The sequence below is a fragment of the Cibotium barometz genome, chromosome 58 (assembly GCF_041138505.1).
Source record: "Cibotium barometz isolate CiBa-2024 chromosome 58, ASM4113850v1, whole genome shotgun sequence".
NCBI classification, from domain to species: domain Eukaryota; kingdom Viridiplantae; phylum Streptophyta; class Polypodiopsida; order Cyatheales; family Cibotiaceae; genus Cibotium; species Cibotium barometz.
The window spans coordinates 20413801-20485889 of NC_141103.1; positions in this window are offsets into that span (position 1 = coordinate 20413801).

The window sequence follows — 72089 nt, forward strand, 5'->3', positions numbered from 1 at the left end:
TGGCATCAAGAAGAGAATACATGCAATTAAGTAAGCTCCTTTCTATTAACTGGTTTATTGTTTCTATTGTGATATTTTATGAATAGCAATCATTATTGCATATGTTCATGTATATCAATTTTTGCATTTCAATATGATATCAGATAATTATTACACCTTGATAGAGAATCAATGACAGAACCTTCTGGCGCACATTTAAGTCTTCTTTTCGATCGCCAGTATGCAGAAGCACCGATGAAAGAGAAGAAATATAAGAAGGTCTCAGAAAAGCAAATAGATGACTTTTTCAAAGATAATTAACTCAATCCACAAGACATCTAGGCAATACTTGATGAGGCTGGTATATCACACAGAGGAGGGTACTTAGCCATTTATAAGACTTTGCAAGAAAACATGAAGGATTCTAGTATGAAAGGATCATTATTGCCAAATCCTTCTTTGGTTAAAAAAATGCGTAAACAAGTAAACGAAGAGGTACTGCAAGCACTAGGAAACCCATTTCATATTGAAGACACCTATGTTGCACGAACAGGAGATGTGGTCTACAATAGATACATTAATATTTTCTATGACTTGGAGGCCTTACAATCATATGCTGTTCAGTTGTTTGAAGTTACTCCTGAAGAATGTGATGGTGTCCTCAAATTTGTGCTAAAGCTTGCTGAGTGTCTAATTGTGAAGGAGAGAAAGTTAGAAAGGGTTACCATCATACTGATGAACAGGGCACTTGATACATCTATTCTAAAAGATGATCCTAGATGGTTTAGTGTTCAATCTGAAAATAATATATTGTCATTGGGATCGTTTGAGGTAAAATTTATTAGACTCGGATATGTTTGTGAAAAAAGAATTACATATAAAAAACACTAATGAGTGTCGCATTCCTATGTTTCTTATGTATTGCAAGTAGAATTAGAGAATTTTGATGTTTTGCATTGGGTCTTTTCATAAGCCATCAATGCTCGAGATCATCAGCGAGAGCAGAGAAATGGTAAAATCTTGGATGTGGAAGGCATGGGATAATATAAGGTTGAGCGGCATATGGTGGGGTGATCTTAAAACTCTGAAATGTATGCACAATGTGTCAAAGGGTGCCAATTCAAAAAGTCTTGCTTATATTGCATGTGCAGTACAAAGGTGTTTGATAAGAGGTATTGGAAGAAGGCACCGGATAGGCACTTGAAAGACCCAAACTTCAAGCCAATTCTCGATATTCCATTGTCATGTGTCCACATTTGTACAATGCATGATCTTTGTAGAATCATTGAAAAATGCTTGTTTTTATACATATGTTTTGCATGGACTCTACAGCCAAATACAGCAAAGGTTACATCCATCAAAGCAATAGAGAAAGTTCTATTAGACATTGGTTTGCATGGTGGACATGCAAAAATTGAACAAGATGAAAAAGGTCTAAGGATGGGAAGAATGTACCTAAGAAACCTTTCATTGGGTGTGTTAAAGCAAGAAGGTTTCTATTTGAATCAACACCAAAAGGTCATAGAAGAAGACGATCAGTGCAGATCATAAAATACAACAGATGGAAGTGCGCTCACAATGCAGTAGTAGACCATGCAGACAATAGTCAAGCAAGAACACGGAAAGCCAAGGTGTGGAAATCTCTACACACTATGTTTAAGTTCTGTGACAAGAAAGTGTGGATGAAGGAGGACCATGAGATATTTCAAACAGTGCTAGATGAGTTCAAGAGATCAATGATTGATGCATGAATGGATCAACACATCACACACTATATGGTATTAGATTGATTATGCATTGAACTAGTTTTTATATTGTATATTAAAAAATATACTAATTAATGTAATCCTTTATTCTCTTGAAGCATATTATATACCATCATACCCCTTGGTTTGCAAAGAAGTATGGTAGTTTATCAATATGGTCAACCTAGGGAATGGAGAAAACACATTATCAAGCATGCTCCGGGTATTTCAATCATACAAGACATGGTGGAGGAGCAAAAAAACCTTACAATTTAGAGGAATTACACCAGTGGACATATAGGAAGCTTGTACACACAAAGCCAGAAAGAAGCAGCAGTTCAAAGCATCCCAAATTAATCAAGCAGTAAAACTTGTGAATAAAGAAAGAAAACAAGATATATGGAGGAGATCTAATGCAAGTATTAAGCATGCAGAATGGCAAGTAACAAAACAAAGAAATGGGAAGATTTGGATACCCATAGATCCATAATTAACATTTCAAATTCAAAAATGATCATATGCAAAACTGTCATGGCATTACACGAGAGAGAATATTATTACAAGAGATAGGAATATACTGCTACTCCTTAACCTGCTCACTAACATCCTTGGGTGCACGAAGCCTTGCCCTTTTTGAAGATGGCTCTACAACATCCTCTAACTGGAAAACTAGAGGAATCCTCGTTTTTGTGAATCTCAAAAGCTCCGTTTTTCCATAATCACTTAGCATATTGGGATCCTTAATCCCACACGCCAATCCATAAGCAGTATAGGCTAAGTAATATTTACTCCTTAGTGCATAGACTCGAGGGCCCTGCCCAAAGATTTGCAATGCTAACTGCTTCTCCAAAAGCATGCCTTTGTTTGCATTCCACCTGACGGGATATGCCCCAAGATATCTCGATAATGTCTTGATTACAAACATAGGAAATTCTAAATTGCCTTTTGAGAATTTCTTGGGAATATAATGAATTGTGAAAACTTCAATCAGTTTATGTACTCTCCCAGTGCTGAGTCCATTCCGAGTCCTCCCACGCATTTGCCTGCTCCGCGACCGAGAAACTCATCCTCAAACACAACCAGCTGCAAAACAATATTGTCGAGAGATGAGCCAACACAACAAGTAGAATAAGCTACCCAGCATGATAAAAAGTAATTAAAAAGTAAACACACCTTCTAATTTTCATCATTAACAAGTAAATTTTTTGTCCATATATTGATTGTTGAGTTAGTGTCTTGGACCGTCGATGAGAACGCCCCTTCTCTTCCCATGTGTGAAATCGTAAGTCTTTGCTGAATAGCCTAAAATTCCCCTTCATTGGGAAGGTTGTATTCATAGCTTTTTGCATCCTTGTACATCATAGATAATGTGTCGGTAGCAGAATGGAACTCACTGTCCTCAACATTTGGATCCAATAAGAGATACTTATCCAAATCTGGATCCACAAAATCTTCATCTTCCTCAAGATTCTGTGCAATGATGGACCGACACTTGTCTTCCCTTATGTCAAAGAGAGCTTGAATATCTGTAATTAATAAATATTCTTTGTTACCAATAGGAAATGTGGGGAGTAGTGGGGTTGGAATGTCCCCTGCTTCCTCTATCATAGAGGGTTGCTCGTCACCTATAACCGCTAAGGTGTCTTCTCTTCTGAGCGCATCAATATCCAACTACTCACTTACGTCCCTCTCTATAGCCAAGTTTATCTCCTCCGCAATCTCTTGAACTTCATCTTCTGCTCTTGGAGGTTCCTCTGGCTTCTCCTCAATTTTTTCATTTGCAACTTCTTCATCGAGCACATGCAGGTAGCAGATAAATGCATAGTGGTAAGCAACGAGACGACACTTGCGATTGTGAATGGGGCACTTACTGTGTGTCTTCTTCTTATCATCTAGCACTTTTAAAACATCCCTGTTCAAATTTTGTCTCAGGGTTGTTGAAGGCACGATATCATTCACGTGCACGTATTGGATGCCCTCAAACATGATTGTACCACTCAAAGTGGTTTTTTAGAAAAGCCCCATCGGTATTGAAAATAGAAAATGTTACTAAATGTGAATAGATGTGAATGCGATGTGATAAGATGTGAGTGGATGTGATAAGATGTGGTGTGATGTAAATGAATGTGGATAGGATGTGAGGTGATGTAAATGGATGTGGATGTGAATGATGAGATGACGACACATGAATCTAGTTTTCATTTAAATCTAGAAGAGGAAGGGATGCATACATCATGCTTGAGTGATGATAGCTAACCCATTGCTAGAGAGGTTATTGCTCATAGGATGAGTCTTCCATGTTTGTATATCCTCCTTTAGAAATTGGGCATCTTTTTTTAAATAAGTTTGGTCTAAGGCCTAATCACACACCATCTTGGCCTCCCTCATGAAAGGTTTGCCAAGTATGATAGATATGATACTAGTTAGCACAAGAAATTCATCACATAGAATGTGTGATGATATCAAAATAAAAGATTTTCAATTTAGTATGCTTGCAAGACTCCCTAATTTTCTATCGGCCATTCTTTTGTTCTAAGAGTAAATTTTCCCATTTTTCATAGCATTTCTTTGTGATGCTACACACCCCTACTCCTCCATCTAGGGTTGTAGTTACCTAATAGTACTCATTATAGTAAATAGTAAATGACTTCACTCATGTCACTATTCTTGTAGTAATGGTTTTGGATGATGAATTTAGAAGCATTACTATATTCCCTCAAACACTGTGAGGTATCAACATTTGGTCCTTGTCCTTTTTTAACTTATGGTTTTGAAGTCCCTTTAACCATTATTTTACATCCCTCCATAGGATAGGATTGCTTATGAACAAAGGGACCACTAGACAAGAATGATGTCAAGATGGCTACATCATGTGGTTTGTATTCTCTCTCACTTTTTCTAACTAGATAATGATGTTGATGCTAAGGATGATACTAGTGTTGATGATTTCCGACATGCTAAGGATGATACTAGTGTTGATGATTTTCGACATGCTATCTTATCTACTCAAGAATTATGTTGTTCATGATAGAAATTAGCCATGGCATGGGCATGCACATGAGAGGCACGTGACAAAAACCAAGATTATGGTCTTCAACACATCTCGTCTTTTCACATCTCAACTAAGTTTCACCTATTGCATGGGAGGCCCAATGGAGATTGCACACTCATATGTGTACTTGGGAGTATTTTTTATAGGACCTCTCTTTTCAATGAGCCATGCTGTGTGAGGGTATGGTTCTCTTTCTCTCATGGAGAGACAATGTTTCCAGGACCATTTCTAGGAGCTGAGGATAAGATGTGGCTATTTGACACCTTGGTCACTTCGGAATTAATGTATGGAGAACCCTTGTGGGCACCTGATCTTACACTGGTGCCAACAGTCAAATGGCCAAAGATAGAGAGGGCTCAAGTCATGATTCTCTCCCATATGATATGCAACAAACCATTAGCACCACATGATATTATCCTAGTAGAGTTTGCTGCAGCATCCATGGTTGTGGAGGCACTCTTCTCCATGACCAAATATCTTCACATATACTTGTCACATCCATGGTCGTAGAGGAACTCTTCCAAGCCCAAATATTTTCACATATACATGTCACATGCCATGCGAATCACAATGGCCTAGTTTTGCGAGTGTCATCACATCCTCTGAGGATAAGGATTGGGAGTGCCATGCAAATACCTCTTGAGGAGGGGATATGCACTATGTGCTAGAGCAAAAGGTTGAGGTAGAGAAACACTTCATATATAGGTGCACCATATATTATGAGATTCGAGGGAGGTTACGTTGTGTCTTTTGCAAGAGGGGTTTGAACCCTTATCCATGATCATGGATTACCTAGATCAACAGTGCCTGAGCCTCTTCCTACTAGAGATTCATTTTCCACATACACTCACTAGAGTCAAGACCCCATGGGAGACATCTACCCCAACCCATGCCCATCATCAATAATCTCTTCATACACTCACTAGAGTCAAGACCCCATGGGAGACATCTACCCCGGCTCACGCCCATGAGAGTCCCCACCATCCATGTATGACATACCCAAAACCTTATCAAGACACACATTCTTGAATGCCTAACCCCCTGCTAGACCCCCCGTAGGTGTGACTCTAGACCATGCCACAACACCAAGCCATAACATTATAGTGAGCCAAATGTCCCAGTCCCTAGACCTTAGGAGAACACAAACATCAGCCCCAGCTTCTTGAGGAGACCTTGGAGAGGCACAAGGCCACCTTTCCATGCTCGATAGATCTCTAGAGCCTCTTATATAAGCTAACCCCATGCTTGATATGCTTGATGGCCCCCTCCCCCTATTGGGGGGTTGGCTCCATAGGTTATATGATGTTGATGGTTGTCCTTTGTATCATATGTCTTGGATTTGAAATTCCCATCATCGGATAGCTCTAGTCTTTGTTTTCGTTTATACCATGATGAGATTACATGGATGCTATTGTCTCACTTTTGGTCTCATAAAGACCCATTTGGACTTTTAAATACATTTAATATAACTTTCTTTCTAGTAGACATTAATATAATCTCTCTCTCTCTCTCTCTCTATTTCACACACACACGGACACACTATCCCAATGGTAATATAATCTTTCTTTATTTGTTTTGGTCTCTTAATGACCCATTTGGACTTTTAAATACATTTAATATAACTTTCTTTCTAGTAGACATTAATATAATCTTTCTCTCTCTCTCTCTATTTCACACACACATGGACACACTATCCCAATGGTAATATAATCTTTCTTTATTTGTTTCTCTCTCTCTCTCTCTCTCTCTCTCTCTCTCTCTCTCTTTCACACACACACACACACACACACATGCCAATGGTAATATAATCTTCCTTTCATTCCTTCTTTATTTTTCTCTCTCTTTCTAACATACAAAAACACACAAGCGAATGGCTCTCTCTCTCTCTCTCTCGCTCGCTCGCTCTCTCTCTCTCTCTCTCTCTCTCTCTCTCACACACATACACACACACACTCACACACAATGATGGTGATCAACATGGCTCTCTCTCTCCCCCTCACATGCATGTGTGATAGAGATAAATCATTGAATGCATGTGAGGGGAGGGGGGCAAAGGGAGAAACTGACATGTTGGTGGATTGGCTGCTACAAGTGCCTTCCAGGGTAATTTTTTGTTTTAAAATTACCCTATGAGGCTAGCCAAGGCTTTGTTTCTCTTTTTTCTTTATAATTTAGAAATGATGGTTCAACTTTCTCTAGGACATGGTGATCCTCTCATGTACTATCAAAGATATTTATCTTTTCTATCCCTTCACCCCAATTTTTAGAGAGTTTCTTGTGGACTTTTGTAGCCTTGACACATCTTAAGCATTGTGCAACATGTTGTTATGTCTAACCTAGTAGAACGTTTTCCTTAATTATCTTCTTACGTGAACCTTTCTTGGTGATGCTTCACTATCAAAGTTTGTCATCAACTTTATTTAATATGTCAATTTAGCAATAGTCTAAGCTCTCATCATCATGATGGAAGTTGAGGGTCTATGCATGATTGCATCCAAATCCATGTACTTGTTGGTTCCCTGACTAGGGAGTACACTAATGTTGACAATACGTGCATCGTGTTTTCACTAAAATCTAGATGTGAGAGTGATGCTTACATCAAGTGGTCCTTCTCAATCTTTAGTGCACACACCTGCACTGATGTAGTGTGATAAGTGGTGACAAAGTCATTTCCAAAGAGCTTAACCCTATAGGGTGAGTCTTCTCCATGAGTCTTCCAAAATTATAAATCCAACTTTAGAACTTGGTCATCTTTTCATAAATAGATTTTATCCAAGGCCCAATCATGCACCACCATTGGTCTCCCTCATAAAAGTTCTACCAAGTATAACATTGCAAGCACATGAAGTTCATCACTAAAGATGCGTGATGATAATGAAACAAATAGATTTTCAATTTTCTATGGCCATCATGGATGTAGAACAATGTAGATTGCTAATATGTTAGGGAGACCTACCTCTATATCCCGTCCGAACACACCACCATGATGGAGAGGGAGAAAACACCAGCACCACAACAAGAGTAGAAAACAACAAAGTAAGCACCAGTCCACTCAGCTAATGTCTCTCCTGATCTTTAGTTGACATAGGTGGATACTTGAGCATAGTTCAAACTCTTCAAACTGTACAACTGACTCTTCCAAGCGTCCTTCCAGGTCCTTCCTAAGCCTTGAGTTGACCTTAGCTCACTAAAAGCTGACCACAAACACTCCCAGCTCTGACACAAATTGAGCTACTTCTGACTAAATAGTGAATCAAATATTTGTTGTTGACTCTACTTAGAAATGAGTCCTCCATGCTCTCCTAAAATCCTCCAATATCAGCTAGCCTTAAAATAACAACCCCACAGCTTACTAGAAACTTTGCGAATGTTTTGCTAACACTTGTTGGATAGAGATTTAATACAGGTGACTGACACAAGCCCGACTAAATCAACTACCTCAACTGAATCAAAAACTTTCACTTATGTGTCCTCTAACGCCCTTGACTCTCAAAAAAATCTTTCCTCACAAGGCTCTAGCACTATGAACTCTCAATTGATGGCAACTGATTCACAGTAGATCTAGATCACCTTTCGGCCCACTATTGAGTATATCTGACTTTTGACAGATTGTTTTGATAGCTATTTAACTATTAGACCTAACTCAAAATATGTTCTCTCAAGCCTAGATAAAGCAACCCATGCCCTTTACACCTTCAGTGGATCATATTTGATGCTCAATTGACACCTAGGTGACTTTGTGTCCTCTTATCTAATAGTGAGACTGAGTCAGCATCACTAACTTAGAACCATCACCCCAGACATCAAATTGACACCCTCCACTGGTCCATGTCCATTAACTCAATTAAAAAAAACACATACCACAACTAAAAGATCAAATACAAACACTTTGCATCCATTCACGCAGCTAACACAAGCCAAACTCTCATACTTGATCAACTAGGTAAAAACATATCAGCATCTCAACATCCCTGAGACATGGGGATTGAAAATGAAAGACAGAACACCATGAGACCAAGGGACCTCCACAATTATATCCCAGCAACCCTTAAAACATGTTTCTCCATCTTCCCAGGTACAAACTCTAAAGACATCTGTAGCCACCTTGCAAATCTCCACCATGAACATAGAAAGAGAAAGTTGAGCTAAGAATTGGAACTGTTCCAAGTTCCAACAGAGTTGCATTTTCAAAGATCCTACCAACCTCCTATAAGATCCTCTGTACACTTGCACCCTCTGCTCTAACAAGAACCAAGCTTTCTCACACCATTTATCGCGTCTTCTCCCCAAACAGAACTATGTCATCGCAACGACCTTCAAATCCCAACAAATAAAACAACAAAGCTACCACTAAGCTTCTTGTGGATCCTTTGCCTTATTCCCTCTCATTAAACCCCCAATATCCAATGGGCCCCCTTCTACTTTCAAACATCCACCTCTCCTCTACTTACTGTGCATGTAAGAGATCTTTCTTCTTTTGGCTAGTGCTGACACAGCTAGTTCCATTTTAGTAGGTGGCCATGCAAAGGCCCCTTATTACTAAGTCTTCCAGACATAATTGATGTGCTTATTCTTATTCCTAGGGTTGGGGTGGACACATATATTAAGCATATTCTTTGGGCATAAAAAAATCTATCATAGTTTCCAAAACCCCTCCTAGTTAGAGCATTCATGGTCAACCACTAATTTTGGCAAACCATTTATTCAAATACTTCTCCTAGCTCAAACTCCTATTGGTTTATTCTCCACCTAGATCAAGAGGGTGTAATACCATCCTCCAAATCCAGCCAATGAAATTGATCAACCTGTCTGGATCAAACTCATTTGATCTATATGAAGATCTTGTCAAACAAGTATCAAAGATTATCTTTCCACTTCTCAAACCAGTAACTTCACTTTCCTCTTCACTGGGTTACTTCCAGCATACTTACATTATGAATTTCACCTTGGGGTGGCTGCTATCCTAGAACTTGATTTTATCTCACTTCAACCTAATAATCAACAGCCCTATTAACCTCCTCTTGTCTCTAAATGACAATGTAGACTCTACTTGGTGCTCTCTTGGGCTACAGACATTGAAGTGCCATATGACCCATTACTCTAAAGTTAAAGCATTGAGCCTCATCCATCATATTCCTTGGCTTCTTCTCTTTTGACTCCTCTTGAGTTGACATTTCCTCTCCTATAATCTTGTATTTCTTCTCTTGTGAATAGAATTGAGCCTCATCCATCCTATTCCATGGTTGCTTCTCTTATGACTCTTATTGAGTTGACATTTCCTCTCTCCTCTCCTAACATCTTGTATTTCTTCTCTCCTGAATAGCACAGGATAGGTATAACCTCCCATCCTCCTCATAGGTATACCCTCCATCACTAATATAAAACCACTATGACTATTGGAGAAACTCCTCCTTCTCTTCTCTCCTCAGGCAGCAGCACAGCTGGCCTTCCTCAGCCTGAACTTCCCTTTGCTTCTTCCGAGCCATTATTTGTAGCTTCCATTCATTCTCTTTGGAAATTCTCAAGGGTTCTTCATTAGTTACCAGTCTCTTCCACTCCACTTTTTCATCAAATCTACATGAAGGGACTGGATAGACATATCCTTCTTGAGAAGAACATGTGGGCACTCTGTTCTCAAGGTAGTATCCCATATTCCCCATAGATCTTTAAAATGGTCCACAAATATGTCAAACACATCAGATAGATTATGCTTTAAATTTTGAATCTCCTACCATAAAGCATTCTAGTATTCACCCTGCTTGTAATGTTGCACCAAAGCCACTTTCATGTCTTTAACCACCTTTTGACAAATCCCTTCAACAACATAGAAAACAATGTCAACTTATCTTCTCTTCTCTATCCTTACAAAAGGTAAAGGTTTCCAACTCCATCCTTGCCACACAGAAACGCCTCTAGATCTTCTCCAAAATGACCATAGAACACTAGATAAGTCATCATGGCCATTTTCTCTATTGAATACTTTCAAACTTGTAAACAGACTGAAGGGTGCTTCAAAGCCCTCCTTATTGGGGGCACCAAAAAATGATATGTTGGGGAGACCTTTCTCTATAGCCCATCCAAACACACCACCATGAGGAGGAAGTAACCACCAACACCACAACTCCAGCATAAAATAACAATGCTGCGTAACATAAAAACTACCCTGCCCTTGATGCCCACAACCCTCGTTTATATCCAAATATACATATAGCTTCTTTCTTCTCCATCAACATGATCTTCTTTATAGTATGTTGTATCTTAGAATATCTTATGTATGCTAACAAAACCTACTTGCTAGTTATGGTTTGCTTAAGATCAACCGAGCTAAGAATCAACATCAAATATTTGAAACATTGTGACATTAGTTTAACTGCTGCCTATGGGAGAAAACCTTGAGGTTCCTAATCTTGCTCCTGCTCCTTCACTAGAGTTATGCCCAAAAAAAAAGCAATTCAATACCTTCCCTACATGTATTTCTACAAATTTTGCGAAGCCTATCTCGGCTCAGGTCAGAGACTATGGGGAGTGAGTGATACATTCTTAGATTTTGCATCTGATTGGGGCAGAATTGCAAAAAGGGAAGTACAGTCCCACTCCTGCTCTGCTGCACCAAAATCTTCAATAACTCTATTTCCAAATTTCCCACTTCTGCTGCTGTTCTTGTGGAACCTAAATTTTCTACTTTCGTAAAATTTCCTCTTTTTGTGGAACCTCTCACCTTTGCGAGTGCATAAAATTTAAGGTGTGCTTATAGAGCTAGTTGTTGGTGAATTGAAAGTTCTAGAAACCATGGTAGTGGCTCTTATTTCTATGTATTTCACTATTCCTCCACACAGGTTTGTGTTTTTTTAGCTCATTTCTTTTTGAAGCTCCTCGCTTTAGGTGAATTTAAAGGGGGGTGAAATTGACGCGACCAGTTGGAGTAGGGCATATGGTGGCAGCGAGATGTGGGCCCTAGTGTGACCAGCTAGGGTACAACATATGGTGGTAGTGAGATGTGGGCCCTAGTGTGGCGATCACAAGATAAATAGGGGTGACACCCAATCTTCAGGGATTTCATTCACGTGATCACGTTAACCGCGAAGTGGTAATAACACTAGTTAATAACACTCTCACACACTTGTTAATATCATAGATATTCACACAACCGGGAGAAACTTGCTATCCCGGTTTTCCCGGCGGGCTACTAGCTTGGCCCGGCGGGCCACTGTTTAGCCCGGCGGGTTACTTATCTAGCCCGGTGGGCCCCGAGGCCTTTTTTTTTTGCGCCAAAAACTTGGCTGTTTTGGAGGGACCTATATAAAGGGTTTCCCCTCACTTCCAAATGTGCTTTACCAAAGCACTTGGGTGGCTCACCTCAGGCTAAAAGACACAAGAGGTGAGTATAAATATTCTGGATTTTTGTTTGAAGCTTGTTAATAATATTTTGTATTTTATAAGATTTTGATTGTAAATGGTTTATCGTATTTGTTACGTGGACTAGCAATGTCTCCTCTTGGGTGGTCTACTCGAGTGCCAATTGGTCTGGGTAGGAGCTTCCCTAGAGGAGGGTATAGGTGGTGAGATGTTCGGGACATCATCTCTATCTAGGGATGGATTGCCTCAAATGCATCTCACCAAACGTTTGGTTTCTTTAGGTCGACTAGCAATACCTCCTCTTGGGTGGTCTACTCGAGTGCCATTTGGTCTGGGTAGAAGCTTCTCTAGAGGAGGATATAGGTGGTGAGATGTTCGGGACATCATCTCTATTTAGGGATGGATTGTCTCAAATGCATCTCACCAAACGTTTGGTTTCTTTAGGTCGACTAGCAATACCTCCTCTTGGGTGGTCTACTCGAGTGCCATTTGGTCTGGGTAGGAGCTTCTCTAGAGGAGGATATAGGTGGTGAGATGTTCGGGACATCATCTCTATTTAGGGATGGATTGCCTCAAATGCATCTCACCAAACGTTCGGTTGCATTGGCAAGAAGTGGGTTTTAGACTTTATAATTGCATATTTTAGTTTTACTCGGGCTGTTTTGGATCTCAAATCTTGCATGATTGTTGTTTAGGTGTTACAATGGTTGCTTCTAATTGCGGCACATCAACCCAACGAAGCAACAGACCATTAGAAACTAGTGGAGTTTCCTTGCAACGAGATATGACAGCACAAACTTTGAATGTTGCGTCTCAAAGTGGCAAGAGGAGGAGCGGAGGAAAATCACCGGGACCTGAATGGCAATTTGCTTCCAATCTTTCTAGATTTGTCGAATGGAAGTGTAATTTTTGTGGCTTGGTAAAATCTGGGGGTGCTCCCAGAATAAGGGAGCATTTGCTTGGCACTAGCACAAAAAATCCCGGAGGTAAATGCAAGGGTGCAGGAGCTGATGATGCTGCAAAGCGCCTTAGAGCTTTGATAAGTAAACAAGCATCACAAAACAAGAGGCCCAATCTCTGTGCAAGAAATCACCAATCGCCGAATTTGGCAGCATCAAGTGGAGGGATCTCCAACCAAGGAGTGACTCCAACACATACTACTTGCCAAAATGACACCCAAGGTCCAGATGTCTCAATACCGATGGATGCATCTCCTGAGTTTCAGGTGGGTATGTCTCGTACCAGACAAACTAATCTAGTTGACAGCTTTCGTGCCACTGCTTTAGAGGATGCTCAACTTGCTTTAGCGAAAGCGATCTTCTTTACTGGTTCTTCATTGTCTATGGTCACGAAAGATTCATGGAAGATGGCTTGGAAGAAGATTGGAGAATATGGACCTGGGTTTTGTCCACCAACTTATCACCACATGCGAAATCAATTACTTGACAAGTGCTATGACAACACACGGGAAAGCGTTCAAAGACTCATAATTGACACCACAAATCAGTCTGGATGCACAATTGTCAGTGATGGTTGGTCGAATGCCCAAAGACGTCCATTGATAAATGTAATGTTGGTATGTCCTCGTGGGGAATGCTTTATCAAAGCTGTTGATAGCTCCGGGGAAATTAAATCTGGTCAATTTATCGCCGATATCATTGGTGATGCTATCGACCAAGTTGGGTCTGAAAATGTGCTTCAAGTGATTATGGATAATGCAGCTAATTGTCGAGCAGCAGGTCGTATGTTGGAATCTCGATTTTCCAATATCTATACATTTGGTTGTAACACTCATAGCCTTAACTTGGTGTTACAAGATTGGTACAAAAATGCTGATACAGAGTGGTTCAAGGAGATTATCGATAGTGCAAGTAAGATTGTCAAATTTGTGCTCAAACGGCAAGGTGTTTTAGATATGTATCCTCAACGCATGGAAACTATGCTAAAGTTGCCTTGTGAAACCAGATTTTGCACTAATTTTTATATGCTTCAATCTCTCCTAAGAAATAGGAATGCAGTCATGGAAACCTTTGTGTGTGCTGGCTTCTCTGAGTGGGAGACTGACCAGTCCGAAAAGGTTAAAGAAAAGGTGAGGTACATGCGATCTTTGATATCGGATCGTAGTTTATGGGAGGAAGTAGCAGATTGTTATCATGTTATGATGCCAGTTATGCTTGCTTTGCGCCAGTTGGATTCTAGATTGCCAAATATCGGGAAGGTTTGGATGGCGTGGTGGTCCATTCAAGAAAGCCTCGCAAACCCAGAGGAGCCCACTAAAACTGTTGTCAAGCATTGGAGTCCTCCATTCACCAGAGCAAGGAGAAATATCTTGGCCAAGTATGTAAGCGCTCGGTGGGTAGGAGCACATAGTCCATTGCATAGTGTTGCATATTGTCTTGACCCAGAATACTGGCATATGGACGTGAATGCCCTAGATGAGGAGGTAATCGATGATTTCTATGATGTTGTGGAGCGATTTTATGAAGATCTCGGGGGGTCCACCACTAAGAAATCATATGTATCACGTGCGTTCAAGGGATAATAAAAAACCCCCTCTACCTACATGCTATCAACTAATAAAATTACCCCTCTTTCTTAAGGAACCTACGGGTTTTTTTCAAAAGTGTAATAAAAAACCCCCTCTTGTAGATGTAATCCTGTAGGTTTTGTCAATTAAAAAAACCCTCCTGATGAACTCACGTGCTACACTTACATTTTTTTAGGTGCACCCCCCGGGATGAAGATCCAGATGAGCAAGCAACAGCGGTAATTGAGCTAACCAAGTATAAATTGAAAGAAGGTAGATTTGCCTTGGAGTTTGTGCAAAAGCTTGCTAAGGAACAGCCTGCTTGGAAATGGTGGATGTTGAATGGGGGAAGTGTTCCAACTTTGCGACGCTTAGCTGTGAGAGTGCTTGCGTAATGTGCTTCAAATTCTAGTTCTGAACGTAATTGGAGCAGTTACAAGTATGTGCATTCTATTAGCAGAAATCGTTTATTGAGTGATAGAGCTGAGAAGTTGGTGTATATGTATTGTAATGATAAATTGGTGAAGTCAATTGAGTCAGATGATTACAACGAAGAGATGCCTAAGTGGACATATGACATTACTCAGGATGAGTATGATGCAGAAGAGAATGGAGATGTAGAGCCTAATGTCCCACATACGAGCGATAACTTGTGCTTTATTGAAGAGATAGAAGAAAACTTGCAACCCGATTTTGGTGTTAGTAAAGCCACCCGCAGACCCTCCTCACGTTTGATGTAATCATGTTAGTTTTGACACACTCCAATGTAATCCGTCTTGCAACAACTGGATATCAAACATGTTGGTGAACATTTTAGAGAGAATGGTTTTTAGTCATGTCATGTTAAACTTAGAATACGAAATCATGTTAGTTTTGACACACTCCAATGTAATCCGTCTTGCAACAACTGGATATCAAACATGTTGGTGAACATTTTAGAGAGAATGGTTTTTAGTCATGTCATGTTAAACTTAGAATACGAAATCATGTTAGTTTTGACACACTCCAATGTAATCCGTCTTGCAACAACTGGATATCAAACTTGTTGGTGATCAATTTAGAGAGTATGGTTTTTAGTCATGTCATGTTAAACTTAGAATACGAAATCATGTTAGTTTTGAGACACTCCAAAGTAATCCGTCTTGCAACAACTGGATATCAAACATGTTAGTGTCAATTTAGAGAGAATGGTTTTTAGTCATGTCATGTTAAACTTAGAATACGAAATCATGTTAGTTTTGACACACTCCAATGTAATCCGTCTTGCAACAACTGGATATCAAACATGTTGGTGATCAATTTAGAGAGTATGGTTTTTAGTCATGTCATGTTAAACTTAGAATACGAAATCATGTTAGTTTTGAGACACTCCAAAGTAATCCGTCTTGCAACAACTGGATATCAAACATGTTAGTGTCAATTTAGAGAGTATGGTTTTTAGTCATGTCATGTTAAACTTAGAATACGAAATCATGTTAGTTTTGACACACTCCAAAGTAATTTGTGTGCATGTGTTTGTGTGTGTGCGAGAGAGAGAGAGAGAGAGAGAGAGAGAGATAGAGAGAGAGCATTGGAAATCTTTTGAACAAAGTTACCGAATCTTGTTAAATTCCAGGGTTGCATTTAAGAGAGAGATAAGTTTAAATGCGGCTCTAACTCGTCCATGTGTCGTGCATTGGTCAACCGATCATAGTCGGCACCCAATTTAAAACATATATACAAAATTTTGTGAAATTCTTTGCCGCACAAAGCACACGTAGTACTGTTGACCATGTGTTGCAAAAGATAGGTCAAGTGGTACATGTGCCCACATGGGACAGTGTAGTGGCCAGACCATGAGTGAAAGAAACTATAACAAATAGGGCATGGTCCGCCACTTTCGTGCCCATGTAGAGGTGGTTGCTCCAAACTATTCGGGTGTTCAAGTGCCGTCATAGGAGAGTTTGCATGGCCTTGCTCCTCCATTTGCGTTATGCGTCTCTTCAAGAGCTTGTTCTCTCTTAGTATATCTCTAGCGCTTGAACTTTCAGGTGCTTGCCCGCGCTCTGGTGCTGCTTCCGTCTGTTGAGGGCCTTGGGTGCCTCTAATTTGGTTGATTTGAGTTTGAAGCTCATCAACCGTGTGATGAACTTCCATTGAGGCTCCAAGAATGGCCAGTTGCAACTCATCTCGAGGCATAGTGATTGACTCACTCCGAATGTCTTCCACATGTAGATGAGGAGGTCGAGAGCTAAAGTCTACAACTGAATTCTGCACAAATTGTGCATATAGCATTTTAGCAAACCAGAGGGGACAGTCACCGTGATGCATGGGTTGGGCCATGACATCCACAAAAATGCGCTCCGCATGCTCGATAATTAAAGGAACACTACATTGTGTTAGCTTCAAGCGCCCTTTTTTTATGGCATCATTGGAGACGTCAGGCGAGATGCTCTTGACCATCTCTTTGGACACATTCTTATTTACTTGGGCATACTGTAATCCATGGGCGTCCGGCAATACGTGCCGCATCATTCACAGTGCCAGCGCCCGAGATTTGCTTTAAGCGTTCTCAAATGCCTTCTTTGCGGCTTCATTATTATCAGCCATCTGAGAAAAAGTATGTATACACTTTAAGTTTATAGAATCAATGTTAATTTAGGAATAGCTTTAAAGTTATTTTCAGATGTTAGGTATAAGTTTATAAAATCAATGTTTATTTACTGCAAACTTGTTATTTTCAAATACTCAGAGAGAGAGAGAGAGAGAGAGAGAGAGAGAGAGAGAGAGAGAGAATTGGGATCAAAATAATATTTAACAATTGGGACCAAAATAGTGTCAGTCGATTAAAGGCAGGTCATGGAATAGATAGCCAACCAAAACATATCATTTACAAGAGGCTTTAAAATAAGTGTGGTGTCATCTTAGATAGTGGACGTAAGCATGCAGCAGGTGACACTTCCAAATTCTTCAATTGCTCCTCAAAATCTGCCATGGTCTTCCTATCTTCCTTTGATGGCGTCATATAGGCAACCGTCCATTCCTTAATCAAATTTTTGTGGATGGCAGTTTTACCCACCCACGGCACTTTGGTCATTTCTGCAAACTCAGCACAAAATAATGTAAACTTTTCAATCACCCAAGCCAAGCAGAAGACATCTGATGCATTGCTCCATGGACAAGGGGACCTTACATCTGCGAGCTCAGGGGCTCTCCAGGGGCGTTGATCGTGCTCTACTTTGTTGGTGATATTTGTGGGTTTGAACTCAATCCCATCCCTCAATGCAAGACCCTAGTCAATGATGCCTACCCGTGGCACCCCTTCTTTGGTGAAATCTATCATTATATTCCAGGGGTGGCAATCATTGTGGATGATCCCTTCAGCATGTGCAAAGGCCATGGTATTCACAAGGGCACAAATAAGCTCGGGAGCATGAAAAATCAAAGACTTGTATCGCTCCATTTCATGAGGAGCCACTTGTTTTTTCTTGTATCTGTTGCCTTTGCCTGCAGAGCAAGCATGGAACTGAGGGTCCCCTTAGGAGGCGGAACACACTCCATTATATCTCCAAGACTTCCCCCATTAAAGAGGGGGAAGAGCAGTATCCATGGCTCCTTCCTTGTGTGCCCAATGGCGCGCACTATGCCCCTGTGGGTTAGGTCGATTGAAGCCTCCTGAGCAAAAGACTTCAATTGAGCCCTTCGACTACCAAGGAATTGCTTTGCACAATAAGAAATGCCTTCTGGAAACCAGGAGACACCTTGAATATGGCATTTATGTACAACGCCATACGATCCAGAGCCCATCTTCTTTTCTGTGATGATGGCCTCTACAGGCAACCCAATTGTCATGCTACAGTTAGTATTATGCTTTGTGCGCTGCAAGTGGGTGCCTTTAGAGACCTCATCTGCACCAGATGATAAATCTTCTTGTTCATCAGCAGGCCGGTCCAGCTCTTTGCGAGCTCTCTTGCTCAGGATAGCTTGGGTGTCTATGGCCTTTGCACGCTTGGACCTCTCTTTCTCTACCTTCCATTTTGTGTGGAAGTGCTCCAGCTTGGATTCATTTGTTTCCGCTGGTCTGTCGTCACCTAGGTCAACAGCGCATCTAGGCATGTTGCCCACAATGCTAGTAACAAAATGCTTGATGGCTGCTCCATCAGCACCCACATGGATATTTTTCACTGCGCGGACAACCTCACCTAATATTTGCTCAAATCGATTCCTATCAGACACAATACCCTCGATGTGATTAGGTGACAAGCAACTAATGAAGGTAACGAGTTTGATACGAATTGATTTCTTGATTTCAGGAGTAAGTGCAAGCGTCGCCATCAATCTGCACAATATAATTGACAAATAGTTGCAACATTTATAACCACAAAAAATGCTATTTGTAAGCTAACTAAGAGATTTCTACATCCAACACACTTATGACTCATGTCATGCAAACTAAATAATCACATTCATCGTCAAAAACAAACACAAAACACAAGTTTACGACTTAACTTGACGTCACCAGACCTAGTCAGTATACCGACCATCTGCAGATATCGCATTAAGATGAAAACTATGGCACAAGTTAAATGCTTTGACACATCGTCAGCGGACCTAGTCAGTATACCGACCATCTGCAGATGACTATCAAACCAAATAACAAAAACAAACTTTACCACATAGCTTGGTGTCAGCAGACCTAGTCAGTAAACCGACCATCTGCAGATACCGTACTAAGTAGCAAAGCATCACACATGTCAAATGCTACGAGCGCACATCAGCAGACCTAGCCAGTAAACCGGCCATCTGCAGCGGGCTCTCAAAGCATTTAACAAAAACAAAGCCGCATTGTAACTTGGTAACTGCAAACCTAGTCAGTAAACCGACCATTTGCAGATACCGTGCCACAACGAAAACTTCTACATAAGTTAAATATTAAGAGTGCACATCAGCAGACCTAGCCAATCGCTCGGCCATCTGCAGCAGCGGGCCTCTTAACATTTAATGACACATGCACATGCATCACAAACAACGTTAAACTTAAGCGTATGCAAAAAATTAAATGACACCAACACTTTCAACTTAAAAATTACCTCAAATTGATCACACTAGCACCACTGACACCAAGTACAAGGAAGATTCTGTGAACAGTGACCCCCTGGACCACCCTTTTATACTACAATATAGCCCGCCGGGTCGGGAGGCGGGCCCGGCGGGCTTCTGCGCGCCCGGCGGGCCCGGCGGTCCAGACTTGTAGCCCGGCGGGCCAATTGTGGGTTACCAGGTCATCCCACCCTCTAGGATTTGAGAACTGTGAATTTTGTGAACATTGAGATTTGTGAACAATAGCTGTGATCACAAGAAAAAAGGCTGTGATCACGTGAATATGAAATCCCTGCCAATCTTGTAACAGCACCAAGTGCACTTGAAGATGGCCACCATGATCTTGTTTCTCTTCTCTCTACATTGATGGCATCCTCAAAGCTTGGAATTGATAGGTTTTTTTGTGCCCAAGGAGTATGCCCAATAGATGTTTCCACCCCAACCCTAGGAATAAGAATAGGCCCATCAAATATGGTTAGAAGCCTTTGAAATAAGGATCCTTTGTGTGTCCCACCTGTCAAAATGGAACTAGCCATTGTCCGCACTAGCCAAAAGAAGAACGAGCTCTTACATGCGTAGTATCTAGAGGAGAGGTGGATGTTCAAGAGAAGAAGGAGGCATGTTGGCAATTGGCACTTGATTGAGAGGGAAGAAAGAAAAGGAGCCACGGGAGGATAGCCAAGATTGTGAAGAGGGAAGAAAGAAAAGGAGCCACGGGAGGATAGCCAAGATTGTGAAGAAGCTCAGTGGTAGCTTGTTGGATGATTTTTTGCTATTTTATTTGTTGGGATTGGAAGATTATGACAACATAGTTTTATTTGGGGAGAAGAAGTGAGAAATCTTAGTTCTGGCCAAAGGAGAGGGTGCAAGGGTGAAAAAGGATCTTGTAGGAGGTTGGTGCCCTAGGATCTTTGAAGATGCAACTTTATTGGAAATTGGACCAATTATAGATCTTAGTTTAACTTTCTCTTTATGTGTTCATTGTTTGAGATGTGTAGGTGGTTGCAACCATCTTTAGAGTTTGTACCTGGGAAGATGAAGACACAGGTTTGAAGGGTTACTGGGATATAATTGTGGAGGTATCTTAGTTTCATGGTGTTCTCTTTTCTATTCAATGTCCACATCTCAAGTATGTTGAGACACTGATATGTTTTTATATAGTTGATGAAGTTTGAGAGTTTAGCTTATCTTAGTTGTGAATGGATGCAAAGTGTCTGCATTTGATGTTTTAGTTATTGCATGTGTGTTTTTTTGATTAATTTGATGGAGATGGACCACTCGAATGTGTCGGTATAATGTCTGGAGTGCTGGTTCTGAGTCAGCAATTCCTAATTTCAATACCCTTACTCTTGGAGGCTACCAATGCCAAACATTACTGAGATATAGATACAATATACCTGAAGAAGATGAGAGAAAACAATTATCCAAAGAGGACTACCCTCAAAAGAAGGGTGAAAAACTACCCAAAGAAAATCCCGAAAAGGAGGGCAACCTCTCTAAGGAAGTGACAAATAGGAAGAAAGGGAAAATAAGAAGACTTTTTTAAAAGAAATGAGAAAACAAGACACAAACTTGAGTGGATGAATAATGAAACATATGGAAACAAGAGCCATCACCAATAGTTTCTAGAACTTTGAATTCACCAACTGGATCTATAAACACACCTTAAATTTTATGCAAAAGGTATAAAATTGCTTTATTTTTTGGCATACCTCTAGTGAAGAATCAAGAGAAAGACTAGGAACCTTAAGGTTTTCTCCCATAGGAAGTAGTTAAACTGATGTCACAATGTTTCAAATATTTGGTGTCGATCTTGAGCTGAGTTTATCTTAAGCAGATCATGTTGAGATATCGAGCTCAACTAGTGCTATGATGGAGATTGATGATCCACCTGGGTGATAGCTTCCGCATCTACACCACTGACATGGTTGGTGAGATTATGGCTGATATGTGGCTAGTGGGATGACATGCTGTGTGACAGCCATTTTGGATTACTAGATGCTAGCATAGTTATAGCGCCAGCTCATTTAGTCGTGTTCACATTATGTACAGATCCTTGTATGTTGTAGTAGCTGCATACTAACCCATATAGTGTGTATTCTTATCTTTATTATATGGTTGTTGGTAGAGAAGAAGAAGATAGAAGAAAATTCAGCTATCCATCTCTCTCTTGTGTCTTGATCTCTCTTGTGTCTTGATCTCTCTTGTGTGTGTGTGTGTTTGCTTGCTAGGGTTTGAAGCTCTCCCTCTCCCCCACATTCTCTTTAGACCATGACTAGCAAGTGGGTTTTGTCAGTATACTTAAGATATTCTAAGATACAACATACTATGGAGAATATCATGTTTATGGAGAAGAAAGAAGATATATTTATATTTGGATATGGACTAGGGTTATGGGCATCAAGGGGGCAAGGTAGTTTTTATGTTATGCAGCTAAGGCAATTCCTGATTTCAATAACCTTTCTCTTGTAGGCTACCAATGCAAAACCTTACTGAGATATAGAGGTAAGCCACCTCAAGAAGATGAGGGAAAACAATTATCCAAAGAGGACTATCCTAAAAAATGAGGGTGAATAACTACCCAAAAAAACCTCAAAAAGGAGGGAAATCTCTCTGAGGAAGAGAAAGAGAGGAAGAATGGGAAAAGAAGACTTTTTTAAAGAATTATTTTCCTACTTGCATTTAAAAAAATATTCACTACATAGTGTTTATCTTATTGTAGAGCAATTTTTGGTATATAGTGTGTGTTGCTCATGTAAAAGCAAACACTTTCAATGTTTTGTAAGATTTGCGTCACGATGACTTTTTCTCCATGTCAATCTCTATCTTGCATAAAGATACACTTTGTTAAGCATGATGAATGTTTATAATATATTAATGTTAATAATAGTGGTTATATTTTGTGTCATATAAGCTAACCAAGATTTTAAGAATTACATTGTATCATTGCATTTTCTTTTAGTGTTGAAGAGCTCTTGTAATGCATTTGTTTTTGTTTTTCCACCACAATGTCAAGTTTTAGGAAAATAGTTGATAGAGGCATAGTACGGTTTTTCCATGCCTTGAGTACTCCACGTAGCAAGAGACCCTTGGTTCTTCACAAAGTATGGACCATGTTCAAACAAAATATGCTTCACATAAAAAAAAGAACATATTAATAATTGATTTATGTCATATTAACTAGTCAATGTATGAATTACATGAATAAAAATATTCTACTAAGTTGAGGGTTATGTCCTTGTTCTCCTAGGTAGCTACAATTAGTTTCATAAGCATCTTGATTGCTATTTCAAAATGCTTGCGTAATCACCTTCAGTTGTTTTCTTATGTAAGAGTTTTATAAAATTATCAAGCTCTATCTAAAATCTCATACAAAAGTATCCTACCCCGTCCACTATAAGATTCTCACCTTTATTCTGAGCATCAATTATGCTGGGAATTTTTATGTGCCACAAAAACCATTTGAGAGTATCATGACTCTCATCTATGGCACTGCACTGCCCTTAGGTACCATAGTTCTATCTCGTACTGTGCAATGGTTGTCTCCCTTACCTTGTGCACAAATTACTTTTTTGTTTATTAATACTATCCTTATTCTTTCCTATATGACCTTTGGTCTAATCAATGCCCCATCTATATTTCTGTGGCTTCTATGCATAGCTTTTAAGGACTATCTAGAAAAATGGTTGAAAGTTTTTCGACAAAAACATTTTTGTCGAAGGTTGCTGATGCAATTAAATTTATCATGGATTGAAAACAATGAGTGTCACCATTGTAGAGGGACAAGATTCCCCTCACCCTAGTTATCATCCAACAACCTTTCAACACATGGGGAATTGACTTTGTAGGTCTCATTAGACTTATTGCACATAGAACCCAAGTGTAAGATTCCTCCCCCAACCCCTTTTTGATGTCTAGTATCTTCCCCTGTAATCAATCTCTCTTCAGAAATATAAAGACCTTGTTTCTAACTGTTTTAGCCTAGAGAGAGAAAATTATTCTAGAGAGAGAATAATCAGATTATGAATATTTTTGGATAGAAAAATAACTCATCTTATTAAAATAAGTTCCCCAGAAGCAGAAATTCAAAAAGAATTTTCCAATGTGCAATTGGAATTAATTGGAAAGAGGTATAAAGAACCTTAGTCTAAGGGTCTAGATTTTCAAAAATTTTTGGATTATGGTCCAATTAAGGTTCCTATGGGCCAATAGCATCAATCCATGTGTAGGGAGGAGATAAATCCAAATTGTAAAAGAAGATACCCAAAAATGAGTAAATGCTCACATAAGATGAAGAGTTGAAAATGTACAAGGTTTATTAGTAAAAAAACTATGAGCAATATTAAAAATATGAGATATTTTGGGTATCCAAAAATGAGTAAATGCTCACATAAGATGAAGAGTTGAAAATGTACAAGGTTTATTAGTAAAAAACTATGAACAATAAAATTTTGACACATATGTAAGGAAGGAGAGTTCTTTAAAGAAGGTGCATATTTCACATAAGATGAAGAGTTGAAAATGTACAAGGTTTATTAGTAAAAAACTATGAGCAATAAAATTTTGACACATATGTAAGGAAGGGGAGTTCTTTAAAGAAGGTGCATATTTCACATAAGATGAAGAGTTGAAAATGTACAAGGTTTATTAGTAAAAAAACTATGAGCAATAGAATTTTGACATATATGTAAGGAAGGGGAGTTCTTTAAAGGAGGTGCATATTTCACATGCTTGAATGAGTTTTAAACTCAAAAATAATGTGATATTTTTATCTCTCATATCTCTTGAACCAAACCAAATCAAAATGGAACCAAATCGAATCAAAAAGTAACCAACAAATCTAGTCCAAATTCAACCAAACTGACTTGGAAAATTCTAGAATCAGTTTGTTTGGTTAGGAGCTCAATTTTTCCTATAAATAGAAGCCTTCCCTTGTTGAAAACGATATAGTGTCTTATGCATTGTTACTCTACTCCACCTAAACCAAGAACGGTGAATTCTTTAATAATTCACTAGTTTTTGATACTTCTCCCTTTCTTCAATCCCCATTGGTGACTCCATCAACATACTAAACCAATTGATTGGTTGGGGGCCTCTATCGTGAATAAAGAATCAAGCAAACTATAAGATAAGTATAGTGAATTTTGATCTTTTCTATAATTTCTCAATGATTCTCTCTTCTCAACCCCTCTCAAGCTTGAGAAGCTTAATTGATATGGTTTTTGAAATGCTATTGAAGTTAATTAATTAATGATAATAAAGAATTACATAAAATTCTATTTATATTTAATTCTAATGGTCTTTCTCTCTCTCACTTAAGAAATGGTCATACTCATGACCCTTTTCAATCCAAATGAAGCTTTTCATAAGGCTTTTCCTTAATCCAAGATTAAGCTATGCTTGAGGCCAAATTAATGGCTTTTTTTCTATGCTTTTAGTTTATGTATATCGATGATTCAATCCATTATGGATTGATGATCCAATTAGAGACCATTCTATTTATTTTCTTAATGATAAGCCTTATCCCTTAGAAAAAATTGAGATTTATCAGTCATAGTAGCGGAGCTATGGCAAAATTTTTATAGAAATTACGCATAAAATAATTTCATTCAAAGCATAAAAAGAGGACTTCCTACCATATTCTAGGAACTATCATCCTAGATTAATTAAAAGAATTTTATTATGCATGGAGATGTGGATGTTTGCATGTAGATGTAGATGTATGGATGTGAGTGTGAATGTGGAGGTGGATGTATGCATGGAGATGTGGATGTATGCATGTAGAAGTAGATGTATAGATGAGGATGTAAATGGAGATGTGGATGGATGCATGTAGATGTAGATGTATAGATGTAGATGTGAATGGAGATGTGGATGTATGCATGTAGATGTAGATGTATAAATGTAGATGTGGATGTGGAGGTGGATGTATGCATGTAGATGTTGATGTGGATGTAGATGTGGAGGTGGATGTATGCATGTAGATGTAGATGTATAGATGTAGATGTGAATGGAGATGTGGATGTATGCATATAGATGTAGATGTATAGATGTAGATGTGGATGTGGAGGTGGATGGATGCATGTAGATGTAGATGTATAGATGTAGATGTGAATGGAGATGTGGATGTATGCATGTAGATGTAGATGTATAGATGTAGATGTGGATGTGGAGGTGGATATATGCATGTAGATGTATAGATGTGGATGTGGAGGTGGATGTATGCATGTAGATGTAGATGTATAGATATAAATGTGAATGGAGATGTGGATGTATGCATGTAGATGTAGATGTATAGATGTAGATATGGATGTGGAGGTGGATGGATGCATGTAGATGTAGATGTATAGATGTAGATGTGAATGGAGATGTGGATGTATGCATGTAGATGTAGATGTATAGATGTAGATGTGGATGTGGAGGTGGATGTATGCATGTAGATGTAGATGTGGATGTAGATGTGGAGGTGGATGTATGCATGTAGATGTAGATGTATAGATGTGGATGTGAATGTGGAGGTGGATGTATGCATGTAGATGTAGATGTATGAAGGTGAATGTGGATGTGGATGTATGCATAGAGATGTGGATGTATGCATGTAGATGTGAATGTACGCATATAGATGTGGATGTATGGATGTGAATGTGCATGTAGATGCGGATGTATGGATGTGGATGCATGAATGTGCATGTAGATGTGGATGTGAAAATAGATGTATGGATGTAGATATGGATGTATGGATGTGAATATATGATATGTGATGTATGGATGTATGGATGTATGGATGTGAATATATGATATGTGATGTGAAGGAATCTGAAGTGATGAGATGGAAAATGATGTGATGGGATGAGTATACATATAAATGGAATATGGAGTAAGTAATATTGATGAGGGATAATGTGGAAAAATGAAAGTTAAAATAGAAATTGTATTGTAAACTGTTTGTAAATGACTGTTTTATGTCAAGAATGCTGGGGGAGCATTTTGACCATCTTGTGATTAAGGTTGTGGAGACCTAACTGATAAAGTTGCAACTGCTGAACGGAGAGTCAATGAAGGACGTCTTGCGTAGCAAGGTCGGCCGAGGTCTTGACCAGCCTCGGTGCGATTAAAATGGTGAGCTTCCGGTACGGTGGATGAGGGGCCAAAGAAGCGGCCTATGAGTGAAGCGCTAGGTCACCTACGAAGGATCCTAGAGGGTGCTGACCATACGGTGCTCGGGCTCTGGGTCGCCTAGGATACCCACGCGTGCGTCGAGGAAGATATTGGAACAAGAGTAGGAGTTGTTTTCTAAAATCGGGCATGGATCTGGTTGATTGACCTTGCTGGTCTTCAATGGATGAGTCCATGGCTCTTTATATGGATCTGTTGGTTGATCTTGCTGATCTTCAACGAGAGTCCATCTTGATAAGAGATTATATTGCAGAGTATTATGGGCTAGGGATTAGGAAACGGCCCCTGTGTGGACAGGTGGTGAGCGTCCTAGTTGCCAATGATGCCATAGATACTCTGATGAAGGAATGATGGGAAGTTTAAGAATCAACCGGATAAATTGGAAGATTGTGATCAGTGATACTATGGTTTTATTAAAGGATTGTTTTAAACTGGTTGAATCTGTGAAAAGGCAATTTCATATTGGGTGTGTGAGTGGTGTGACTAGTTTTATTTTTGCATGAACATCCAGCTAGGGGGCCTTGGAACTCTTTTCCTTGGTACCTGTAAGATTCCTTCCCCAACCCCTTTTTGATGTCTAGTATATTCCCCTGTAATCAATTCCTTTTCTAAAATATAAGAGATCTTGTTTGTGGATGTTTTAACCTAGAGAGAGAAAATATTCTAGAGAGAGAATATTCAGATTTTGAATATTTTTGGATAGAAAAATATCTCTTATAATTCAGATGAGTTTCCCTAAAACAGAAATTTAAAAAGAATTTTCCAATGTGCAATTGGAATTAATTAGAGATAGGTATAAAGAACCTTAGCCTAAGGGTCTAGATTTTCAGAAATCTTTAGACTATGGTCCAATTAAGGTTTCTATGGGCCAATAGCATCAATCCAGATGTAGGGAGGAGATAAATCCAAATTGTAAAAAGAAAATACCCAAAAATGAGTAAATGCTCACATGAGGTGAAGAGTTGAAAATGTACAAGGTTTATTAGTAAAAAACTATGAGCAATATTAAAAATATGAGATATTTTGGGAATAATGATTTTATTATGACACATATGTAAGGAAGGGGAGTCCCTTAAATGCTCACATAAGATGAAGAGTTGAAAATGTACAAGGTTTATTAGTAAAAAAAAACTATGAGCAATATTAAAATGATTCCATTATGACACATATGTAAGGAAGGAGAGTTCTTTAAAGGAGGTGCATATTTCACATAAGATGAAGAGTTGAAAATGTACAAGGGTTATTAATAAAAAACTATGAGCAATATTAAAAATATGAGATATTTTGGGAATAATGATTTTATTATGACACATATGTAAGGAAGGGGAGTCCCTTAAATGCTCACATAAGATGAAGAGTTGAAAATGTACAAGGCTTATTAGTAAAAAACTATGAGCAATATTAAAATGATTCCATTATGACACATATGTAAGGAAGGGGAATTCTTTAAAGGAGGTGCATATTTCACATGCTTGAATGAGTTTTAAACTCATAAAAATTGAGATATTTTATCTCTCCTCTCTCCTCATTCAAGTCTAGTTCCAAAAAGTTAGCTTAACTGACCTAAAAATGGTCAAAAAGTGACCAAACTGACTTGGAAAATTCTAGAATCGGTTTGTTTGGTTAGGAGCTCAAATTTTCCTATAAATAGAAGCCTTCCCTTGTTGCAAAATATATAGTGTCTTATGCTTTGTTATTCTACTCCTCCTAAGCCAAAATATATAATGTCTTATGCTTTGTTACTCTACTCCTCCTAAGCCAAAATATATAGTGTCTTATGCTTTGTTACTCTACTCCTCCTAAGCCAAAATATATAGTGTCTTATGCTTTGTTACTCTACTCCACCTAAGCCAAAATATATAGTGTCTTATGCTTTGTTACTCTACTCCACCTAAGCCAAAATATATAGTGTCTTATGCTTTGTTACTCTACTCCACCTAAGCCAAAAGATATAGTGTCTTATGCATTGTTACTCTACTCTACCTAAGCCAAGAACTGTGAATTCTTTAATAATTCACTAGTTTTTGATACTTCTCTCTTTCTCAATCCCCATTGGTGGCTCCATCAACATACTAAACCAATTGAGTGGTTGGGGGCCTCTACCGTGAATAAAGAATCAAGCAAATCATAAGGTAAGTATATTGAATTTTGATCTTTTCTATAATTTCTCAATGATTCTCTCTTCTCAACCCCTCTCAAGCTTGAGAAGTTTAATTGGTATGGTTTTTTTAAATGCTATTGAAGTTAATTGGTGAATAGTAGTGAAGAGTTACATAATTTAATAAATGCTATAGAAGTTAATTTTCATTTATATTTAAATTCTAATGGTTTTCATGTAATTTCTCTCTCTCACTCAAGAAATGGTCATACTCATGACCCATTCTCAATCCAAATGAAGCTTTTCATAAAGCTTTTCCTTAATCCAAGATTAAGCTATGCTTGAGGCCAAATTAATGGCTTTTTTCTATACTTTTAATTTATGCACATTGATGATTCAATCCATTATGGATTGATGACCCAATGAGAGACCATTCTAATTATTTCCTTAAGGATAAGCTTTATCCCTTAGAAAAAAATTGAGATTTATCAGTCATAGTAGCGGAGCTATGGCAAAATTTTTATAGAAATTATGCATAAAATAATTTCATAAAAAGAGGACTTCCTACCATATTCTAGGAACTATCATCCTAGATTAATTAAAAGAATTTTATTGGGAATGGAGATATGAATGTATGCATGTAGATGTAGTTGTGAATAGAGATGTTGATGTATACATGTAGATGTAGATGTATAGATGTAGATGTGGATGTGGAGGTGGATGGATGCATGTAGATGTAGATGTATAGATGTAGATGGGAATGGAGATATGGATGTATGCATGTAGATGTAGATATATAGATGTAGAAGTGAATGGAGATGTGGATGTATACATGTAGATGTAGATGTTTAGATGTAGATGTGGATGTGGAGGTGGATGGATGCATGTAGATGTAGATGTATAGATGTGGTTGTGAATGTGGAGGTGGATGTATGCATATAGATGTAGATGTATGGAGGTGAATGTGAATGTGGACGTGGATGTATGCATAGAGATGTAGATGTATGCATGTAGATGTGAATGTACGCATATAGATGTGGATGTATGGATGTGATTATACGATATGTGATGTGAGGGAATCTGAAGTGATGAGATGAAAATGATGTGATGGGATGAGTATACATATAAATGGAATATGGAATAAGTAATGTAGATTGATGAGGGATAATGTGGAAAAATGAAAGTTAAAATAGAAATTGTGTTGTAAATGCTGTTTGTAAATGATTGTTTTATGTCAAGAATGCTGGGGGGAGCATTTTGACCGTCTTGTGATTAAGGTCGTGATGAGAAAGTTGCAACTGCTGATGGGGAGTCAATGAAGGACGTCTCGCGTAGCAAGTCGGCCGAGGTCTTGACCAGCCTCGGTGCGATTAAAATGGTGAGCTTCCGGTACGGTGGATGAGGGGCCAAGGAAGCAGCCTATGCGTGAAGCGCTAGGTTACCTGCGAAGGATCCTAGAGGGTGCTGACCATACGGTGCTCGGGCTCTGGGTCGCCTAGGATACCCACGCGTGCGTCGAGGAAGATATTGGAATAGAGTTGGAGTTGTTTTCTGAAATCGGGCATGGATCTGGTTGATTGACCTTGCTGGTCTTCAATGGATGAGTCCATGGCTCCTTATATGGATCTGTTGGTTGATCTTGCTGATCTTCAACGAGAGTCCATCTTGATAAGTGATTATATTGCCAAGTATCATGCGCTAGGAACTATCGAAACGGCTCCTGAGCGTTCTAGTTGCCAATGATGCCATAGATACTCTGTTGAAGGAATGATGGTTGGATAAATTGGAAGATTGTGATCAGTGAATACTATGGTTTTATTAAAGGATTGTTTTAAACTGGTTGAATCTGGTTGAAAAAGGTAATTTCATATTGGGTGTGTGAGTGGTGTGACTAGTTTTATTTTGCATGAACTTCCGGCTAGGGGGCCTTGGAACTCTTTTCCTTGGTACCCGAGACAAAACCTAACCAAATTCTTAATTGGATCCCATCACTACAGTGGTTGGGCGGTTGGCTAACCCATGGGATTGGATGGGGTTAGGCTGGACTGATGGATCCGTAAATCGAGACTCAAACTTTTGTTTTTACGATAGAAAAAAAATAAATCCCGAATAGTAACTGTTCTATGGATAGGAATCAACGGCTGTGCCTCTTGAATGGGGAAAAAAGCGTTGATCCCAATGATCCAAGTGCAAGTTTCTTCCTTGAACTGACTAAGTATCTTATAGATGTAATTGGATCATCTCGATCAGAAATGATCTTGACTACGTTAGAGTAAAAAGTTATCCTGGTGGAATCGCCCGTGCTTTCCGGTAAAGGAAGTTTTTCCGGGTTCGGTTTTGGAACAACCGACGGATTAGTCGCTTATCCGGATATCCGTGGGAGAGGCCCCGAGTGTGGGACCCCTGTCCCGCGCGAGAAGTGCTACTTCCACTGCCAGTACCCCGAATCCGTTGCTCGGTGGGAACAGGGATCTTACAGTACCCGGGACAAAACCTAACCAAATTCTTAATTGGATCCCATCACTACAATGGTTGGGTGGTTGGCTAACCCATGGGATCGGATGGGGTTAGGCTGGACTAATGGATCCGTAAATCGAGACTCAAACTTCTATTTTTACGATAGATAAAATAAATCCCGGACAGTAACTGTTCTATGGATAGGAATCAACGGCTGTGCCTCTTGAATGGGGAAAAAAGCGTTGATCCCAATGATCCAAGTGCAAGTTTCTTCCTTGTTCTGACCAAGTATCTTATAGATGTAATTGGATCAGCTCGATCAGAAATGATCTTGACTACGTTAGAGTAAAAAGTTATCCTGGTGGAATCGCCCATGCTTTTCGGTAAAGGAAGTTTTTTCGGGTTCGGTTTTGGAACAACCGACGGATTAGTCTCTTATCTAGATATCCGTGGGTGAGGCCCCGAATGTAGGACCCCTGTCCCGTGCGAGAAGTGCTACTTCCGCTGCTAGTATCCCGAATCTGTTGCTCGGTGGGAACAGGGATCTTACACCAAGCCTGCTCTACAACATCGTACCCACATCATTATAGCGATGGATTATCTAAAAAGGTGTCATGGATTGTGAATGAGTGTGTTAAAGACTTTTTGTACCACTCTAGAGGGACCACATACCCCTCACCCTAGTTATAGTTCAACAACCTTTCAAGAAATAGAAATTGACTGTGTAGGTCTCATTAGTCCTACCACACATAGAACATAAGCTTGCTAACATCATCATGGCAATGGATTATTTAACAAATTGGGGCGAAAGAAAGGAAACTTAAGAATCCTAGATTACTTGTGCCATTGATTTCGCGAATGGTAGAGCTCTTGGAAGAGTAGAAATAGGCCATAACATTTTTGGTGCCACTATTGAGGAAGCTAGGTCTACCACAAAGGTTGACTCTTGTCAGGTCATTTCTCAGTTTAAATTTTTGTTGGAGATAAGCTATAATCAAGAGTAACATTTTATTGCTGAATCGATTGATTTCCTCATGAATTTATTGATGATATTACATGAAAAGGCTTTGTCGTACACTATCCACAAGCCAAATTTGATGGTACACAGAGAGCACACATGTCACACACAATCTTGTGTGGCATTCTAATAAAGGCAATTCAAGCCAATAGAATGGATTGGGAAAATAAGGTTACAATTATTTCACTTGGGCTTCATGAACTTCATACAAAGTGGCAACTAAGTATACTCCATTTTGGCTGATCTATGGATTTGATGTTGTTGGGGGTGGATGCATGGTAAGGTGGTACACTTTAGACCAGTAGAAATAGTGGTTTTTGGGTTATGGTTTGCAACTTGGAAATGAGCTTTGAATTGGGAAAAAATTTAAAATATTTTAAAAACTAAGAAAAGAAAATGTATAGTACACGTGGTAGACATGCATGATGCAACACCACGTGCTCTGCGCACATATGATGACACATGTCAAAATTAGGAAAACTTCAAGATAAACTTTGTGACACTAGATCGAAGCTCTTGAAAAAGAAAAAGTATGTATATGTGTTTTCTACATATGAGTTCATTGCCTCTTTGTCTATATTTGTAGGCCAATTTTGACCACAAGAATGAGGATGTGGAGAAAGCAGGTGCTAGTAGAGCTTTCATGATGGATGTGAAGTTAGAGAACTCTAGCATGATGTGATCATTCCACAACCGCCAAAGATTCTTTTGCATGCGGATAGTATGCAGATTGTGATGGAAAGTTACCCAAGGTGTGGCCTTGGATTTCAAGCGGACCAATCTGTTATTGTTGTGTTTATATTACCTTGCAAGTATGTGTACCATGCGTTTTGCTACTCTTATGTATGTGTCAAAGGAAAGTGCATAATTTATAGTTGGTTGTAGCTAGGCCATACCCGAAGAAGTAAAACATTGGTGGTAAGGAAACCACTTGGTCATGCCATGCTTGAAAAGAAAGGTAGCAACCTATACTCTTTAAGTGGTTGAATACCACCTTTGAGCACTTACTATATGCCAACCCATTGGAAATCGGTTGAAACCCATTTGTAGTGGTTCCAAGCTATTACAATGGGTATCAATATAGTGATTGAAAACCATTTGTTAGGATCCAAAAATATAAATTGGTTGTCAGTGGAATGAAACCAATAGTCCAAAACCCTTTCAAGTGCCCCTTCCCTTGTAAACGTGTTGTGAACTAGTTGCCATTTGTCATACTCTCAATGTATAGATTGATTGTCAATAAGTTGGAAGCCACTTTACCATTTGTCATGCTCTCAATTTATAAAATGGTTGTCAACCAGTGGTGGTTATAAACCTTTCCAACCCATAAACTGGTTTCAAAGGGGTTGTAAAACAAGGGTTAAAAACCTGTAAAGTAGCCCAATTTATAAACTAGGTTTAAACCAAATTATAAGTTAACAACCAATGTTTATATAACTAGTTGTCAACTTATAAATTGGTTTTAACCAATGGGTTGTAAACCCTTACAACCTATTATATGATTATCAACCGGTTTGAAACCTATGGTAAAAAACCCTTAGAGGTTCCCTAACTTATAAACTGGGAATCTACCAATTGGACAAACCATCAATCGATCTTGCGAAGCTCTATGTTGAAAATCACACGCTTTGCTCCTAAAATTGAAATTAATAGATGAATTTCCATGTTTTGAAACAATTTGTGTATGTCTTCTTCTAATCATTTGAAAGATATGCTACTACCAATGAATTTCAAAATGTACAGGCTACACTTTAGCAACGTCTTTTTGTAGGCAAGGAGGGGTAGAAGTAGGATATAAACATGTTGATCTTAGTGAGATTGTGGAGAATAGGCCTCATTTTCCAGATGTAGAGGAAACCCCAAAGAAAATGTCTTGTGTAGGAAGAACGCATAGTGAGTGTTTTCTGATCTCTATCATCATGCTTTCACATGATGAGACCACAGTATTGATTCAATAAGTGTGGGGCCTGGAAGAAGGGGAGGGCAATGTCAACAAGGAATTGAAAGAACCACTCCAAAAACTAAGTTGAGTGCAGAAGAGCTGTCACCCGTGAGGCATGATGGAAGAAGCTCTGCAAGTGGACACAATCACACTACAAGTGGCACACAATCACACTACAAGTGTCACAAAATTAGGGCAAGAATGTACTAATCACGTGACTCCTTCTAGGATGCCAAAGAGGAAGTGTTGCGATGATCAGGGTGAGCTAAATGTTCAACACTCATGCGTAAGGCAAGAATAAATCTCTACAAACACGCAAGCTTGTAATAACCGTCGTGTGACGCGTTCTAGGACACCAAAAAGGAAGAATCCTAATGATCAAGGTGAGCATTACTTATGAATCATTTGAAAAGACCTAACCACTATCCCTAATGCTAGACAATTATATTTTCTTGTTCTTGTAGTTGAAGAAACTTCACCCTATGTGACCTTGAACCAACTAGCAAAGAGGAAGAAGAAGAAGAGAAAGACTGATGTTTTGCTGCCCTCAACGGATGGGGGAAAGAAGATGTTTTGCTGCCCCCACGAAATCAGCATAATTGTAGCATCTGAGTTTGTAGTGGGTGAGAACAGAGAATTTAGAGTTAGAGATGAGCAAGAATCGTGTGAGAATGAGAATAAAGTTACTACTGGGCTAAAATAAGCCAACGATTTGGTTGGTCGAACCGAAAAACCTAAAGGCGGCAAGCTATTCTTATAGCCATCAATAACATAACACTCCTCTTTTTTACTCCCAATGATCTCCCGTGGTTAATATATTTCAGGTTTCATTTCTCTAGTACTAATCCCTCTACCATCCTCTTTTGTTTATTATTTTGCTCATGAAATTATTCTGTTTATTATGTTTATTATGTTACTCATGAAATTTAGTTCTCGGGGACTATGTATTATGTAGCTTTGATGATTCAATTCTCTTGAATATTTTATTGGATGCATGTAAACCTTGTTAGAATGAATATTTTGTAGATTTGATGTAGTTATGTATGGAAGCTTTAATGATTCATCTTCAAAAAAAGAATTTTGCGCCCATGGGAATTTGTTTAAAAAAAACATCCTTACTAATCGAGATAATTCCCTTTTCAACTCTTTATTCTTAAAAATGGCAATAGAGAACACTTGCTTTGCAAATGGGGATTCCAATTAATACAACAATAACACATGGAGACACTCAAGTACTCTCAGTAGTAGAAATGATGCACAAAGAAAAAGAAGACTTAAAAAAATCTCAGTAGTAGAAATGATGCACAAAGAAGAAGAAGAAGACTTAAAAGAATCTCAATACTTCGGGTCTAATTTATACATACATTGATTTTGTTCTATCATTGATTGCAACATGTATTGTATAATCATACATCTTACTTTATAATTTATTAGGGCTGGGAGGAAGTGGGCTTGATGAGGAGGTGGGATTGATCTTCTTCAGAGGTGGGATTGATCTTCTTCAGAGGTCTTCCTTCTATTTCATCTTCTTCTTCAACTTCATCTACTGGGAGCTCTATTCTTGGCAATTGCACCTCTCGAGGCAACAGTTCTAGAGGAATCCACTGGCTCTTTATTGTCCTCATTAGATATATTTTTCCCTAAGGAGGCAATGTGTCTAGTTCATTAATTCATGCTGCAAGAACCTAAGCTGTGTATGACAAGTAGTAGGGGCATCTTAGCGCTTGACATCCATGCCCCTAACCAAACACCCACAATGCAAATTGTTTCTCCACTAGAACCACTTTCTCAACATTCAAAGGCACATCATATCCACCCCAAAATATGGAGAGTACTTTCAATGTGAATAAAGGAAATTTTGCATTGTCTTTTGAGAACTCTTTATGAAATATAATGATCCGCATAATAAAAATTGTAATCATCATGATTCAAGTCAACTTAAGCAAGTGCCATAAATTGTATATACCTTGGTACTATTACCTATTGATTTTCATCACCCTCAAGCATTTTTCTTGTCCACAAAGGGATCGTAGACTTCCTGTCTTGTATGATGACTACTATATATTTCCTCATATTTGCCAAACCAAGAGGATTAGCAACTACTGCAGCCTCCTCCTCAGAAGGTAATTGGGTATCATATGTCCTAGCTTCATTGAATATGTCCTTTAATATCTCCTTGCCCAAGAAGATACTCAGAGTCTTGGACTACAAAATCAACTAGGAGGTGTTTGTTAACTCCTTGCTCTACCCACCCCATGTGTGCTTCACTATAATTTGCTAAAGAAGCCAAACAATAGTCTTCATTGAACATTAAAGACAATTGAAGAGCACGGTGGTGGGCATGTGCATTGTATAGGAACATATATAGATTTTCTACACAAGACTCTTCTGCCTCATCATTTAATTCCAAGAGAATGTCCAACTCATTCACACCGACATGCCTAAAGAAACATTTCAGTCAATTAGGACAAGCACGCTTAATATACAAGGGGTTAGTACCAAGCGATAAGGGGCTTAGGTAATGCATGCGAGCACCTTGTCACTTGGTATTGACCCAAAAACAAAAGAAAACAAAAGGGGGTGAGAATCAAGCAATTAGGGGCTTATGCGATGCCTGCGAGTTCCCTATGGCTTGGTATTGACCTCTTGTGTATAAAAGGAGAGACATGGGGGTCAATACAAGGCCATATGGATCATGGGGTCATTACCAAGTGGTAGGGGGATTACACAATTTCTACGAGCCCCTTAGTACTTCATACTAACCCCAATAACAAAATGAAAGAAAAGGGGTTCAGTAAGAACAAGCTATAAGGCACTATAAGGATATCTGCTTTGGCGATGGTGACGATGATGGTGAAAGGTGAGCTCGACACCAAGGCAATGGCAAGTAGACGATGGAGATGGTGATGGTGGGCAATGGTGATGCAGAGGGATGACACGAAGGGGAGAGAACTCGATGCCAAGGGTTTAGGATGGGAAGAAATCTCGATGTCCCCAAGGATATTCGGGCCGTTATAAACCCACATGGTGGTCTTAGCACCACGGGTGCGGTGTGTCGTCCTGATAATAAGTGGAATTATAAAAGGTCTCACACATTTATAAGGCATTTTACCCTTCATATAACATCATCTAAAAATTAAAGGTGGAATTTCCAAAATCCCCTTGTTATGTATTGGAAAAAAGAGCATAAAAGAATTAACCCTTCAAAAAAAAGTTTCATCCCATACCTTAAAAATGAGCATGCATCACAATTTACAAGGCTATGGTGCATTAAAACATCGTATAATGTTTTTCTTTCTGTAAGGGTGTTGGAGATGGAGCATGATTTTTTTATTTTTCTAAGGTTATAAGGTTGTGTGTGTGTTTGTGTGTGTTTCTTGCAGTGTGTACTGATCATAAGTGGCATTTATAAGGTCTTGGAGCCACTCTTACGGCAGTGTGTACTGATCATAAGTGGCATTTATAAGGTCTGATGCATGAATGACATGCTAATATGGTAGGTGCTCACTCCTCTCCTCTCTTGCATGTTTTTGATTGATTCTAGGAAATGTTACCGCGGTGCCTTATTGCCTTTGTCTCAAGACCTCATCTACCTCCTCATTGATCCCCCTCAACTTAGCCAAGTCCATCATGTCTACAGGTATTTTGAGAGTTTTTGACCTAAACATAAAGGTTTGTTCAGGGGCCAGTACCACATGATAAGGGGCTTACACGACTCCGCGAGCTCTTTATCGCCTAGTAATGATCTTTTCTTAATGCATTGTGGTTTGTTAGGGTAATGTTTCTAACAAGGTCTGCACCAAGCGATACAGGGATCATTGGCATCCTACTAGCCCCATATCGATTGTACTGAACCCCCTTAGGGTCATGTTGCTCACAAGGTCAGTACCAAGCCATAAGAGGGTCATTGGAATCTTGTAGGCCTAATATAACTTGATAATTACCCCACTTAGGGGATTGTTGCTCACGGGGTCAATACCAAGCGACACGAGGCTCATCGGCATCCTTATGGCCTCGTGTCGCTTGGTACTCACCCCCTTGCAGTCATTTTTCTCACGGGGTCAGTACCAAGCAATAGGATACAAGTTTGTGGGAATCATGCTCGCCCCATATCTCTTGGTACTGACTCCCTTGGGGCACGTTGCTCACGGGGTTAGTACCAAGTGACACAAGTTGTGTTGGCATCCTGCAAGCCCTATATTTCTTGGTATTGACCCCCTTTTGGGGTCAGTTTTGTCAAGGGGTCAGTAGTACTAAGTAACGTGAGTCTCATTCGAGTCCTTCTAGCCCCATTTTGCTTGGTACTGACCCCTTACGGTCATTTTACTCATGGGGTAATTTCAAGCACAATAGGAGGCTCATGGGCATCGTGTTGGCCCCATATCACTTGGTATTCACTCCCCTTGGGACACATTTCTCATAGGGTCAGTGTACCAAGTGACACAAATCTCGTTGGCATCTTGCAGGCCCCATATTACTTGGTACTAACCCCTTTTGAGGTCATTTTTCTCACGGGGTCAATACCAAGTGATGTAAGTCTTGCTGGCATCCTACATGTCCCATTTTGCTTGTACTAATCCCTTGTGGGCATTTTGCTCACGGGGTTAGTACCAAGCGATAGGAGGTTTTTTGGCATCTTGCTATCCCCATATCACTTGGTACTGACCCCTTGGTGGTCAATTTGCTCACAGTGTCAATAGTACCAAAGCAATAGAAGGCTCGTTGGCATTCTGATGGCCCCATATCACTTGGTAGTAATGACCCCCTTTTGTGGTTATTTTGCTCACAGGATCAGTACCAAGACATACAACTTACAAGGCTCATTGGCATCTTCCTTGCCCATATCGCTTGGTATTGACCCCCCTTTTTGCAGTCATTTTTCTCATGGGGTCAATATCAAGCGATAGAAGGCTTGTGGCATCCTACAGGTCCCATTTTGCTTGGTACTGACCCCTTGCGTAATTTTTCTTAACGGGGTTAGTACCAAGAGATAAGAGGCTCCTTGACATCCTCTTGGCCCCATATATCTTGGTACTGACTCCCCTTTGGGCCATGTCGCTAATAGACTATACAATAAGATCTTGTTAGCGAGGGTTAGTACCAAGTGATTAGTTGTTCTTCATGGGCAGCACTATAGTCTGTTTATCTCTTGGTATATACTGACTCCGAACAATTTTCAAATTGTCATCTTATTGAGTTTATTTATTAGATGACACATACCAAGCTTTCTGCTTGAAGGCTAGAAACAAATGAAATGTACACATAGTTGCTCCACGTGCAAGGTAGGAGGAGAAGATATCAAGCCCTCAGAGGGGGGGGTCACTCATAAATAGATAGGTTTTTCATGTCAATTAAAAGTCATTAAGAATGGCTCTATTGACCTTAATCTCATCTCACTAGTGAACCATTATAACATTTTCTTACTCTAAATTAATCATGTGTTCTTGACATGAATATATCCATAATTTCTCAGATGTAAAAAACCACATTGGTTTTTCACACCTAAGGAAAACCTTTTCAGATCATCACAACCATACATATAACTTCACTAACAGCATATTGCAACATATTAACTTTCCCAAAAAAGGGAATCATTTGAGGAATCTCTCTACCATCCTATTTGTGGCCAATAAGAAGGAGCACGAGGACTCAAACTATGCATCCACAAAGCTTGAACCCAAAATCACTATGGGAATGAAAGAAGGAGTTGTTAAGAGAATATAATCTCACTCACTTGGGGCCATACCTTAGAAATGTGGTTGGAGTGATAATAGATCTCACCTAATAGAAAAAAGGAAGGTTTCATTCCAATAACATTCTCCATAATATGTGCTTTTCCTTAAAACCCCAAAGCTCAAAGCTAAATTAGAAGCCATGGGGTTGGACAAGTACACACAAAAACTCCAGAAAGTCAACTTAATGCTCAGCTTAGTTCAAAACCATGAAGTCCTATGATAAGAGGATAAAAATAGCTGGTGACACCACGAGCTGGGACCACCAAGAAAATTATAATCAAAGAAGATGATATTAGGTAGGCTTTGGGGATGCACACATAGGGTAGAGTATAAAGGCCTCCCCTTTGATGTATTGTTTAAAGAGCAATGGGGTGGAGTGTACCAATGTTAAAGAAAAGGCATATGAGCTGACAATAGATTGATATTCATAAGCTATAGCTGATTTCCATATACCTCAGGAATGATTGGGCTTATTATCTCTGCATCTCTGCAAAGAACTATAAGCATACATGCTCATAACACCAAAACAAGGTAGTGAACCCTTACCTCCTCACCAAATATTTAAGTCCTATCACATGTACTCCACTCCCCCCATAAGAGGAAATAGATCATGCTATGATTAATGTGGTCAAGCACGAGGAGGATGTATTAAAGGACCTTGACAAAGAAGATGTCCTTATTGCTAGAACACTAAGGAGATTCCATAAGTATGGAGCAAAAGAAGAAGGCATGGACGTTAAACAAACCCCCATTGGGTCTTTCCTTGATGAAGAAAAGGGTGAATATTAGGCATTAAAGGAATGTGAAAAGTAAATATAAGAAGGTCTACCTACCTCCCCAACAAGGTAAACCACAATGGTCTCACATAAAGAGTACCTACAACAAAATCTACTTTCTTTCTGGACAATTTTATCATATGTTAATCCAGACACATGCATGGAATTTGTTACCTTCGTCGAATCTCAAGCAACACCTCTTGTTGAAGCACCTCAGCAGATTAAAGAGATCAAGGTTCTCTCTTTGTAACAATAAGAACAGACAATGGAGGGAAAAGGAGAAGAAAGAAAAAGACAAGGAACATTCCCAAGAGAAATAAGTACAACATAGAGAGATTCCAAGGATTTAAAAAAAATCAAAAGAAGAAACTCCTCTCAAAGAACATGTAGCTCAGTCCGCACCCATATTGAAGCTGATATAGTAGGGGAAGCCATCAAGAAATCATGGCAAGGCTGACAATGCATAAGAACTGGAGTTCATCATAAATCTCTACATGCTGAGGCTAAAGCTTAAAGACTACATGCTGAGGCTAAAGCTTAAAGACTACATGCAAAAGGAAAGAAGCATGTGGATTTGTGGGTTCAAGGAGGTCTATACCCTCTTGACCCATCACAACTGGTAATCCTCCATCATTCAACACTTTGCATGATCGTGTTTGACTTATAGGGATGTAGAGAAAAGGCCATATTAGGGAGTTTGGGAAAATCCGAGCTCCCATTTTACAAGATCAAAAAATGAGGTGCACGGTGAAATGTTTAAGATTTTTTCAAAACCCCCTCATGTGACATATCATTGGAAAGCTCTTAAAGAGTGGGTTCTTAATCCTTATTCTCCGATAACTTTTGAATTTGTATACTCAAGATACACCAAAAAGTAGATTGAAAACAAAATTCACAAAGTAATGAGATTTTTCCAAACTTCCTAATATGGTCTTAGAAGGCTTATTTTGGTACTGCTCAAGATTAAACAATTAAGCTACCATTTTCCATTAAATCAACACATACACATGGTAGAAACTATGCTTCATGTGCACATGAAATCTATTACAGGGTTAGAAAACATTATGATCTCACGAATGTAGTGTGTAAATGAGTTAGAAAGACTACTTTGATCATCTGAGGAAGAGATGAGATAGCTTAGAAAAATTAATAAAAAATGAGAGGAATATGGATTATAAAAAACCTAACTAAAAAGAACTTCTTTTGGGTTGGGAAAAGGTCTAGGAAGTTTAAAAGTGTTGCATGCCTAGCAACACATGGGGTTGCTTACATGAATAGTGTAGGAGGTTTAAACTACCTATATAATCCTATAGAGAGAATTGCAGTCACTACAACACGTCAAGGCATAGCAGCATTTTCTAGCAGTGCTTTAGTAGCATTTATTTTGTTGATATGTTGGGGATTCCAATCGCTACTCCGCAGCAAAATTTAGCTGCAAACAAGCTCTTCTAGTAGTGAAATTTTGCTGTAGAGCAGTCGCTCTTCTAGTAGGAAATTTTTGCTGCTCCATAGCACTTATAACAATGAAATTTTATTGCTGGCAGTGCCTGTAGCAATGAAATTTTACTACTCGGTAGCACCTATAGCAGTGAAATTTCGCTGCTATACAGTAATTTCACTGCTACTATAGAGCAAAAATAGCAGTGAAATTACACTTCTATTTTCGTTTGCTGCATGAAATTCCAGAGAGTTGTTGGATGCTAAATTTTAAAAATACATGTCACCTACACACAAAAAATGATGAATAGTTAAAAAAAACATCTATTAGAACCCTTGGAGCCATGTTTCAAGCAAAAAAAAAAGTCGATAACTTTTGAGAAGCAAAACAATGTCAAGATCATGAATCAATCCCATCTTATAATAAATCCATATGTGTTGCTTCATCAATGTCTATATCTAATGGAATCTCAATGAAAAGATGGGGTTCCATATCAATACCAATATAACTATCATGATCCAATGAAGCATTGTCATGATTGATAGATGACTCATCATCTTCTTTCGATTGATGTTCCTCATGCTCTTGATCGGCCCCCTCTAAATTTTTTTTCTTCGTCACCTTCTTCCAATGAGCCCATTTGAGGTAGTACTTGCACATGATCCAGAGATTCGGCCTCCACATCTTAATCTTGAAAGATATGTCTTGAACAAGGGGAAACTTGTATAACACACCACCACTTTGGATCAATTCGATCGGTGTGAAACACAACCTAATATCACAAAGCAAAGGGGTTACACTTTCATTATACTACATCAAGATTTAATTTAGGATTGGTTGGGTTACCAATCTATTGACAATGTTGAGGTAGTATGAAAGTATCTTTCTCATCATTCCAAAACTTGGTGGAATCAATTTGAAAGAACCTATTTGGATGTTTCTTCTCAGTTACTTGAGAATCTCTATATATCACCATAAAAGACATAAAAGATGAATAGACTAAATTCTCTAAATCCAACCTAAAGAATAATCTAAATAGTTTCACAATACTCAAGATTGTCCTCTATAACATTGGTGTCATGTATACTAGCTCGACTTTCTTGCTCAAAAGTTGCCATCACACCCAAATCAAATGTGTTTTTTTTAGAATCCACACGCTCTATATGAAAGTTCCTTCCCTCTGACAATATTGCGTTATATAGTTTGTACTAACATTAAGAACAAGAGCATGACATTTAGTATAGTGCATTAAACAAGATATATACGTGAGATAGAGATGAAGAATAAACTTACTTGAGAGGGTCACATCCTCTTACATACTCATGCTCTTCTCTTGTGATCGTCTCTCCATTTTGCAATGCCATCAATATTGCCATACAAAGCCATTCTATATTGATTATATTTGGTAGAGGTTCCAAGCTACGTGGGAATAGCAAGCGTCTATTTTCTCTTTTGAAAGCTCTTCTCTCATTCTTTCGTCTATTGATTGCATCCTTGTATCTCCCAATCCACTTCTCCATGATAGGACTATTTAGAATGTAGAATGTATTCACCTTGTGGCCTAATGCTTCATCCAGTCTTCGTTCCTTCCTTTTTCTTGAGGCACATTAGTGATTAGTTGGTCATCCTTCTCATTGCTCCACAATGGTGGCATGGAAGAATCTATGAGAATCTCCACATCGATTCCTCTCTCTAGGTGAATATCCATGGGAACTACCAGCTTGTTGGCTTCCCTCTCTTTCCTTGTCAACTCCCACTTCCTCATGTTCTTCCTCCACTGCTCAGTTTCTATCCTCACTGCCTTGTCAAATGTATCACGACCTTTCAGCTCCACTCTCTTCTAGATTCTCTCATGTAATATACTAATAAACCTGTCTTTTTTTTTAAGAAAATCAGGTGTCACCTGATTCTCTCCCAAACGTTTCAAAAAAGTTCTCCAAATGGCTTCAAACCTTTCGGCAAAAACAAATAGCTTAAAAACGTCAGACCTTTCAGAAGTTTTCTCTAAATAGCTTCAAAGCTTTCAACAAAAAATAGAAATCTCTTCACTCTCTCCTTGATTTAGTCTAAGGAGCTCTCTCCACAGGTCCTCTAGGCTGTCAGCCTTTCCATATTTATTCTAAAAGGCTCTCTTCAATATGTCCTAGCTTTATCTGTTAGTATCCATGGCCTTATATTCAAACCATTCCCTGGCTTCATCTTCTAACAACAAGTTTTCCATCCTCATCTTATAGGCATCATCATCCATATCATTGTGAAAACCCACCAATTTAATCCTCATAAGGAGCTGAGTAATATCCTCATTATTCAGACCTCTAAACACCTCATATCCAAAATCAACCACTGGCCTTGAGTTAATCAGGCAATGGATCCCAATTTGTTGGCCAAAGCCCTAAGAAAAACCCTTATGATCCTTAGTGGGGGAACCAAAACAATGTGTGGTTGTTGTTGGGTGATGGCCTATACTACACCACCTACAGGAACACAAGAAGAAGACCCAATGGCATAAGAACTGGGGGACAGTGAAATCCCAGCTCCAAGGGCACCCAATAACCTTAGCCCCTATTCCCAACCCCTCCAGCTGACTTAAGGAGACAACTTAACACCCTCTCATCCTCTAGCTGACTTAAGGAGACAACTTAACACCCTCTCATCCTCCCTATCTGATCCAGTTTCCTCCTCAAACTGTCCTCTCAAGTCAGCACTAACCTCTAATACCTCTGATCTTCATTTTAAGAGCCTCTCTTGACCTCAGGTGACATCCAACTGACTAGAAACTCTTCCATCTCTTCTGACGTAGAATTGTCCGATTTTGCATCTGAATGCATCCACTTGTACCCAGTTTAGAAGACTTTCCTCAGGCTCTTCAATTGTCCTCCAGCATATCAACTAACTTTTTGGCCACCGTCCTAGAAGCTCTCTGGTTCCTTTGTTGATCCTCAACTGTCACCCCTCTGGACCGAATTGACTAAGATAGAGCTGGCTAACATAAACTTGAGTAAATTAATTCAGATACCTCAACTAAATTAGAAACTTCTTCCCACGTGCCCTTTGACCTTCCCTAACTCTCAAGCTCCCTCAAACGCAAGGAGATATCACATTTAAGCATCTCAGCGCTTCAGTCAGCTGACTGAAGCTGACTGAAGCTAACTACGTTCTAACCGAACTAAATTAATTTAGATACCTCAACTAAATTAGAAACTTCTTCCCACGTGCCCTTTGACCTTCCCTAACTCTCAAGCTGCCTCAAACGCAAGGAGATATCACATTTAAGCATCTCAGCTGACTGAAGCTAACTACGTTCTAACCAAACTAACACAGTCAACTCCCACCCTTGGTCAGAATTCCTTTCCTTTGTGCCAGCTTACACCTCTAGATCTTGAAAACACTATATCCACACAAAGAGCTAACCTTCTAGACACCCATGTGACATTAGCAGCGCGGACACTCAGCTCACACACTGAAACCATTTAAGCCTCAAACCCTTCTGGCTGCTCACTACTAAGGGTTCTCTGACTGTCATATCTAAGTTAACAACTCTTCCCTCAAGATCATAAAAGCTAAATCAAGCAGTTCCCACCATTAGCTAGCTACTCTAATACTCAGCTGACACAGATTTGATAATGTAACTCTCCTCTAATGCTGACTAGAAAGCTCCCTAGTCATTAGACTGACACCCATAGGCATTCACCTCCTCAAATTCTATCTAATCAACTCATTCACCACAACAGAAACCTTAAAGAACAAGATTTTGTAATCATTCACAATTGTCTCAAGCTTAATACTATGATTTCATCAAATAGGCAAAGACATATGTCTATGTCAGCAACCCTAAGACTGGGAGCTCTAAGAAAAAAGAACAAAACACCAAGAAAACTTCAAGGTCCTCCATAGGTAGACCACACCATCAACTCTCCACTCCATCATCTCCAATCACAGTAAACTAGTTTTTCACTTGATGTGGCTGCTGATAGCAGGTGGAAATAAGCAAGATGTGGACTGGGCCAAGTCTCTAACAAAGGCGCTACACGGAGACCCTAGGGAACTCACCTCCTAGCAGGTCCTCACCGTTGACACATACACATTATTTTTTGCATGTTCACAATGACAAAGTACAATGACATTTGGTTTGTGTTGCTTTGGAAGCTTGATGTTAACATTATTTTGCAAGACAAGTGCTCTTGTGTAAATAAGAAATAGTTTTAGAGTGCTAGGAAGTTTTGCACATATATGGCTACCTAGCACACCATCATCTATGTCTCTAAAGATTCATTGCACCTTTTATTGAATAAGTTAGAGCCCCCCGAGCGTATTATATGCGATGGATTGTTGAGTTGCAAGCCTTTGATTATGAGCTTAAATCTAAACCTCCTACATTGCAAAAGTTAGTGGATTGCTTAGCTGATGTAATGCCATGCAAAGATGAGCCTATTGCACCTGCACCTGAGTTGTTTTGCATTGAGTATGCACGTGAGTGGTATGACCAAATTGCTCATTATTTGTCCACGCTTGAGTTTCCTTCATGAGAAAAGCCGCGAAGAAGATACTAGTTACGCATGCTCAGAAATTCACTCATTGATGGGTCTTTGTACCATAAGGGGTTTGAGGGCATTTATCGTCGATGTGTTCACGAGAGGAAATTCCACACATTTTGAAAGAGTGTCATGATAGTGCATGTGGAGGTCATTTTACTGGGAAACTCACTGCATTGAAAATTTTGAGGGCTGGGTATTGGTGTCCATCTATTTTTAAAGATTCATTTGAGTGGTGTAAAAGATGTGATGTTTCTCAGAGAGCCACCCGCCTTGAGAATCGTTTGCGCCCTAATAATCCTATTCTAGCTGTCCTTCCTTTCGACGAGAAGGGGGATTGACTATGTGGGCCCTATTACGAATACTTCTAGGCATGGGAAATCTTATATCATTGTTGCTATGGATTACTTAACTAAGTGGAGTGAGGCTAGAGCTGGGAGGAAAGATGATGCACGCACTACTTCTACATTTTTGACTGAGCATATCATTTGTCGTTTTGGGGCACCAGCTGAGTTAGTTTCTGATAGGGGGACCCATTTTTTTAATGATGTCATTGAGGAACTCACTGCTTATTTCAATATCCGTCATGATAAAGCCACCCCCTACAAACCTTCTACTAATGGGCAAGTTGAGAGCACAAACAAAACTTTGGTCACTATCCTTAGAAAAACTGTGGACACTCATAAAAGGGATTGGGATGAGAAGTTGCCAGCAGCTATTTAGGCTTATAACACTACTTTCAAGGAAGCCACGAGGTTCACTCCTTTCTCTTTAGTTTATGGGCAAGAATGTGTGTTACCTATTAAGCATGTGTTACCTATTAAGCATGAGTTGGCGAGTTTGAGGTTTTTGCATGAGCACACAAACACTACCTTTGGAGGAGAGTTTGCAAGAGAGATTGGGCACTTTGGAGCATCTAGATAAGTGGAGATTGAGAGCCTATCTACATCAAGAGGTTGCTAAGAAACGTCAAACCAAGCAACATGATAAGAAAGCTAAAACCTATTCTTTTGAGAAAGGGCGATTGGTTCTTCTCTATGATGCACATCATGAGCTTTTCCTTGGGAAGTTGGGCCATTTATGGTCAGGTCCTTATCGCATTGTTAAGGTTTATCCTTGCAAAGTCCAGCTTGCAGAAAATGGATGGGACATGGTTCTCTACCAAAACCAATTTTGATAAAATTAAGCCCTATTGGATGTGATTTCCGTTATGAGTTGCAGATGATGTTGAATCTTCCATGTCTTTTTGGAGTCTATACTTTGATGGAGCATGTAGGGGCAAGGACAAACTGGTAGTTGTCGCATTGTCATATATCCACCTGAAGGGAATGCTATTATTTTGGGAGTTCTTTTGGGAGATCATTTGAGCAACAACATTGCTGAATATCAAGCACTTTTGATTGGTTTGAGAGCACTACTTCTTTTGGGAGCATCTCATGTTCATATCTATGTAGATTCACAACTCGTGGTACACCAGTTTCATGGCCAAGCCCGCACCCTCCACCCTTTGATGCACTACTATAGTCTTTTAGCCCGTGACCTCTTCACCCATTTCACCTCTTATTCCTTGACCTTTTTGCCTCGTCATGAAAATCGTGTTGCAGATTCCTTAGCTTTGATGGCCCTTTCTAGTTCCTTTACCCAAAATTTTGATTGTACCTTGGTGGATAGCCTTTGCTTTGACAATGATCCTTGGGAGTTAGTGCAAGATCTTAAGTGTTTGGGAGTTGAGGAGTTGGGTAGTCTTCTAAGGGTTTTCAAGTCATCCCAACCTTCCACTTTTGCTTCTCTCATTCTATCCATGACCCATCGATTGATTCACTTGTCAGATTGTTACCTTTCTCACTATAGATCCTAGCCATTTTCTCATGATCCTGTAGCCCAATGGATAAGGCACTAGTCTAACCAGAGATTCTGGGTTCACACTAGCCAGCTAGCTTTCCCCGCAGGACACCACTATTGCATTTTTTTTAGCACATCGTGTTTTCGTCATTCTTGCATCCCACTTGACACTCTCACTTGGTCTTGGCATGGGGGGTGAATCGTGCAAGCAATGCAAGCTTTCATCACGAGTGGCCATGGCATGGGACACCGGGCTTGGCCCATTTAAAATTAAAAGGCTGTAAACCTTTGTGGTTGAAATTGACAAGCAGCATATGAAGTGAAACGCCGCCATGCATGCCTGCATCAAAGCATCGCCAAGCACACGGACCATACATGTTTGCATAAGAGAGAGAGAGAAGCGCCATTTGCAGGGCCGACTATCTGCTCAGGAGGAACAAAGAGAGAAAGATGTGAGCATACTTTCAACAAGCACACGGTTGTCTTGTAGAGGAAGAGTGGAGAGACGCTGCCCATATGCGCACACGAAAGAAGCAGAAAGAGTGAAATCCTTTCATTATTATTTTTAAATAAAAAGCTCTATTATGGGGACATTCCCGCCTCTCACTAATTAAGAGGAAAAAAAACAGTATAACTCCGTTTTGTTTGCCCTTGCATGTGAAAGAGAAAAACATAGAAGGAAGGGGATCCCGCATTTGCAGTCAAAGCCTTGCGAAGGGTCCTAAGCGGGAGTTCCTACGGCGAAGCTTGTCGTGGCGATTGTGCTTCAAAGGCAGAAGCGACGCATGAAAAATCTTTGCACCTCGAGTTTTTGCTCATGCTAGCACGCACATACACTACCACATAGTCACGCGTTAGTAAGAATCATAAGTTGTTTGTATTCAAAAGCTAGATACGATTTCTTCTCTCTCTTTTTCTCATCATAAAGAGCTACATAATTCGTCTTGTAAATCAAGGACCATGCACGTGAAATTGAATAAACAAAGCACATTTCACGCTATATTTTGCCTCGTTCATTAGTGTCGTTGTGCCGTTTTGTTCTTGTGTCATTTGATACAAAGTTTGTTTATCATTTGTGTGTGTGAGCATACATCAGCACTCCACCTTTGCATCGTCGCACCTGTCAGAAAGACCCATTTGATTGCATGTGAATTAGCCCTTGTTGCTCGTCAGAATTTCTTGTTCCTTGCCCTTCTCGTTGACCCTGTCTATCATGAAAATTTAGACAATCTTCCATCTCTTGATCATCTCTATTTTCTTCATTCAAATTCATGGAAGGTCGAGCATGCATGACTCTCATTCTTTCCTCTAATTCTTGATTCCTATCAAGTATGATAACTTCCTCTCGAGTTACATCCACATGCAATAATCCTTGTAAAAGCTCCTCTTCTTGCCCCATGTTGACTACTAAATTTGTTTGATGTGCAACCATCTTGTGACTATACAGCAAAACTACAAAGCAAAACTACAAAACACTTCTCAAGAGAAAGAAACTCCTGGCTGTATCACAAAAATTGAAAATAATATTAGTCATCCAAGGCCTGCAATATTAGTCATCCAAGGCCTATAATATCTGCAATCAAGTGCGGATTTCTCAACCTATACTCTGATACCAATTGAAACGTACCCATATTTTGTTCCATGATCTATGCACAAAATTTATAGTAAAATCACACCATCCTTTGGAAAGTGAACAGATTTTCAATAAACCATAATCGTTGACAATCCAAAGTAACATAATAATCGCCAATACAAAATCTCAAAATCAAAGAAAGAATCACCAACAAAAAAGATCTAGCCCAACAGGACTTTTTTTCGATGCTCGACCACCCAACCTCCACATTGGAGGTCTATCTCGGGTATGCCTCTTCTAAATCTCATCCACTTTGGGTTCTGCAAAATGGCTCCCATAGGGAATAAATCACATTCTCTGTCTCGCATTCCCTCTCTAAGGGGACGACCAGCGCGAATCTCAAAACTCTCTCTCTCTCTCTCTCTCTCTCTCTCTACAAGAGAATCATTGTTTTTGTCACCCCTCGTCGCGTCGTCAATATGTGCGTCGAAATAATAGTCAAAATATGCATGGAAAAAGTCATCGAAATAACAGTCGAAATTTCTCTTTTTAAAAAAAATTGAATTTATATATAATATTTGCTAGTTCCCATCTTGGGGTGTGTTTTAGCCCCTACAAGACAATGCTTCCATACATGCATTCGATACACGCGATAAGTTACGTGTGCATCTATGGTCGCGCAAGTATATGAGTAATATGGAGCACATGTATATGGGCATCTAAATTCGCGTGTATAGTGAGTTCATAAACGCGTGTAACAGAGCGTGTATATACGCGTAAACACTGTGTTTAAGACACAGATATACATGCTTTATTACACGCGAGAGAAAATATTATTTAAGAAAAATCCATAACTTAAAAAAAACCATTATTTTTAAATCATCTCATAGTACATTACAGTATATATCATTACACAATCCCACTACATGCATTTACAACAATATATATTCAAAAACAAATCATGAGCTGATAATTAAAAGACAACATATACAATAGAAATGTCATCAATTTAGAACGATACAATGATGGATTGTTAGGATTCATTCTCATCTTCAATAAGATCCATCCTTGCCAAACGATCAACATCAATATCCATTTGATCAATTTGTAAGGCTATGATTAAATTTATTCCACTATCGATATTCTATCCATTGATAATGGTACCGATGCCTTGATCATCCTCATCAACATCACCATCATCATCAATGGTAAGGCAAGTGTCCATATTTGTGCATATTATATACTTTTGCATTGCAGGTGAAATCCACAAAACGATACACTTTTATATCTTTGATGATAAGAATCATAATACCCATTTTGTGCAGCATTGTTTCATGCTACCTTATAATTGGGTATTACTTTTTGGTATTCCCCTATAAAGTCACTAGGTTTTGTCCGATGGTTCTTCATCTCAATTCAAAAAAAAGGCCTCTCTACTTTTTTTCCAGGTACACTACCATTATAGGGTTGCAAATGACTTAGAATTTCTTTGGCTCTGGTAATGGAAAGGGAGAGCACAACAATGCAAAGGTTGAAGTGAAGAGAGCACTAACTCATAAACAACTCAAGCCTAATGGTGCTAAGCTCCAATGTGTAGCTGATGTCGTAAAGTTTTTGCAAGAAACACTCACCATTGGAGCCGAGTCCACATATGCATCACAAGCTTGGTATGTTAGTAGAGTATTTTGGGAGATAAAGTTTGGTGATATAGATAGAGATGAAGGATGAAATGTCAAGGATATAACAAACACAAGATCCCTACATTCAGTCTTTTCATACTCTCATCACGATCCAACATCATTTGAGAGTGCATCGATTATCATGTTATTCTTGTACTTGTATGGAACACTTATGGCATAGATGCAACAATCAATCTCATATTCATAGCTGGGACTACATTGCCCTTGAACCATTGGTACATGGTAGTAAAGAAAACAATGTTGACGTTGATGTTAACATCACAAAAATTGAGGAGGCTACCTATACAAAGAGCACCATGATACCCTTAGTGATGTCCTTCTTGTAGGAGACAATTTTGCGGGGTGACAACAACTGAGAAAGGAAATCCAATGAGTGTGGACTTCTACATCTTGAAATGCACAAAGGAGAAAGAGATATGCAAGAGACCTACAAAGGACATATTGGGGAATGCCATTGCATGAGGTTATTTTATTGTGAAAGGGTTCTTCTATGCACCTAAAGACGAGCAAACCTACGAGTTGTGGGATGACAAGTAGGAGGCCTTGATAGTGACGCATCTTGTATGAGCAATGAGATTTCCAATGGACCCACACGAAGTTAACAAAAATCTATTTGTTCTATTCCCTGAGGTACATAAAGCTGTGTAAAATAGTATGCCATTCAATTTTAAGCATACTTGTTAGATACAAAGCTGTGTAAAACAGCATGCCATCCAATTGTTGACATACTTGACATGTTTTGAATGAGAAAAAAGAGACAACAATATTCGGTATCTTGTGAATTCCAATTGATGTATTCATATATTCTAAAAAATATACATGTGTGTCACTCTGTCTATACACGGGATAATTTTAGGGGCAACGGTGAGAAGAAGATTGTGGGGGACAGTGGCAAGGTGTCAATGATGAATGTGAATGTGAATGTGATTGTGACTGGGGTGGCCTTGTATTAAATCTCTCTTCCGCTCTTTCTTCCCATAATCTTTCATGTGCTTGCTTGCTGGCCTCCTGTTCTTGCCTTCGGGCTTCCAGCTCAACCTGCCTCCTAGATTCCATCCATTCCTCCACCTCAGCTATGCACCTTTCATATTTTTTGATAGCATCTTAGTGTGCTTCAACTTCCCTTTGATATTTTTCCTCTTGATGATGCCTTCGCTCTTCAGCTTCTCTTGCAAATCATCTGATCTCTTCTTTTACACAATCATGGACCACCAAAATATTTTTTTGTATAGCTTTGGTCCTAAATTGTTTTAAGTGCAATGGATTATATTTGTGTAGATTAAGTTGTTATACAAAAAAAAAAGTTTTTTCATAAACTTCATAGCTACGTTATATGATGATGTAGATTAAAAAAATCACTTACATAAGGAATATTAAAAATCTTTTTTAACAAAAGAAATGCATTTAGGTACGTCCTTCATCCACAGCTAACATCTGCAAGCTGGATTTTTGAGCACATTTGAGAGGTCAACAAAACAAGCATTAGTTTATCCTACTTAAATAAATCTATCTATATGCTTGTGGAAGAGGGAAATGTCAATACGGACTTACTCTCTAACGTGATCATGATATCCTTAAACAAAGAAAGTAACATATATTTTGGGCAATGTCATATAGAAGAAAATTCTAATGTTGGCTAAAAAAACAAATAGGACATAGGTGTTATAAAAACAACACATACAAATTACCTAATATATGTTGTCAATCTATAACTTAACACAAGACTCACTCTTCATTATAAGCTACTATAATAATTCTTGCACGATCAAGATTGACTCTTTGAACGTTTGAAACTAGGCCACCAGGTTCAAAAATGATGTCCCCTTCTAGTATAAGTGAGAAACAATACTTGCACACGCAATAGTGAATAGAAAATAGAATTAGGATTTGTGAGAAAATAGAATTAGAATTTGTGAAAAATAGAACTAGAATTAGAAAATAGAATACAACACACAATCATGCTAACATACCATAGTGCTACATTCGTCTTGCAACTGTGTCTCTGACTTAGTATCCCGCAACATCGCAAAACATGTAACTTAGCTACATCTTAGCTGGTAACAAGCCTTGTTTCCCGAATTGTAAGTGCCATGAGTGACGGGTCTCAAAATATCTTAATTCTCTGATATTTTCTACTTTAATGACGTTAACTTCTGTGTGAATCGTGTTGGCTTCTTCACCTGCATCAACATTTGCCAGATCATCAGCAAAATTATCACTGTCACACTGCCAGAATCGGAGGGTTGTGGCTGTGTGACAGCCTTTAGTTGTGCCTCCAATTGTGGTTGTGCGTGAGGTTCTAGTTGTGCAGCATCTTGCTGGCTTGTCTTGTGCTTTTACTCTTCTCTGAGTCTAAGAGTGGGTGTCCCTATCATGACCAGCATGGATGTTCTCAATTGGCCTTGCATGAGGATGGAGGGGCGAGACCGTCACGATCTTCAGCATCATGCGATGATCACTAACAAAAATAGGTGCTAATAAATGGTCATATCTATTCCTCAATATACGGAGTGTATCAAAATCCCTAGGCATTATTTTAAGCCTATGGGCATGGGTAGCAAGGAAATCTTCATCTTTAAAAAACTCAACCAAGCAGTCTTTGGTAATTTCCTAGAGACACAAAATTGCAAATGCTTGCCATTGCATGCCAATACTCGAATAATCACAAATATCATGCACAAGCCTCTAACATGGTAGCCTGGCTATTGCAAGTTGCACATATCGCTCAATCTATCGAAGCTCTTGCGCAGAACTATCATGTGGGCTTGATCTCAGGGGGTTCAATATATGTAAACCCTCTATATCATGTTCAAGGCCTACTTTAAAAACCCCTTTTGTGTGATTGTTTCATTGTTGATCCCATTTGGATTAACATCATGATCCTCAATTGAGGACATTAATAAGTGTCATGTAAAGGCACTATAAAGGTTGTACATTATGAGACATTGGCCACCCAAGGCCTACTTAGTAAGTTTGGGCGCCCAAGTGTGAATAAGGACCAATTGTATATAGGGTATTTTCTTATAATGAAAGGAGACAATCCCCTTTGTGCTATTGAGAGCAGTTCCCTTGTACTTGTGAGAGAGTGAGGAGTGAGAGAATTATAGCATTGTGCCTCTTTCATGCTTGTGTGTTTATACTTGTATGAGAGTGTGTGATTGGCCTATGTGATTGTGTGAGCAACTCCACGGTGACAGTGTGGAGATGGAGCTTGGAGTTTGGAGCATACATGTGAGCTTGGAGGATTCAAGAGACATGAGATCAAAGCATTGGTAAGTACCCCACGACGGTTGTGTTTCAAATGTTGCTCATCTATTAGGTGAATATGTAGAGTTCCCTCTTGGAGGTGTTGTCAAGCATAACAATTTTGGCGTCGTTGCAGGGAAACACCTTTGTTTCTTCCATACTCTTTGAGTTTCAGCCATTGCATAATATTCATTGTTGCCTTTGCATTTTGGTAATGCATTGTGTGGAAAATGGAAGGATAAGGTGTGTGTGGTTGAGAAAAAAATTAGAGTTTTGATGCTGTGTGAATGTTGTGGAAAGTAGTTTAGGAAAGGATTCATTGGTTACTCTTGATACGTTTGATGTTAGCACCACACAAAACATTTCATTCCCTAGAATTGGCACAATCTAATTTTCATCAATTGGATAAGTATTATGCACCCAAGACTACAAATTATCGATGCAAAAAACTTCACGTGAAAGTGCACGAAGTTGTTCACGACGTGAACCATTCTCCTGCAATTTCACGCCCGCGAGTCCCTCACAAAATCAACGTCAAAAATCCCAAGATTAAATTTCAAAAATAGAAACCTTTATCCTAACACCTCTAGCACGAGATTTAGTTCGCCAAAAATTGGATCACGTGAAAGTGCAGTAGAATTTCACGATGTGAACCATTTTCGAAGTAGTTCATGGCATGAAACACTTTTTGTTTCACGACGTCAACTCGATCTTGCTATTTCACGAGAAGACCAAAACCAACAAATTGACAAAACTAAGGCTGTGAGGGTCAAATAAAGAAGGAATTTAATCTTAAGGAGAAAAATTGGATCATGTGACAGTGCAGTAGACTTTCATGACGTGAACCATTTTCCAAGTAGTTCACAGCGTGACACTTTTAAAGAAGTCCACGGTGTGAAACTCGTTTTGTTTCACGACGTGAACCACTTTTTCACGACATGAACTAAGTCTTGCTATTTCACCACGTGAAATATTCTCTGCTAATTCACGCCTCCTGAACAGAGCGATAGAACCAGGAATTGAATCCATTTAGATTGGATACTATCGTATCAAATTATACATACATGCACTTAAGATCTGAAAAACTCATCGAAACGATCTTATGCCTGACGTAGTGCATCAAATCATCCAAGAACTTTCTACTATAAAAAGGTGTGGGATCGGGACAGTCCGCAAGCACACACTTGAGTGTCTTGAGAAACCTAAGCACCGCAAAGTCCAGTAGTGAGGAACCCATGGAAGAAGGTTTGAGATACATTGGATTTGGGGAAGGTGACAAACCACACTCTCTAACCAAGTCCAGTGGGAACACTGATATAGCTCGGGGATTTTTTGGTCTCCAAACCAGTCATGATGAAGAAGCGCAATCTGCGGGCTAGTGCTAGACTCGGTCCAAGACAAGAAGGGCCATTCCAGATGTTGAATTCTAGGCTGTCAAATACTGGCACCCCTCGAATTAGACGAGATATGGAAAGGCAATTAGGACTGGTCAAATATTCTTTCCCACCAACGAGGAAATGGAATTGGACTTCCAATGAAGTGAGGTGGAACGACAACTCTGAGAATTGAGCTTAAGGAAACAAGAGCTTCATACTCGTAGGACAAGAGCTGAGAGAAAGGAGACAAATAATGTTAACCATCTCCAATCACGAGGAAAGGAATCTCAAATTACTATAGGTAGAGGCGATGGGGATATTCCAAACTTGGAACCTATCAATGAGGAATCCAGAATGGAAAAAGTGGTTACAACTAGAGAAGAAGAGGGTAACATAGCCAACTTGGCTGTAGAAGTTGAGGACCGGCTCTATACCAAGAAGGACATAGAGCTAATGATCAATCACCCTATATTCTTACAAGATATGGAGCTCTTAATTACACAAAGATGCACAGAGGCTACTATTGGGGAATCCCACCGGGATACCACAATCAGACAAGTCTACAAACCTGAGATATCAAGAAGAGCCAATATGGGTAGGGGACGAGGTCTAGGAAGGGGGGGAGCAAATCCTTAGAGACCTAGAAGGAATCTAGCCATGGACCTTAATGGAGCCACAAGGACAGACTTGTTAAATATTGCAGCTAAAATGGGTAGGGGGATGGTCACAAAGCTAGGTTCTACTCTAGAACCTCGACCTTCCTAGATGAAACCCCATATCATCTCAAAACTTGTCCAAAAATTCTCTAGGGATGGACATCCTATCCAGCATGTAGAGATTTTTGAATCTACATGTGAAACCTGCGGACCAGTCAAACCTGCGGACCAGTCAAAAATGTGACCATGATACATGATTTTTCACTGACCTTAAAAGAAAAAGCTCATCAGTGGTTCAAAACCCTTAAGCCTAAGGAGGATAAGGTTAACTTCACCAGGTTAAAAAATATTTTTGTGCCCAACTTTGCACGTAGTGGGGTGACATGGGGAGCCTTGTGGCCAAACTACATAACATCAAAGAGAAGGAAGATGAGTCTATGAGAGACTATGTTTCTCGCCTAAAACACTTGAATTCAAGATGCAAAATTGGGGAAAGATTGGGAGATGATCAATTGTTACCTTGTTTTAGAAGGAGAGGGGTTAGAGACCATACAATGCATGATTACTTGGTACTAGCCTGGCCAGCTATCCTTGATGCATGCTGCAAATTGGCAATCGAATACAAAGATAACATGTTAGAATTGCCACAACCTCAGGATGTTAGAACATCGGTAGCAACCACCATTTTGTGTGTCTCGAGTCATCAAGAAATTAGAACTCGAAGCAAACAAGTCGGACATATGACTGTGGATGAGCTCAGCAATGCCATATTGGAGAAATTAAAGGTAAGAGAAGGAAGAGAGATGTCGAGCCATGGGCAAAGTCACCTTTACTCCTACAAGGAACTTGTGTGTGGTGCTCCATGTGGAGACTAAACCATACCACCACGGAATGTCCAGAGTTAAGGGCAAGACCATTACTATATTGTGCACATTGTGTAAAATTGGGCAATCATGACACATCATCGTGTAGATTTTCAAGGTTTCAAAATATAGCACAATTGCAACCAACTATAGCCCCAATGGCTTTGCTGGCACCACCTGCGTAAACCATTGCCACTACTGTACAACCCAACCCTTCTTACTTACCTAGGGGGATGTTCCAGGTACAAGACGCTTTGCCCTTGCCACCACTAGTTCTACCGCCACAACCACCACAGGCCGAGATCAATCAAGTAGTGATTGAAGAGCCATGAGAAGATATTGAACTAGCACGGGAATTAGAATCTAGTGGGAAATACTATGAGGATATGGGTGAGGTCACCCCAGATTATTATGTCCTACTAGATAACAAGCCAGTACCTTTGTTTCAAACCACGATATAGTGGAAGGTCAAGGAAATCAACTCAAATCTGAGAAGAGGACCTTTACAATGCTATGGCTATGGTGGGCCACATCAAGTAGCTGAATGCCCAAATAAGAATATGACTCATACACACCAGCCACAACAAGTGGTGAACACACCCACCAATGGCATGCCAGTGCTCACTTGCACTAACTGTGGGATTGATCATCTGATCAAAGATTGTCCCTACCGAGCAAGTGGTTCAACTTCTATTTCTAATCAGGCCACCATTCAAACCATTAGTGTACAATCTGGGAAGATCACACCGCTTAATGTCCTAACACGAGCTCAAACCGAGCACATGCTACTATCTCCAAATCTGGTCAACAGAGAAGAAGAGTGAAGAAATTAGGAAAGGGGCATACGCGGGTTATAATCCAAGATGGATCCAAAGAAGATACAATTGATACCGTATCCACACAATCAAAGGAAGAGGGGGGTCAAGGGATCAATTTGGAAGGGTTAGACATGGGAAAACAAGGAGAACAACCAGCAACCCCAAAGGGGGTTCGTGAATATCCTAATGCTGACAAAGAAATAAGGAAGTTAGAAGATGCCAAGGCCCTAGTTGAAAAGTACCAACAAATTCATGAAACTAAGTCTAGGGCCAGTCGAGTAAGGGATACCATCTATCCACTAGATGTACCACCTCGCAATAGGGCTTTGAACCTACCCACCCTGATTTCGAAGGAACTGAAGTAGAATCCCAAACAAACACAATGACTAGAATGTTCAAGGAAAATGAGTTGGGGGGGTCCATTCATTCTTTCCCTATGGAAGAATACGAGACACCTCGATGGGAAGAACACTCTATTTCTAGGGATATAGGAAGCCTAGTGTGAGGCAGCTCAGGAACACAAGAAGGCCACTATAGCTCGCAGACTCACCACCTTCAGAACACTCACAAGCACAAGGGGCACCACCAGCTTCTCTAGCCGGAAAGAAAAATCAGAACAGACCACACCTTTCCTCATATCCCTACTCTTGTACCCTCATCCATTCACCACTATCACACACCACAGGCTCAAATCGAAAAGCAAGACACTTCTATTGCTTAATTTGCAACTCAATCGGCGGAGTACAGAGGGAACTTACAATTGTCCAAACACAAACACAGAAAATAGTGATAGAAGCTTGTCGAGCCTAATCACATCAGCACCTCTACTACCAACACACATAAAAAACCAAGGCTCTTTGTCTAGTCAGCATCCACTCTCTGCCTGCAATCGTCGCCCACACAAAACCAGCTACTCTCTCTTCTGAAGGCGCCCACACCAGCTAACCTTCAACTCAGCAGCTCCCACTCTCTGTGTCGTGATCAGCAGCTCGCCAACCTTCTGAGCCTCTGCACAATCCTCAGCAGCACCACGAACCACTGCTCAACAGAGCATCGCCATCTGCATCCAGCCCAAGCCACATCTTCAGTCCTTGCTAATAGCCCGACTCTCTGCTTCCACAATTGGCACCTTCTTTCACTTATGTAGCCAACCGCTACACATCCAAAACCCCAAACCCTTCGTTTTGCAGCCAACGTTACCCCAAGGACCTCCTATTGATCACATGACGGCCACCTGTGTTCTCTTTGAGGGCTCTCCTCTGCAATATCACCCCCACCCTCTTTGTTGTAGACTCTGCACCAACTTCTACCTCATTGTCCAGCGACCTTCATGCACCAGACGGCCACTTCACAAGGGAGGGCCCCGTTTTACACCAGCAGCCCTGTCCGCTCCAGCTGCACTTGCGCCTTGAGGCCTTCTCTCTCTAAGCTAGCAGCCACTCCGGCTCTTCACCAAGAACTCTCTTCGCTTGCAGCTGCGCTCCACATTGCCCAGCCGGCATACCACCCCCAACCGCTCTGCAGACTAACCCGGGCCCTCAAACAAGGCCACCTTCTCACGTATCTCCACCCAGCGGCTACGCCAGCTGCTCTGCATATCCTTTCGGCTACGCCCCCAGAAAACCACGACTTCTTCTACTTGTGACCTTTTTTCTCCTTTCTCTCACACGGCGCCACCTTCTCGAACCTCTGCCTGGCAAACTAATAAAACCTCCATGTGGTCATTAAAACCATTGGCCATGTGTATTATATTTTCATTTGTTTTTTTTTAAAACTTAATAATGGCCACACACCCTCAATGGCTTCTCCTTTCCTTGTGTTTTTTCAGAAGATACGGTGCCCATATTCTTTCCTAAACAAGAGCTATCCACAGCCTTCATGAGCATCATAATTACCAAACACGATATTTGCCCATACTCCGCCAACCTCAACACACGCTTGCTAAAAATGGAGCGCCATCCTTGCATCCAGAATCAACCCCAAATTGACCAACATCATCACATTCGGAGTTCCCGGCACACCTTCACATGCAGGCGTCAGCATCAGCTCATAAAAATAACCATAAAACCACCCGACTTGTACATCTGCCAGGGCATTCAGGGCAAAATTTATTTGCACACCACGCGTCCCATATGTACACAGACCCAAAATATCTTTCAGATTTTAGCCTGACATACTTTGCCCAACCCCTAGTCTACTGAATCATTTATGATCAGTAGAAAGCATATGACCACGTTTCCGTCTGTCTATCCTTTGAGCATCATACAATGTAACCAACACATCTCTATTCCAGGTGATCAAAAAAACACTCTCATCCTCCCAAGGCATGTCTTGCCATCCCACTTCCCACCACGGTACATCTGAACTTCTGAAAACAAAGCTTCTGACATACACACCATCCTGCCTCATCTCAATCCCAAAATCACTGATATAGTCAACACCAATATTAGAGAACTAGCGAACCAATTCCTGCTGAGGGTAAAAATTGATGAAAGCCTCATCAAAAAAAACTTGTTGTACCATAACATTTTCCTGTCCATCAGCATAAGAAACATCACCATCAAAACCAGCCACCACAGGCAAAACAAACTCCCCTTCGTAAGGCACCATTGCCAAAGCATCCACCTCAATTCCTGTATCCTCACCTTCATCAAGGCCAATGAGAAATTCATCTACTATCATAGCATACATAGTCTCATCCATAGCATCAGCATCATTTATAGTCTGCTTGTGTTGCTCCTCTTTCATAGCATCAATTCTGGTCATGGCTTTCTTAACATTAATGCACATCTGATCATCCAGCTCTCGGGGGGGTCACTCGTATAAATATGTAAGTATCACGTGGGTTCAACAGAAGGACATTTTAAATATTTAAAACTTACAGAAATATATTTACAGAGGGGATTTATTTATTGTATTTTAAAAAAAATTTACAGATTTGAATAGGAAAGGATACATTATATTCACTAAAAAATTCACAGATAAGGGACTTTTTAAATAGGCCTTGAACGCACGTGATATAGAGGATTTATATATAGTGACCCCCCCGAGATCCAGCTCCGACTCAGGCTCATCATCGTGTAGACTGTCTATATCCCACTCATCCCACACAGGTTCATTATCCAAAGACTTAAAAGCAAGCTCTTTCACATCATATGCATACCTTTGCTCATAATTCACTTGTACCTCCTCGCATTCTTCATGTATGGCTTCTTCTTGTCGGGCACCCTCATCAGCAAGCACTTCCTCATTAATAACCATAGCATCCATCTCGGCATCCTCTTCACTGGATGAAGTGTCTTCTGTTCCCTCACTAGTAGTAGTACTACTAGTCGTATCATCATCACTTGAATCAGCTTCACTTTCCTCTTCATCACGAACAGGCTTCTGGTTATCCATATTAAACTGCTTCTTATCCCCTCTCCTATCATACAGAACAATGACCCCCTTTTCTCCAATCCTGAACAGCCTTCACTGCTCTCAGCCATGGTCTTCCCAAAATGATGGGGAATGCACCCATTCCTGCAGGCATAACATGACAATCCACAAGCGCCTTTACATCAAAAGCTTGCAATTCTAACTCCTTAATCATACCTAAGCATTTGACCTTCTGATGATTGGCCAACGAAATACGGAATCCAGACGCTTCGGTAACATTAAGACCAAGCCTCTCCACAGTTGCCAATGTGATCACACAAATTTGTGCACCACCATCTATGTATGCCTCTCCCAGATTCTTCCCTTTATACCACACATTCACCACAGGACATATATCAGGCAACTCCTGAACAGATAAAACAGTCACTATCCCTTTGGCAGGCTCCTTCTCTCTCGGGCTCACAAGTCTTTTCCACTGACGCTTCAAATTGGGAGCTAACTCTATCACTTGCCCAAAAGTAATTTTAGCTTTCCTTCTAGCCATGTCCTCCTGCAAACTGTAGCTATCCTGCCCACCCCCTAGTGGAAAATCAGTTACCTGAAACTTCCTACGAGACTTCCGCTTCTGCTTGACCTTCACATCCCCTCCTTCCTTCACTTTTCCTTTCTTCTTGCTAGGCCCTGCAGCATCCTTGCTTTCCCTTTCCTGTGGCATCGGTTTCCCCAAAGGCATCACATCAGCTTCTGCCTCCTTCGTCTTCTCAAGGGTGACCACATCTATCACCTTAGTTTTACCCTTCTCCTCAGCTGTGATTCCACTGGGGCCTGCTTGATCCCTGATATCAATACCATAGTCATTTGACCTGTCAGGTAACTGTGAAGGTAGTGGGTACATATCACCACATTCGCTGAGGCTTATCACAATCTGTACTCAGATGACCAAGCTCACCACAGTTCCAGCATGTAGGGATGAAACGACAGCCCCTACCGTGACCACGTCCATATCCAGCTTGTCCATCTCCCCCCTCATGATTATTGCCTCTGCCTCTACCACGTCCACCACCTGTACTTCCCATTAAATTTAAGCTCAAATTCTTCATAAGATCAACCATCTGTTTCATATTCTGTCGTAATCCCTCATCAGAACCTGCAGGAACCATAGGTACTCCTTGACTGGCTTGTGGCACCATCTGCATAGCTTGAGCTTCATCCTCTCAATCACTGCATTGATGGGTGTAGCCTCCACTCTACGAATCTCCGGCTGTGCTATAACTGGAATCATCCCCAGCTGATTCATCCGCTGCAGCTTCCAGTCTTTTGATTTAGCAATTTCTACCGCATCCTCATAAGACCTGGGCTTTTTCAATTCCACTTTCCAGTGAATACTCCTCTTAAGCCCGGCTACAAACTTGTTTTTCTTCATCATGTCAGGGGGCACTTGGTCTTCCCCTAAAGCCCTGTATAGAGTCTCCCATAGCAAAGAAAATTTCTTCATATAATCATCTATTGATTCAAACTCACCTTGTGTCAGGGCTTGCACCTCATGCCAAACCTTGTCGGGGTCTTCTACCTTCTTGAACATGTTACTAAGTGCCGTCTTTAATCCATTTTCAGTCATATCAAGATGTGGAACAGCAACTCTCAATGACTCCTCATAAGCTCTGTACCAGGTCCTTGCATCCCCTTTCAAGCAAATGCTCAGTAGCCACAACACCTGTACCGACTCATTAATATGGTTGCTTATGCATGCAACCTCCATCCTTTCCAAGAAATCTGCCACATCCTCATTAGGGCTACCATAAAACTCTGGATAAGACAACATTTTCACCCCCAAACTTCACCTCAGATCCAAGAAAACTCCTTCCCTGAAACTCTCAACTCCTAGGGCCTACACCGTTATATAACTGAAGAAAATAGCATAGCTATCCTCAGTCAAACAATGCCTGAGCAATCCTCAGTGGAACATACGCCCTTCTAGGCAAAAAACAACACCAGAGCTATCCTCAATGGGGGCACCAGAAAGATGTGAGGCAGCTCACGAACACAAGAAGGCCACTATAGCTCACCGACTCACCACCTTCAGAACACTCACAAGCACAAGGGGCACCACCAGCTTCTCTAGCTGGAAAGAAAAATCAGCCAATAGACCACACCTTTCCTCATATCCCTACTCTTGTACCCTCATCCATTCACCACTATCACACACCACAGGCTCAAATCAAAAAGCAAGACACTTCTATTGCTTAATCTGCAACTCAATCTCGGCGGAGTACAGAGGGAACTTACAATTGTCCAAACACAAACACAGAAAATAGTGATAAAAGCTTGTCGAGCCGACTAATCACATCAGCACCTCTACTACCAACACACATAAAAAACCAAGGCTCTTTCTCTGGTCAGCATCCACTCTCTGCCTGCAATCGTCGCCCACACAAAACCAGCTACTCTCTCTTCTAAAGGCGCCCACACTAGCTAACCTTCAACTCAGCAGCTCCCACTCTCTGTGTGTCGTGATTAGCAGCTCGCCAACCTTCTGACCCTCTGCACAATCCTCAGCACCACGAACCACTGCTCAACGCAGCATCACCATCTGCATCCACCAGCCCAAGCCACATCTTCAGTCCTTGCTAACAGCCCCACTCTCTACTTCCACAATTGGCACCTTCCTTCACTTATGTAGCCAACCGCTACACATCCAAAACCCCAAACCCTCCGTTCCAGCCAACGTTACCCCAGGGACCTCCTATTGATCACATGACGGCCACCTCCATTCTCTTTGAGGGCCCTCCTCTGCAATATCACCCCCAGCCTCTCTGTTGTAGACTCTGGCCAACTTCTACCTCACTGTCCAGCGACCTTCATGCACCAGATGGCCACTTCACAAGGGAGGGCCCCGTTTTACACCAGCAACCCTATCCGCTCCAGCTGCACTTGCGCCTTGAGGCCTTCTCTCTCTGCGCTGGCAGCCACTCTGTCTCTTCACCAAAAACTCTCTTTGCCTTAGCTGCGCTTCACGTCGCCCAGCCTCTACACGACGGCCATACCACCCCCAGCCGCTCTGCAGACTGGCTCTGCAGACTGACCCGGGCCCTCAAACAAGGCCACCTTCTCACGTATCTCCACCCAGCGGCTACGCCCAGCTGCTCTGCATATCCTTTCAGCTACGCCCCCAGAAAACCATGACTTCTTTTACTTGCGACCTTTTTTCTCCTTTCTCTCACACGGCGCCACCTTCTCGAACCTCTGCTGGCAAACTAATAAAACCTCCACGTGGTCATCAAAACCATTGGCCATGTGTATTATATTTTCATTTGTTTTTTTTTAAAGCTTAATAATGGCCACACACCCTCAATGGCTTCTCCTTTCCTTGTGTTTTTTCAGAAGATACGGCGCCCATATTCTTTCCTAAACAAGAGCTATCCACAGCCTTCATGAGCATCATAATTACCAAACACGATATTTGCCCATACTCCGCCAACCTCAACACACGCTTGCTAAAAATGGAGCGCCATCCTTGCATCCAGAACCAACCCCAAATTGACCAACATCATCACATTTGGAGTTCCCGGCACACCTTCACATGCAGGCATCAGCATCAGCTCATAAAAAAAACCATAAAACCACCCGACCTGTACATTTGCCAGGGCATTCAGGGCAAATTTTATTTGCACACCACGTGTCCCATATGTACATAGACCCAAAATATCTTTCAGATTTTAGCGTGACACCTAGCAGCTATGTTATCCATGCCTTTCCAGATGACCTTGGGTTAGTTGTTACGCAATTCACCCACCCTATGGACATATGTAAGAGAATGGGTCGAATGAGGTCTAAGACCAGCGGAGAATATGGATGAGGCTCTGCCACCCTTGGTAGAAAGACCCTTGAGGCATACAAAGGAAACACGAGTGGTTAAGATACCAGTTAACCAACTCGGACGCTACTATGAGAGTGACGACATGAATGCTACCATTCCAATTCATCATAATGGATACTAGTAGGCGTTGGCCATCCTGGATGGTGGGGCAGGTTTCAGCATCATTACCAAACATTGTTGGGAAATTTGGGGGAACCCGGATCTAAAGAGAGCATATTTAATCGTTAAGATGGCTAATGGAACATCTTTGAGATCCATTGGGCTCTTAGAAAATGTGAAGTTCAGACTCTTTACGTTTCAATATCATCATACATTTGTGGTCATGGACTTCCTATGCTAAACTGATACATATGACATAATATTGGGACAACCTTTCATGAGGGAATCCAAATTGGTGCATGATTAGGCTTTGGATCATGTATATGTACACAGGGACTCACAAACATTGAAGATTGATCTAAGAGCATGGAAGGACAATTGTTCGATAGGGACTCTGTCTTCTCACCAACGGAGCGAACCACATCCCTATAGATATGCCAGCCCATAGAGGGGGAAACCAAGGATGAGGAGGATATGGAGATGTATACATCACTACCTCCCTGAGATTTCTGAGAGAACTGGATGCATGTGTTGGCCATAATTGATGTGACGCAACCTAAGGGAACCCAGTATTTAGAATTTGGGAACATCCCTATGACTTCTATCTGCATGGTTGATTGGCAAACCATGGATGGGGAGTCAGTGGAGGAGACATCAAGTACTGAAGGTACCGGCACGAATTCAAACCAGCAAAAGTCAGCGCATCAGGCGATGGCAAAGATAAAAACGGTACTTAGCCCAACGAAACGCAGTGCTGCATGAAGCAAACCAATGGATGCCCAATGGTTGAGATACCTTGAAGCTACAAGGGTACATGATGAATTCTCCAAGGATTGGGGCAAAGAGTTGAGTAAAATATCGTTGGAAGGGAGGAATCTAGAAAAAATCACCCTTATGGAAATCGATACACCCAAACTTACAAAAATAGGATTTCAAAAATGTAACAAAGCCTCGGCAGAGGCAGAATGTGAGGCCAAGAAAATCATGGAAAAAAAAAAGATAGTGAGGACAAAACGGATACCTAACCATTTCAAGAATTATACAATTGATGATTGAAGAGGGGTTTGGTTAATAGCCACTAGGGTAAAAGAGGAAGGGCTGTGGACATCATACAATGGCCTGAGAGAAGTCAAGGAGGTTGATATTCGAAAATTAGGGGAAGAAGCAAGGCCCGTATATATTGCCAAGGATTTGACCTCTGCAGAGGAAGTAGAGCTTATTGCTCTTCTCAAGGAATACAAGGATTGTTTTGCTTGGAACTATAAGGAAATGAAAGGGGTACGCCCGAGGTGGTACAGCATACGATTCCAATTATGGAAGGATCACGGCCTGCCAGGCAGAAACCATACCAAATGAATCCAAAGTATGCAGCAACTGTAAAGGAGGAAATTGATAAGCTAATTGCTGCTGACTTTATCTATGAGATCAAATGTACGGATTGGTTATCACCCATTGTCATAGTCCCTAAAAAGAATGAAAAATTGAGAGTATGTGTCGATCTTAAGAAAGTAAATGCAGCCACTTGAAGAGACCATTACACATTAACGTATATCGAACATGTCCTGGAAAGAGTGGCTGGGAAGGGAAGAGTATAGCTTCTTAGATTGGTTTTTAAGGTACAATCAGGTGTCCATAGCACCAGAAGACCAACATAAGACTGCCTTCAATACCATGTGGGGAACATTCGCTTATATATAAGGTCATGTCATTCGGTCTTACAAATGCCCCGGCAACCTTTCAAAGACTAGGACACATAGTCTCAAAAAATGGCATATCCACTAATGGTAGCAAGGTCAAGTTGGTCTTGGAACTACCACCACCCACCAACTACAAGGGTGTGTAAAGCTTTATAGGTCATGTGGGTTATTATCGACGCTTCATCACATTTTATGCAGAGATAGCCAGACCCTTGTATAAATTGTTATTGTCTTTGAGTGGATCAAGGAGTGTCAAGAGGCTTATGATCGTCTAAAGCAAGCCTTGGCAAGTGCACCCATTTTGCAACCTCCCAATTGGGATCTTATATTCCACGTACACATCGATGCATCAAATTTTGTAATTAGTTACGTGCTAGCCTGGCAACCTGGTGAATTCAAATTGGACTATCCAATTTGCTTTGCTAGTCGTCAATCGAATGATACAGAGGTAAACTGCACCACTATAAAAAGAGAAGGATTGGCCATGGTCTACACAGTCAAGAAATATCGACATTAGCTCTTGGCTAAGAAATTCATATTTTTTGTGGACCATCAAGCTTTGCTATATCTAGTGAATAAACCTTGCACCACAAGAAGAATCACACGTTGGGTTACTATTGTTGTTGGAATTTGACTTTATTGTCATGGTAAGGAAGGGAACGCAACATGTGTTGGCCGACCACCTGTCTAGAGTTCCAAATGGAGAACCAGCAAACTGGTGTCGACGATGACCTCCCTGATGCTTGTCTATTCAAATTGGATATGGTACTGGAGTGGAGCGAAGAGATTTTAGAGTATTTGGCTCATGGCTTCCCTCAGGACGTACCCTTAAATAAGGATAAGATGCGAAGGCTTATCAAGCTTGCAGCACCATATCAATTGATTACCTGAGAGTTGTATAGACTGGGCAGCAAAGACAATGTGCTTAGACGATGCATAAGGGAGGATGAATTCGTGACCATATTGAAAGAGTATTCTGGGATAACACACGGGCATTTTGCTAGAGAAATTACAGCCCCCGAAAGGTGCTCCAAGCTCGACTCTAGTGGCCCACGTTATTTAGAGACGCCAATGAGTTTGTCAAAAGATGCAAGGAATGCCAACGTTTCACTATCCCGCAAAAAAGAGATAAGATGCCACTAACCCCCATCATTGTCAGGCAACCATTTGAGAAATGGGGAATAGATTTTGTGGGGCCTATAAGTTCAGCGGCTCATCCATCACACAAGCCCGCTACATAATCGTAGCCACTGATTATTTCACAAAGTGGGCGGAAGCCATAACTTCAAAGAAAGTGAATGCGCGAACAACTGCGAAATTTGTTTATGAGAAAATCATATCATGATTCGGTTGCCCATTGGAATTGGTGAGTGACCGCGGCTCACATTTCATGAATGAGGTGATTAATTAATTGCTTGTTGCAGGATTCTTGGTAATCCATCGTAAATCATCACCATACTACTCCCAAGAAAATGGTCAGGTAGAAAGTACCAATAAGATTTTGTGTACCATCCTAAGAAAAACTGTGGAAGCAAGTCAAACAGATTGGGAGCATAAGTTTACAGTAGCTCTTTGGGCCTACCACACATTCTATAAGGTGGCAATTGGATATAATCCTTTCCGTCTAGCTTATGGTGTTGACGCAGTTATGCCCATGGAATACTTAGTCCCAAGATTATGAATTTCTATACAAGAACATCTAACTAAAAACGCAGTAGCCGAAAGGCTAATTGGCTTGGAAAAACTAGATGAAACCCGGTTGATAGCATCACATGGACTCATGGTTTAAAAGTTGCACAGAAAACATTGACTTGATAGAAACCTCAAGCAAAAAGAGTTAAAAACGGGGGACCTTGTCCTCATGTATGGTGTGGGAAGCGCCAAAAAAAAGAAATTGAAATACCATGGTCTAGGACCATTCCGCGTATTAGAAATCACACCTCAAGGGTCTGTCCAAATAGAAACAATTGACGGCATCCAAATGGAGGGCTATGTCAACGGGAGTAAACTAAAAAAATACTTTGGACCATTAACGGAGTAGAACACCTCTTAAAAAAACAAAAGCAATTAGCAAAATAAAAGATCCAGCAAGCGCAAGATGAGGCTAAAGCTAGGCAAGAAAAAGCTAAAATGTAGAAGGACCTGATTCATGTCAATATGGCGTCCATAACCCTCGTGGACGAAGAGGATCTAAATATTGAACCAGCAAGACTCAAGTTGGGACTCACAACAAATAAGGGCATTGCAACAAGTGTTGCATTGATAGATACGGGATCGAGCCACAACCTAATCTCATATGATACTTGGATAGCCTTAGGGAGACCAAACCTAGAACTTACGGATGCAAAAGTTTGTAGTGTGCACTTAACAACCACAAAGGCCGCCGCTGGGTATTTAAATGTTAACATTTCCATCAATAATAATCCCTTGGTTGGAAATGTGTTTGTAATGCCTACAGGTACAATGAAAGAGGAGATGATCTTAGGACGATCCTAGATCTGTGCCAACAAGTGCAATATCCATTGGGAAGACAGAACATCGCTAAAACAATCGATGAAAAAGTCATGTCCATACTATTATGGACCTCGGTAAATCAAGGCAAACAAATCGCTACAGAAGCGGTACCTTAAAAAATAGAATCTACACCCACCGTGTTCAAATTTCCTACACAAAGCCCAACATATAAGAGTACATATAAATGGGTACCCAAGATTCACACAAAGGGTCAATATGAGAGGAAGGAACCAATGAATGATGAACGTTCTCATGAGAGAACCTAGTTCAAAAGTCAACCCATTGACATCACCTACAAAGTGGCAGAAGGTCAAAAACTTGCAGAAGCCTCATGATTGCCGTCAACAATGGATCACAAAGGACCTATGCAAGCACAAGGCTACTATCAAGGCAACACAACAATATGGCTACCCAAAGTAAAATCTATGACAAACGCCACAACAGGCTTGAGTCAATATATAAAATAGGGTAAGAGCTTTCAGCATCAACTCCCCAAAAGGACAAACCCCACACCTGTAGAAGGAAGAAAATTCAGCAACCTGAGTTGAGAATGACTCAAGTAACAACAATACCCATAGTAAATACAAAATTGAATAATATGTGTGAAGGAAAAAGCAAGGGTGTCCCTAGTATAAGCAATACACAACCAAACACCACAACAAAAATATTTAATTGGGTGGAAGGAACACTAAAAATCCCCCAATTAGAATTAATAAGATTTCATCAAAATATGCCTAGAAGTACCAGAGAAAACCCTTGGTAAAATTAGGAGAAAAAGAAAAGCCATGTGCATACAGGTGTGTTTGAGCACAAAAATTTGATTTTATAAACTTCATGTGAAACAACAGAAAAATATGTCACGCCGTGAAGTACCCAAAATGTTTCACGACCTGAACTATTTTTGGTGTTTCACGCTGTGAAGAACCCCAAACTGTTTCACGATGTGAACCTCTTTTAATGTTTCACACCGTGAAAAAGTGCATAGAAGTTCATGCCGTGAAATGGTAAGAACTACGGAACTAATCACAAAATGACACGTGCATTGATCATTTAACGTAGCCGCCCTATCCGACGACTATGCTATAAGATCGATTTGCTTTTATTTCGTCACTTTCAATGGTGACATCACTTTTCTTTCGATTCCTTGCGCGTTTTCGACTCCCTGCTCCCGACATCGCCTTCCCAACCTCTCAAGGTGGGAGCTATACCTTTCCTCTCTTTCTTTTTGGTTCTTTGTTTTTGTTGTTGTTTCTTTTGAGTGGGTATATTTTTTGACGGGAGTGTGAAATTGAATCTCTTTTCATTATTATTACCGATTCATGGACTGATCAAACAAATGAAAACGTAAAAATGCAAATGTAAAAATGTAAGATATTAACCTTCTTCCAAGAAAAATCTGCAATACACATAAGGTGTTAAAAATGGAAAATCTAGCATCATTGTCACACAAAATTTGTAAAGCCTGCAACTTCGCGGAAGACCTTCACGTCCCCAAGTCTGCAACTTCACGGGAGACCTTCACGTCCCCGAACTTCATGCG